Here is a 72089-nt window from a genome sequence, read left to right on the forward strand (position 1 = left end):
ACAGTGGGATCGGCTAGTGGAGCAAGAAGGGGTACTCTATCGCCGTGTCATCCTCCCCAGGGGGGACGAAGTGCTCCAGCTGGTACTATCTGCATCACTCAAAACACAGGTACTACAGCAGCTGCATAATGAACATGGCCACCAAGGTGCTGGACGGACAACAGAGCTGGTCCGTCAGCGGTGCTATTGGCCAGGGATGCATCGTGACATCAAGCAGTGGTGTCAGGAATGTGAATGCTGCCAGGTAGCCAAAGACACTCAACTTACAGCCTGTGCATTTATGGGTCACTTGCTTGCTTCTCGTCCAAATCAAGTCCTGGTTATTGATTTCACCGTTCTGGAGCCATCGAAGAATTGGGTGGAGAACATCCTGGTCATGACTGATGTTTTTTCAAAGTATACCCAAGCTGTCCCAACCCACGACCAGCGGGCATCTACAGTGGCCAGAGTGTTGGTTAACAAGTGGTTCTGCAGGGTTGTGGTGCCCGGTCGCCAGGGCCTGAACCTTGATAGTAATCTCATCCAGCAGCTCTGCCATATGTATGGCATTGAGAAAAGCCACACCACCCCTTACCATCCGGCTGGAAATGGCCAATGTGAGAGGTTTAACCAAACATTACATAACCTCCTCCGCACTCTGCCCATCACCAAGAAGAGGCACTGGTCTAGCTACCTGCCCCAAGTGACTTTTGCCTACAATACCACTGCACATCAGTCCACTGGTTTGGCCAAGACCCACAATTACGCGTTGATTTTCTTTTGGGCAGATTACAGGAACCTGTAGCTGGCATGATTGGATCGTGGAACACCAGACTCGGCTACGCCATGCTTTCGAGAGTGCAACCAGGCATCTGGAAGCTGCAGCTGCCCGGCAGAAGGAGCACTATGACAAGCACGTTCAAGATATCCCTCTGCAAGAAGGTCAGCTGGTCTTCCTTAGAGACACTGGAGTAAGGGGCCGTCACAAAATTCAAGACATCTGGACCGCAACAGTGTACAAAGTATTGAAAGCACCTGGATTGGGAGGATCTGTTTACACCGTGGCGCCTGTGCACGACCTCGAGCAGGTCACTGTTAAAAGGCAAAGTGGGTTGTGTTGCTGATTGTCTCCCCAGTGAGCCCCCTGAAAGGATCCAGCAAGTCCAGCAAAACTCCTCCCTCTGCCCAGGTGCAGTATAAAATCCCTCAGCTGGCTCAGTTTAGCCTTTTTCTGGTCCCTGGTGGTTGCCTGCTGAAGGTGGTGAGTAGGGTCCCCCTTTTTAGTCTTTCCTGGTGATTTAAAGATGTCCCCCCAACTAACATGTGCCTTTTTGTGTTTTAGGTTCACTTGCTGCTGTTCTGCTACTTTGTTTTTTGTTAGGTTTGCCTTTTCTTTTCTTTAATTTATATATTAAGTTTGTTTACTTTGAATGTATTTCTGTTATTTTGCTTGAGTGTATGTTATGAGATTGTTTAGTTTCTAACGGGTTGTTGGTTTCTGTTAATTTTTGATTCTTTGAGTGTCTTTCTTTTGTTCCCTTGGTTTTTTGGCCTGGGTGTCCTCAGGTGGGGCACCGTGTTGGAACCTCGCTCCTGTTGCATGCAAGTAGGCACTGGGACTCTTTTAGTGCATGTTTTGTTGTAGTGTTGCCCCCCCCAGACTAGGGAGACGGGGTATCCTTACCAGTAGTCTGCCCCCACTGAAGCCACAGCCCACTGATTTGAGTTTATTATATGTATTTCATTGGAGTTTTTAGTATTGTTAGGGGTCCAAGCCCGAGGGGGCATGAACCACATGTTGCAAGGCAACGCGGTTCACATCTCCAACAGAGCGTGGAACCCTATTGTTTTTCTACTGATTTTTATTAGGGGTCCAAGCCCGAGTCTGCAAGAACCGGCGGTAGCAAGAGCTACGCTGTTCGCACAGCAGGGCTGTGGAACCCTATTGTTTTTTCTAAGGATTATTTTGCTCCTCCTCCTCCTCCATCATTATTCTTCTCCACCTAAAACTCAGACTACAGCCTAAACCGTACATGGTGGGGGGTTGCCATTTTCAGGACTGGTCCGAAACTCTGCAAGGATCTCAGGCGCAACAATTGACCCACATCCACCACTAGGTGGCGCTATAGCGCAACAAAGCGTGTTTGGCCCTATAACTCCCACACCGTACACCCGACATTCAAAAACCATATATCCACGCATTCCCTGGATCCAACTGAATCACGTGATATAGGCCACACCCATTTCTGCCTAGAGTTTTATGCGTGAAAAATCGCGATATATCAAAAACCTACTTTTTCGATCTCCTCCTAGACCGTGCGACTGATTGGCACGAAATTTGGCAGGCAGCATCTCCAGATGGGCCTGACAAAAAGTTAATGAACAGAATTTTTATAGAATACAAATTGCGTATATTATATCTCGGCCAAAATAAATGCTATCAACGCCAACCTTTAGATTCTTGTTTGCCATGACCCTCTGAAGGTCCCCCACGTGTTTTACGAAAATTGGTCACTAGGGGGCGCTACAAGTACAAAACGTTTAGATCTCATGAACGGCTCATCCAATGTTTTACAAAATTTGATGGGTACCATCTAGAGCCACTCCTGAGGCCAACCCTCGAGTGGGGTACTGAAGGGTCAAAGTGGGCGTGGCCTATGGGACCCAAGTCTAGATTCACCACTTACACTAATGTGAACAATTTACTGGGTAGATGGACAATGCGCCCTGGACCACACCTACCAAAAATTACACATGTGGAACACTAAGTGGCGCTATAATGTTTTTATAATATATATAATAATAATATTTATAATGTTGAAAGCCTACTTTACGGCTTTATTATCGAGTTAATAGGCTTGTGTGTTCGTGTCGACCGCTGTCCATTTTCTAAGGTTTTGAAATGCAAACAACTTTTGACTACTTTTTTCTTTTTAAACGACGTGCGCCTGTGAGCACCCACGGAGGAAAACATCAATCGCCGCCTATGACACCATTTACAACAACCTGACCACCTCCCCTGCTCTTTCAACCACCACATCTGCCTTCCCCCCTCCACCCTCTCAGTCACTCTCTTATTTTTCTCTGCTGTCCCCTGTGGTCAGGGGGGGTTTAGAAGTTTGTTTTTAGTAGAGAATTGTTAAAGGTAGTCTGTATATGCATGGAGATGAACTGTTAACCACTACATTTGCAATGGCAGAGTACCGCAGACTTTGTGCATCAAACCTCTCGATATTCACCAGTGTTTGACCCCCCTACATAATGCTTCAGGTCCCGCATTGGCACAGCTCCCCGGGTCATCGGAGGCGACTGGCGACTGGCATCGGAGGCTTGGGCCCCGTCATAACTGCTTGCAGTTCTAGTTAGAATTTGTTTTTTATATTCTGGGGTGCAAGTCCCCAGGTGGCATTGTCGGTCCCTAAGTTTCCTCCCCTTAGTTGTTTTTAGTTCCCCCTCCCAGTATTTATATTTAAAATATCCCACACCTTGCCACAATTACTGCACTACTATTTTAAAATGAGTAAAGTGAGATTAATCATGATCTATTACATTTGACATGGTCAACTATATATATCAATCCCTGTATCACTTTACACATTTTAAAGTTCACTAACATATTTTCACTAAAAAAAGTTCACAAATTTAGTGTGTGAAAGGCTGTCTCTCTTTAATTGCAGTTGTAGCTGGTACATTTTCTCTAACAAATATTTGGTGTTGTAACAGATTGTGCTAAGGGATTCAAAGCTAGTGGTGCTACAGAGATGCCAGTGTACCTGTACTTTACTGTACAGCCTTGTGCAGTCATGTGGCAGCTCTATTGTACCAGACGGCGCACTACTCCTAGCTGAGGCTTAGATCAGATCCATTTGCACACATATATTTACGCTAACTCAGACTGCTTACTTGCTTAAAGAGATAATCCAGTGTACTTCCGACAATAAACCTGTTGGTGGAGCTCACTGAGTGCTGTTGGTAGGTAGAAGAACGAGAGAATTCGGTACAGCATAGACAGTTGTGTTTTACATAACAGCTGAGCTAGTGTGCCAGTTCATTGTTACGTCTTTGTTGTTCCAAATCTTTTCGTTCTTCCTACCACCAGCACTCAGAGAGCTCCATCAACAGGGCTATGTTTGGAAGTACACTGGAGTATCAGTTTAAATGCACACATAACTACACATGCATATGTACCCCCCCACACTCACTCACCGTACTTCCGTGGATGTACGCACACACACACTCCCTCCTTCATACAAGCAACCCACGAGAGCGCACACACTGTCACATGCACAAAACTCATTTAGTAGCATTCAGTAGATACACTATGCATGCCTTTGCACATGTACTTCTTAATTATATGTTTGTCTTTTTTCCACAGAAGCAACTTGTATTGCCAGACATCTCCACTCTTAAAGTTAAGGAGGCGTACCATGGACTTAGTGCAGATGAAGCTCCCATGCTCACAGCAATGGCTATCTCCAGTGATGCACGCTGGTTGAGTCCAAGTTCGGTCCTGTGCAAGAGGGAAGTGTGCTTTCTTATCAGCTACCAGTAAGGACAGTCCCCAGTAGCCATCCACACACAGATGCCCCTTCTCCCCCACAGCTGTCACTCTCGTATTACAGACTGGGACCCTCTACCTGTGCATTTGTCTTTTCTGAACATCAGCACCATCATCTGGCAACCCTTGCGACATCTTTGGAGACAGCACACAAAATTGAAAACGGCACGCAAGAGCAGAGTTCCTGCGTTGAGTGGCACCAACTAAGGAGGTGCCACATCACCTCTACCAAATTCAGAGAAGTTTGCCACACCAGGTGGGAAAGCTCTGCTGAAAACCTTGCAAAAAGGCTTCTGGGATCTTGCCATCAGACTGCTGACATGCAGCGGGGTCTTGCCTTGGAGCCTATAGCAGTAGATGAGTACTGCAAGGTGAGGAAAGTCAACCACTACCCTTGTGGGTTACTGATCCACCCTGAGGCACCATGGATGGGGTCAACACCTGATGGGATTGTGTATGATCCTGAGGGGCAGCCAGTGTTTGGCCTGTTAGAAATCAAATGCCCAAATGTAACTAGCTATGTGGACTGCCCTTACGTTATGATAAAAGAGGGTACACATACACTCAGGCAATCCCATCCTTATTACTGGCAGGTCCAGGGACAAATGTTGATTTCTGGGTGTGACTGGTGTGACTTTGTCATTTACACAGAAGATGACATATTCATTCAGAGATCATACAGACCATTAAAGAAAAAGTAGACTATTTCTTTTATTTCTACCTCAATGCCTTCTTGGCCAAATAATGACTTGATTGCAGTGTAAATACGTGCTAACTGTTCTCCATCATTCATGCACTGTTTTGCACACCCTTATTCCATTATCTCTGTCACGCCCCATTGCAGTTGCACATCTACACCTGCACTGCTATCATATCTGTTTACATTCTTTTGCACTTTTACATCTGCCCTGCCATACTCAACTGTTATTCTTCCCACCAATGTTGTCATGAAATTTTTTTGCACATCTACTGACCTACATCACTAAATAGACCACAATTTGCACTAACTGTATATTGACTCCACTACATTTCAGCATTTATATAGACTTATACCTCACTTTGCGCCGGCTTTGTAATGCCTACTTAATCTGTACTTTATGTAGCCTATTGTATTCTGTATTCTGTATTCTTGTACTGTATTGAATGTAAAACTCTATGTTGTCTTGCACACTTATGCTTTATTCTTGACCAGGTCACCGTTGCAAATGAGAATCTGTTCTCAACAGCCTACCTGGTGAAATACATGGTTAAATACAAAATAAAATAAATGTATTTGAAGTTACTGTGTAGGAAATAAATTACAACCTCATCAGTGAAATGTTGCAGCATTGTGCTTTTGTGATGTAATGTTTAGGGTAAATAAGTAAAAATGACTTGATTCGAAGCATTTTGTTAAGTTTAGTTTTAAAAGGTAAGAGACAGGAATTACAAATGAGACCAAACAAAAGCAGATTACTACTTGAATTGACCAAATTATTTTAACAAGATATCATTCAAAGGCCTAAACTGTATACAAACATATTTCAACGAAATATAAACTCTGGTAAGATTAAGGAATTGAAAGGGGTTTAAAAAAGGATTCTAGAACGAAATTAAGATTTTTTTGAATGTACAAACAAAGACTGGTTTTATGCTTGGATCCACACAATTTTTAATATCACCAAGCCTTCATAAAGGCACTGCATATCAAGCTTTCACTCAGACATCCCTCATCAGGGCACTGCACATATCATACATAGTTTGTATGTATGTTAAGTGCAATGCCTTGTTGAAGGTCGTCTGGCTGAAAGCCTGATATGTAGTGACTTCATGAAAGTGTATGAATATACAGTGTGGTTTCTCTTTACATGTTGCAAATCATTAGACCTCAGGCTTCTTTGCCCAGGCCTTTACCAGTGGCCCATTTTCATAGTTTGTAAGGAGACAAGCCAACGTGTACAGTTGATTGATGCTCCCAAAAAAACGTAGGGGAATCACAGAATCAAAAAACTTGTGCTGTTTGACCCGGCGAATGGAGCGCTCCACATACACCCTTAGATGTACTATGGCCTGGGTCTCCCTAACCTCAGATGCAGACATTTGAGGCCTGCCAGAGAGGAAGGCTGGCCTGTAAACCTTGCAGGGCACAATGTTATTAATGAGGAAACCTCTGTCTACCATGACAGCCATCCCAGGTTTGAGCAGATTGAGGACACCAGATTCACGGGTAATCGGTTTGTCGCTGATAGACCCAGCATACAGCGCAGAGACAAATGTCACTGGCCCATGTGACGTGATCCCAATGAACCCCTTCAGAGTGCAGTGGGACTTGTAGGAGGAAAATACCTCACACTGGAGGAGAGGAGAAGATGGGCATTGACACCTCACTGTGGTGTCAGGGTAGTCCTTAAAGCCTGCAGGCAGTTTTCTCCGAATCTCCTCTTCGGGTATCCAGATCCTCACTGAGCCGAGTACTGTGAACAGGAAGTTGCTCCATGTTGTTATGATTCTGCTGACCGTGGACTGATGGGTACCGTACCGGTCAGCAAGGTCCCATTGCTTGGACCCAGGGGCAATGTAATTCAAAAATAAGAAAAACTCGTCAATGGGCTGCAGGGAATGAGTTGTAGCATTTGACTCTGTGAGAGCTCCTCTTTGTGCTTGTCGAACACTGACCATGGATGGTAGAGAGTTCCCAATCAAGCCCCAGAAACGCATCAGTAGATCATATGATGCAAACCTAAATAAATGGAATACAGATACTCTATTAATAACTGTTCATAATTAATTACACAAAATGTACACACATAACTTTAATTAAATGTATCTGTGCAAAATGAAAGACACTCCCGAGTGTGAGACGTAACAGTGAATTTGTCCCTGCGGATAGCGACAATCCACTTACGCCTCAGCTCCTCATCGGCAGGAAAAGTTAAAAAACTAAGTACAGTATTGTACTTTGCAGATGCCTGGCACTGTGGCACACAGCAGTGTTTGGCAGTTGTACCAGACACTCTCTGGTATTTAAACTTTGACTTTTTCATGTCGTAGCAACTAGCTAGCTACCTAGCAGAACAAGTGGACGCGTAGGCTACCGGAAGTATTCGCGGTGGCTGACATTTCAGTGGATGTACGTCACAACAGCCGTTGGCATTTAGCTTATTCTGCATGGATTAAAGTCACCCCTAAATAAAAACTGTAATGCTAATGTTGTGTTGATTAATTAGTGAATTTGTCACTGTATATTCCGTTTATTTTTGGCTCGTTACCATTACACAGGCGTTTGTTTTATCTGTACTCCTCCATGCGCGCACTAACTCACGCACGCATGTGGCAAACATTGGTACCTTTTCAGACATGGAGCATTAGAGACATCAGGGAAAGCAAATAAAAACAGTGATTTCTTCCTGTGAAGCTGACACAAAAATACTTTGGATCAGTAAATTCCTGCTGTGAGTTAGCATCTTGCTAGGAATGGTTTGATTGTGAATTTATTGATGTGTCCTTTGGATAAAAGTCTAAATTACAAACTGTTGAACAGATTGAATGTCAAATTGCTGTGAAGTGATGGCGATGCATAGTGTTTGGAATTTATTTATTTTGTTTCTCAGATTTGTCCATTTTGTGCTGTGGTCCAGAGATGGTAGGTAATATTTCATATATGTTAATATTTACAGTCTTTGTTTACACATGACAAAATGGGTTTTGCTTGAAAAACTAAGAGACTGCACAGTCAAAAGGCTCTAAATTTAAAGTGAGACAAATTATGATAGTGTTTTTTTTTAGGCTCAAATTCACCAGTATGATTTCCCTATTTAAAATATTATGTTAACAGACACTGATGCTACTGTCAGAGTAGGTTTGGGTTGTAGATCATAATGCTCATTAAGTGTTTGTTTTTTTAATGTTGATTAAAACAAAAATCAATAATGAACAAAAATATGTCAAGATCAGTGAACCAAGCCATCAGTCACACACCACTATAAAAAAAAAATTAAAGTAATTGTCAGTTTATGACTTTTACAAATTGTTCAGGGTTATTTTGTGCATAAAGAGAAATAGAATTTTTACTACTTTTTTTTATTTATTTATTTTCACTTTTTTGGGTGTCGGATGCATTGTAATGTTTTTTTTTACCTAATGCATGTTTGTATTATATTTTTTTCCCCCAAGCTTTCATTGAAGTTCTCCATCCCACCCATCAGTGAAGGCATCTGAGTTTATGATGAAACAGGAACTGAGGTGGATGCAGATGTCTTTGCGGAAGTGGCACAGCTGCCCAATGCTGGTGTATTTACTATTTAGTTTGACAATGGTAAACTGGTTCTCTCAATTTCTTTCAGCAAAATACATGGACTTAAGACTCAGTTACACTTCGGTTGTGAAAAACTGACAAATGGTTCATGTTTATTTTTTATCTGTCCTCCCTTCTTCTCACTTAGGTTCACAGGGGAATGCTTCATCTGCCAGTCAACCAGTCCAAACCAATGCAGCATTGGCCCTTTCATCATCAACCAGCTCTGATGATACAATCATCCTGGATGAGGAATGTGGTCCTTCCAGAAAATGGGAGACTGTCAGTTGTTCAAGATTATTTAATTTTGGTGAATAACGGCTTGTCTTTTATTCTGTCCTTTCATAGGTGATTGAATCAGCATTGACCAAGAAACCAGGTGGAGACCGTATTACTAAGGAATACATCTGAACGAAAGGCCTGACTGGTTCCTCGCGGCGACAGATGGTTAACATCCTCGCAGCAGATATGACTGAAACTTATGGGTAATATGGATATTTTTGTTTCAAACAGAACATTTCTTCCATGTTTTTTATTGGGAAAACAAGTGTCATTATTTCATTCTTGACATTTATGACTTTTAGGAAGTACCTATAGTAGGAATGGTAAAATGCTGTTTCCAGAATTCATCATTTTAACCAACTCGTGCCGTTTTAATAATTAACTATCCTATTATTATAATTTAAAGGAGCATTTCTATGATGGTGAAAGTGGCAGTGGTTACTTGGCATGGAGGCTCAAAACCATACAGAGGAATAGTGCTTCATCACAGAGCAAAAGGCCATCACATCAGCTGACTGGTGGAGGGCCGTCAGCTAGGAGAGATGCTTCATTTAAGCCTGAGATCACCCTGAGTGAAGAGCAATGCAAGGAGGCCATATCCTTCATGAAGTTTTCATCTGATGAGGACATTATCAAGCAGAAAATGAAGATGACATTTGAATATTGTCAATGTATGGTCTACGACAAAGAAAAATCCTCAGATGTCTTGACTGAATTTCCACCCTTCAAAGATGCCAAAGGCCTGGTAATTGAATATTGTACAGAGAAATGTCCATTAAGCCAAACAAATGTAAAAAAAAAAAGAATTTAATATTTAGAATATTTTAAAGAATGCAGTAGTTATGTCTTAACTTGTGGTATGTCTTTTGCAGATTGAGCAAGACTTCATCTTGCAGTTTGGAGAAGATGTAGCTGCCAAGTTTTTGGAGAGGTTAGTCCTAACTATATTTGTCTTTACCCAAAAACCCTGTTATAGATTTATGAGGTGATCATCTGTAAGGCCCTTGTTTTACTCTCATTGTCTGTATAACATCTACACATTAACCTCTTATTGGAATACTTGAGGAGTAGCTGTTTTTAGAATTTGTTTACAAGTTGGTTAGCAGGAAACATTGGGTTTTGTAATTCTGATCTTTGATACATTTTATCTGCTTTTTCTTATGTCAGCTGGTGGTGTATGAATTTTTCCATGTTGTATTAATAAAATATTTCTCTATCTAGGTGGCCTACAACATTCAAGAAAAGGGTCATCCAGCAGAGTAAGGCTCTCCCTTCCTTGGGCGACCTTAAAGATCTGATCTATTGTGCAGAAGCTATAAGCTCAAATGAAGAGGAAATGGATAATGACATTATTGCCTCTGGTACTTTCTTTTCCTAATTATTTTCTTCTAGGGTTTTGACTTTGACCAGCTTCTTATTTAGTCAGCTTTAACTTTAAAGGAATGGTGTTTTTAAATTGTAAAATTATTGTACAATCATATAACATTTAGCTCTTTGTTTCTGTGTACAGGATGTACGGAAAAGGCTAGGCAAGGTGTCTGCATCCCAAGCTGAGAAGCACCCTGTCGTGTTCAAGAAGGTTTGTATTATAGCTTATATGGGTGTTTTTCTTTTCTTTTTTTCTTTACTTTTTCAGACAGCTGGGGTTCTTGTAAAGTTGTAAGAAAACACAATATTTTTCCCTTATCGTGTCTGGGGGCGGCAGTAGTTCAGTCTGTAGGGATTTGGCTTGGGAACCAGAGGGTGGCTGGTTCAATTCCAGCATGGACCAATGTATGGAAGGTGGACTGGTAGCTGGAGAGGTGCCAGTTCACCTCCTGGGCACTGCCAAGGTACTGAAGGTACCAAACCCTCTAACTGCTCCCAGGGTGCTGCTACGTGGCTGTCCATCACTCCACCATCTCTCAACATTTGCATGTCTATGAGCCCTTTGTGTGGTTGTATTTTGGGCCTAAGAATGAAAAACTTGAGTGAAAAAAGAATTTCCCTTTGAGGGATCAATGAAGTATCTATTCTTTTCTATTCCTGTGTATGTATGGTGTAAGTAAATTAACTAAATGTTTTATTGTTTGTTTGTTTGTTTGTTTTTTTTAGAGTGGAACAAGCATCCAGGAACACATTGATGCCATCAACAGCACCACTCAACCCTATCTACTTGCTGTTGGCATGAAGAGGAGCGCAATCCATGAGTTCTTCATTGTTCTGGACAAGCAGGTCATACCATGCAACTCAACCACTTCACTTGGAGCTTTTGATGAACTTGTGAAGGCACACTTTGTATTTGGGACTCTTTACAATCAGATGCTCCACAACATGTACACCTTCATACAGACAACTGTCTACAACATTGATTTGGGCCAAGTCCAGGAGAGCCCACGTTTTGCTGAGATTAGGGCTAGACTTCTGCATTCTACAGGCTAGTTCATGCATACACTGACATATGGAACAGGCAACATATTTTCTGTCTTGAGTTTTGGATATTGTGAGATTTTCTTTGACCCATTTCACCCATTTTATATCACACTTTAACATCTAACTTGATATCATGGGGGTTATTTGTTTTGTTTGCCAGATTCATTTTGTGAGCACCAACAGTCAGCAACAATGTTATTTATATTCTGTATGCGTAGATTCTATTCTGAAAGATTTCGTGCGCAAAAAAGTCAGAATTTTTGTACACAAAAACAATATTCTGATTTATAACACCTTGCGGCGCACACCGGTACGCACTCTTCTCGTTATAAATACGGACGTGCGTTACCTTATGCGGTCGTTTATAAATGAGGCCCTAGGTTGACCAAAGTGCTGGACATTGACATGATTATAAACATGCGAGTAACAAAACAACCATTTAAAACAAATAACATACTAGAAAAATAAAATACACAATACAACTCTCAAGCAGGTTTGAAGGAATAAACGTGAGTTTTAAGTCATGATTTCAAACTGTGAACGCTGGGGGTCAATCTGACATGCAGAGGCAATTCATTCCACAACCTTGGGGCCACGACTGAGAACGCTCGATCTCCCCTGTTTTTGAGCTGCGTTCTAGGGACAACAAGGCGTAGCTGGTCAGCAGACCTTAACGACCTCAGAGGAGCATGCGGCTTTAATAGTTCAGCGATATACGCTGGGGCTTGACCATAACAAGCTTTAAAAACAAACAACAGAATCTTGAAATGTATTCTAAAGCAAACCGGTAGCCAATGAAGGGAGCCAAGAACAGGTGTAATGTGATCTCATTTACGAGTTCCGGTAAGGAGTCGAGCGGCTGCGTTTTTAACCATTTGTAATCTAGAGAGGGAGGCATGGCTAACACCTACATATAAAGTAATCTAGGCAAATTGTGATAAAAGCATGTATAACCCTCTCAAAATCAGTGAAAGATAAACATGGCTTCAGTTTGGTAAGCAGGCTGAGTTGAAAGAAACTAACTTTTACAACAGAATTGATCTGCTTCTCTAGTTGAAACTCACTATCCATCTTAACACCAATGTTAGTTACCACAGACTTAACATAGGGTGACAAATTGGGAGGCACCAAGAGCACTACTGGGTCTAAATATCAAGACCTCGGTTTTACTTTCATTAAAATGTAGAAAGTTTAAAGCCATCAGGGAATGCAAAACCGATTTTACCTTGTCATAGTTGAATAACGACAGTTCGGTGGGTAAATAGGACATACACAGAAGCTCAAAATCCCATTGACACCCATTTACTATGAAAATCTCATATTTTGAAACTGCCGCTGAAAATGGGCGAATCTCAACAAAGCTAGAAGCTTACGTAAGCATCCCAAGGAGCAAAGTCACAGTTTTTTGGATCAATGGACTACCAAACGCCGGTGCCCTGACAGAGCTCCAGGGCCTGCAGCTCCCCTCTTCCTGCTAAATGGCCGGTGTGTGTGTGAGTGAGAGCACGGTCAGCGAGCTTGTTACACCAGCAATCTCTTACTGCAGGTTCCAGTTAATCTTATAATGTGTGTAATTATAATGTGTTGAGTTATTTAAACAAACGATCGGGGAAATAAACGCCTCTTGTCCGCGAGTCTCATTGATAGAGCCTGCGGCTGGATGGAGCTCTATCAATGAGAGCTAGCTAGCCTCCTCTTAGAATTCCTCGGAAATTCACAAAAAAATCATAAAATTGAAATCGGACACCATTGTTAGCTTTATAAGACCTTGGGGTAGATTTTATATAAGTGGCGTGACAAAATTCAAACTGTAAATATACTCTAATTACGCCGAAAATGAAGCTAACTAGCCGCAATCTGTACACATAGGATTGAAGGGACAGTCGCAGCTAACGAAACCCCTAGTGTTCACAAAAATTCATTAAATTGAAATCTGACACCATTGTTAGCTTTATAAGACCTTGGGGTAGATGTTATATAAGCGTCGTGACGAAATTCAAACTGTAATTAAAGCTGCGAGCAGCGATGGACGGGCCCTCGCGCCTCTGCGCTCGTCGGGGTTACCGGCGGACGGCGCTCCTTGCGACCGTGCATTTGCGCGGCACTCAGACGCCGCAAATCGGCAACAATGAAAAGGGAACTCCCCGCCGAGTTTACCGATAGCTCACACAAGACTCTACATCATACGGTTCATTAGCTGTGAAAGGTGGCGTGGCTAAAGCATAGGGGGCGGTCCAACCATCACCAATTAAAAATGAAGCCTCTGCTGAGATGAATGATACCTCACACAAGACTCCTTAACTGGGTCAGCATGTGTGAAAGGGGGCGTGGCTTAAACATAGGGGGCGGGCCAAACCATCACTGATGAAGAAGGAAGTCTCTGCTGAGTTCAATGATACCTCACACAAGTGTTTACATCAATTGGGCCATTAGTAATAAAAGGGGGCGTGGCTTGAACATAGGGGGCGGGCCAAACCATCACCAATGAAGAAGGAAGTCTCTGCTGAGTTCAATGATGCCTCACACAAGGGTATACCTTAAACGGTTCAAATGTTATGAAAGGGGGCGTGGCTTATGCATAGGGGGCGGGCCAAACCATCACCAATAAAGAAGGAACTCTCTGCTGAGTTCAATGACACCTCACACAAGACTCTACCTTAAACGGTTCAAATGTTATGAAAGGGGGCGTGGCCTGAGTAAGTGGGCGTGGTCATATTATAGGAGGCAACTCAGTATCACATGTAGACCACAAATTCTAAGTTTCATGTAAATTGGATGATGTTTGTCATATAAGGCGCATTTACTGTGGCCGGGGGGGTATGACCAAAGTCAATTTTGGCCTGCAGGTGTCCTCAGGCCTGGACCCTTGTCCATCCGTGAGAAATTTCGGCAGATAACGACAACGTACACTGAAGTTACAACAACTTCTTTGTTCATCGCTAAACACTCAAAATGGCCGCCACGCCACCCCACACCGTCTGGATCTTTAAAAAGTTTTTCTTTTTATAACTTTTCATCGTTAAGGTGTTGGGATGGTACAGACCAAGTTTGAAGTCCATCGGATGAAATCTCTAGGAGGAGTTCGTTAAAGTATAGCACCTTGACTTTTAGGCCTACTTCCTGTTGCCACTAGGGGGCGCTATGACTTTAAGTTAATATCGGCCTTTATTTGTCCTCAGGGTTGGACTCTTATGAATCCTGAAAAGTTTCGAGGTAATCGGACAACGTACACTCGAGTTACACCCACTTCCTGTTTTGGCCACCACGGCCACGCCCTATGACGAAAAGATTTTCTTTTAACAACTTTTCATCTTTAACATCTTAAGATGGCACAGACCGAGTTTGAAGTTGATCGGATGAAATCTCTAGGAGGAGTTCGTTAAAGTACGACATGTGGAAATGGCCAAAATCGCACGAATTTCGAACATTTAATTCAAAATGGCGGACTTCCTGTTGGGTTTAGGGTATGTCTCTAATGAAGTTTTTTGTACATCTTGACATGTTACATATGTGTACCAAGTTTCGTGAGTCTACGTTAAACGCACTGCAGGGGCTCAATTTTCTTAACTTTCTAGGGGGCGCTAGCGAGCCATTTTTGTGCGCCTATTCCCGAAACCCTTAAAATACGTAAATTTTCACCAGACTTGATGCGACCACCAAATTTGGTGAATTTTTGAATATATTAAGCCCCTCAAAAAGCCAATTCATTTGACGGGAAAATAATAGAAACAATAATAGAAGAAGAATTCCTTCAGTTTCAATAGGGCCTTCGCCGCTGTCGGCGCTCGGGCCCTAAATATACTCTAATTACGCCGAAAATGAAGCTAACTAGCCGCAATCTGTACACATAGGATTGAAGGGACAGTCGCAGCTAATGAAACCCCTAGTGTTCACAAAAATTCATAAAATTGAAATCGGACACCATTGTTAGCTTTATAAGAGCTTGGGGTAGATGTTATATAAGTGGCACTAGCTGCGATATTTTCCCATTGTATTGAATGGGACACATAGCTAGCTAGCTGCTCCTCCTAACAAGACCCCTCACATTCATAAAAATGCCTTAAATTCAAATTGGACTGTTAGCTTTTGTTAGCTTTGTAAGACCTTGGGGTAGCTGTGATATAAGTGCCGTGACGAAATTCAAACTGTAAATATATTATAATTATGCCGGCAGCCGGCCGCGGAGCCCCGATAGTGCAGTAATCCACAAAGGGTGACTTTGCCCTGGGTATGAAGCCCAGCAGGCTGCCGCTTTCTCGTCAGACTGTGTGGAGCTCCTAAAGTCCGACACGTCTTACCAAATTTGCAATTAGCCAACAATCTTTGTAAAACGGCCCATATTTGAGCTTTATATAGTAGATTTCTCGCATAAAAAAGTCTCAGAATTGAATTTGGTAACGAAACATTGCAGTGTCTGAAATATGAGATTCTGTCTCTAATGTGTGTGTATGGGGATTCGCTCAACCAGTCAGCGCGCAGCTCATCTAAATATTCATGAGCATACCATATTTGGAAGAAAAGCTCTTGTTACAAATAGGGCCAAAACAGGGATGCATAAGGGCCAATAAAATATCAACCAGGCCATTTTCAGCCCAACCAATATTACATACCCCATTAGGAGACCTTAAGGAACGGTTTGAAATACTCTATATAATCATTCTATCACCCCTTTACCACGTTACCACGGTGATAACTCTAATGTTATGTGTTTAAACTGATATTAGGATTGATATTGAAGATCTCCAGTTGTGTTTTGCTCAATATGAAGTTAAGTGGCTGATCAGTTAATTATGTATCCTCTGTCCCAGACGGAACCTAATATTCATGTGGAGGACGCAAGATCATTTTAGAATTATAATATGACCGTGTGGTGAACCTATGAATCTAACTCATATTTAGACATCTGACGTTAAAGATTTGTGTTGTTGCCCAGATAAAATGACAGAGAAAAGAAAAACAGACATAATATCCTTTTTCCTCAGTAAGTCCTCATATCAAGACAATTTGGTAACAGCTTTATAAGAATGGGTGCTTCTTTTATTGGGGACACTTTTTCACAATAAGTCATTATGTTTTAAGGTATTTTTGTGGCTTGATTGTAAACAACTTAAAAATAAATACATGGTTTTAAAGAAGAATATTTTGGTAAATTTAGTCAGCTTTTTCATTGAATCAAGAGAAACACTGAAAAGAAGGATAATGGTACAATCTCCATGCTACACTAATGATGGTATTAAGGCTTTCCTCTGTGTACACATGTCATCTATGAGTATAATTGTGGCTGTATTATTTGTGTCCCCTTCAAAAATTGCTCTTCAGAAATGTTATGTTTATTGTCCCCCCCCTACTGTTAGATCAGATTTACACCCATGTTGGCATGTCAATGCTTCCTATCCTTAAACTATTTGGTACAGCCCTTTTTTTATAGTGGCACAAACATCAGTCAAACCTTTTTTTGTTATATGAGTAGAGTGCAGGTAATATTAACTTCAATAAGTCAAAATATTACTCAGCCAATTTCCCAAACTGTCATTGTATTAATTCAAGCGTGACAACAGTATAATTTTACACCACACAATGGCTGTATAATTCCTCCTCTGAAGCAAGGTGATTGAGCTCTGCAGGGGTGTTTGTGGGAGTGAGTTTATGTGTCACATGTGCTATGTGATCTCTGCTTGCCAAGCCGGGGTCAGTGGCAGCAATAAATATGTTACAGGGATCATAGAGCAAGAGACTGACACACAAACACACACTGAAGGAGGTTGGTTGAGGGAATATGAGATAGAGACCATGTGAGTAGTATCAGTATGCAGTACACTTTAGCCTCAGGGTGTGTCTAAATGTAGCCTTGAGTACATGTGTGTTAAAGAACTATAAGATGTCAACAGGGTTAAGACCCACTATAATACCATGCATTAACCATGTGTGGAGTCTTTTTTTTACAGTGGCTGTTTATGAGCTTAATTGGATGTAACATGATGCAGCACCTGCGTTTTACTTGCATGGATTTTTTTCCTTATGACCTGTCTCTCTTAGTTACCTGTTATAGTTACGCTGTTATAGTCCTAGACTGCCGGGGGACTTCCTTCCTTTGACACACTGAGCTGCTCTCTCCTCTCCCTTTCTATTACTGTTTCTATTACTGTTACTATTACTATTACTATTTGTGTGCAGCCCGTCCCAGAAATGCTTGTTACTAATCCTAGCTTCTGGGGAGTTTACTCCCCGGAGTCCTTATCTTTTTCCCCCGCGTATTTCCTTGGAGAACGTTGGCACCAAGACCCTGGTTGCAGCTGTCGCTGTGTTCTTGCGCACTCCCTGCTGAGCTCAGCGATGCCCTGCAATGTCTGCTGCGTCCTGCTGAACCCTGCAGCTTCCCGCTACATCCAGTCACTGTTCCATTATTAATGTGACTACTATCGCCACTGTTCATCACACCCCAACCGCTCGTCAGACACCGCCTACCAAGAGCCTGGGTCTGTCCGAGGTTTCTTCCCAAGAGGGAGTTTTTCCTCGCCACTGTCGCACTGCTTGCTCTTGAGGGAATTACTGGAATTGTTGGAATTGTTGGGGCTTTGTAAATTATAGAGTGTGGTCTAGACCTACTCTATCTGTAAAGTGTCTCGAGATAACTTATGTTATGATTTGATACTATAAATAAAATTGAATTGAAATTGAATTGAATTTATTTATATGGCAAATGTATGCCTTGAGCATGCTGGTTTGTGGTCCTTGCATCCAGCTTGTGTGTGTGTGTGTGTGTGTGTGTGTGTGTGTGTGTGTGTGTGTGTGTGTGTGTGTGTGTGTGTGTGTGTGTGTGTGTGTGTGTGTGTGTGTGTCTGTGTGGAGTGTTGGGAAAGTTCACTTTCTACATGAACTAGTTCAAAGTTCAGTTCACAAATTTTAAAATGAACTAGTTCAGTTCATAGTTCATACTTCAAAATGTTGAACTAAGTTCACAGTTCCTTAAATGAACTAGTTCATAGTTCTTTTTTTCCATTTGTTGCTGCGAGCTATTATTTTTCAAAATTATTACCACAGCCCATATAGAACCACAGACAGCAATTATTTTATCAGGTTTAACACTGAAACTATGTGTCAGATTTCATCTTCATATCCAATCACTTCAATGTGCCGTTTCAGGTTTGCTGTGGATGTGACTGAAGTGCGGATTTTCTTTTTGAAAGCCGGCAGGCAAAGTTTGCACAGAAATGTAAGATTTTTTCCATCCTTACCGACCTTGTCATAAAACTTGTTTAAATTATCATACAAAGCCTCCTTGCTGCTTCGTCGCCTCCATGCTGCTTTTTGTTTTGATGACGCATGCGGCGGTGCGACACTGGTGGCTGGTGTTGCCAGATTGGGTGTTTTTTCCACTACATATTAAGGCCTGTTTACGGTGTGTTTTAGCCAGGTATTCGCCTGGAAGGCTCTATAGAAATCTGGCACCCTATTGAACAAAGTTAAACTGAGAGAGCGTGCCGTTCACAGACACCAGAATGAGTGAGTTCACAGTAACGTTCATCAGGCAGTAATACAGTACGTTCAGTTCACGTGCGCCGTTTGAAAATATGAACGAGTTCATGAACTATTGTTCACTGAACGCGTTCAGGCACAACACTGTGTGTGTGTGTGTGTGTGTGTGTGTGCGCACACACATTAACTTGGGGGTGCGGGCTGTTATTAGCATGGATTAACAGTTCAGTCACATGTGGGTATATCCTGGTGTCTCTTACATTGACAGATAAATATATATATATATATATATATATATATATAAAATATATACAAAAGTTGCAGAGTTTTAATTTAAAAAAGAAAATCTGGAAATGAATAAATCATCAGGTTATTAAGTTTTCTACACTATCAAAGTGGTCCAGTGATAATTGTCTTTACATCCATTGGAAGAGTGTAAACAGGAATTGCTAGATTTCTGCATCTATTTTCTGAGCCTTCTGGATGACGCTCTTTGTTTAAAGAACAAGGCTCAAGGAATGGCAATTTTTGTGTGCTTTTAACCATTTGTTAAACAGAGAGTGCCATCTAGTGGCATAAAAAATTAAGAAAATGTTTCACAAAGCTTCATGCGGTTTCATTTGGCCATCACTATGAAACACACACCAGCCACATCATACAGCCTTGCGTTTTACATGCCTCAAACACTGCCCGTCTCTCTCACACACACACACACACACACACACACACACACACACACACACACACACACGGGTTTCCCCCTTTCTGGTCTACATATCCCTGCCTCTGCTGAATTCTTTTTATCACCAGCGGGGACAAAATGTATCCACCCTCTCAAAGTAATCAATGATAATTTACCGATAGACCATATATTAAGCTGTAACTTGAACAGTCTATAGTGCCATAGAACGATAAAATCAGAGCGGCAGTTGCTGGTTGTATTTTGCCGCTACAGAGCTCCTGGATGCTGGTCCTTTCAGGGGCCATGGTAGGTGAGTTTATTTTCCACCAGGGGCGGATCTACCGGGGTGGCATAGGGTGGCAAGTGCCACCCTAAAAGAAAGCCTTGCCACCCCTGCTGCCACCCCAGTTGGCAGCAACGAATTACGGTAAAAGTTATGGCCAATTTGACAATTTACAGCGTGCATCTCCAATGTCCGACTACAGTGAATGCAGCATAAGATGACGCCAGAGCGGAGAGAGCCTGTTTTGTTTGGAAAACTGAGTGGCGTGAAGCGAGGGAGCCAGGAGTCGCGATGAATGGAGACACAGGAGGAAAGAGGTCAAAACGGATTAACTATCAAGAAATGAAATCATAACAAAAGCACAGTGCTAGCATAGTTGTGATGCTGATTTTGAGATGATAAAAATCAGGTTGAAGAACGTTATTTCGCCAACTATACAATGTTACTTAGGGTCTGACGTTTGTTCTGTGTAAAGTAGGCTACAAAAGATAATATTGATTCAACGTCTGTCAAGGAAAACATCGTTACTTTGAATCGTACAGAAATGAAGAGGAAATGTAGCATATTCAGTTTTTGTCTCCAAAGAGAAAGGCGAGAGAAATAGAAAATGAACAAGTGAGCAAGGTAGATGGAGAAGATGTGGTGGAAGGAGAGAGAAAAGAAGTGGAAGGAGAGAGAGAAGAGGTGGAAGGAGATAGAAAAGAGGTGGAAGGAGAGAGATATGGGCAACAGAAACGTGACAGAGACAGAATACAAGGCCAAGGCGACCAGGGACAGGAGGAGGTGGGAGAAGACCACACCGGTGAAGATATGGAGGGAGAGCATCACCGAGAGGAGGAGGGAGAAAGCGAGAGACAAGAGAACGTGCAGGGCTCAGACAGTGAAAGGGAAAGCAGAGTGCCTGGGCCATCACCAACCATCTCCAGTCAAGCTGGTCCACACGGTATGGAAATTGTTGATGCATAGTATACTAAGTTAGATATGAATAAGAACAACAAATGACAAAGCTTAAATATGAATAATTAGGGAAAGTTGTCAGTGTGAAAGTTTGATGAGATGGGGAGATGAGTTTTTATATTTTGTGTAGAATGTATTTTAGATCTATTGCTCAGATTAAATATAAAAAATAAAAAAATATATAAATAAAACAAAAAATAAACAAATGAATCTAAAAATACTCTCCCAGGCTAAAATGTTAGTGTGTTAACACAGTCTGATGGTTAGAACTAATCAATGACAGTTCCTAACTTGTACAAATGCTGCCTGAAATGCTTCCTCTCTGACACAGTCCAAAACAGTTTGCTTCCCCTCTCACACTGACACATCTGCCACTCATCTCGTCTTACCTTAATGCCTTTCCTGTGATAATGCCCCTTACTTCTATCATACTTCTATATCTCCTATTAAGTGAGATCACATTGTACGGTCACTTATTCCTAATATGAACTGTTTCAAATGAAACCCCAAATGCAGGACATTGATTGCATGAGATGAAGTTTGTCTGTATGAGTTTGTAAATGGCAGCCTGTGCCCTTTTGTAGTGTGTACACACTATTTCTCATCAAACTGTGATAACTGATTAAATTCAGTAAATATACGTCTGACATATGTTGCCACCCCTCAAAAATTCCTGCCCCCCTCTCGCCACCCCAGAAATATTTTTCTAGATCCGCCCCTGTTTTCCACTGAATATTTAAGTTAAAAAATAAGGGTTTTGGCATGCCTGGCAAAAGAGGCACTATACTATATACTATATAATTGCGATTTGAAATAACTGTTTCCAACTTGAATAAATCTTGCCACTTATTTAATTCCCGTAGATGTGAAAGGTTATGGCTACATTTACACACTTTTTTTTACATACAATACAACATTTTCACATTAACATGTATAAAGGGTGTTTCATATAATGTTTAGCACTAATTATAGTAACTAACTGGGTGGATCCAGAGGTGCATCCTTTTAAAAACAATTTCCACAAGCCAGGAGACATCATACCTCTAGACTTTGACTGAAATGATGCAGATGAAGCTCTGTTAACCATTTTCTTTACTTTCTGAGCCCACTAGATGGAGTTGTCTGTGCAACAAAGGGTTGAAAGCACACCATATATAAATAAAGCACACTATACCTAATTTGGGCTCATAAAATTAAGAAAATGCTTCCTTCATTCATTCATTCACTATGCAGCATACAGACCACAGATATGAGGGTGTGACAGCTAAACAAAGTAGACTAAAAGACTGAAAAACACTTTGTCTCATTACACTCGTACAACAAAATTGTTAGCTGGATAAAAAGTCAACCACTTTGCTATTCTTAATTTCTTGTAAAATAAATAAATGTAGCATTATGAAATAAAAGCACCCTGAAATAAATAAATGTGGAATAATGAAATAAAAGGTCCCCTGAAATAAATAAAAGTTGTCTTTTGAAAAATATCATTCAAATAAAAACAATTTCTTATTGAACTGTTGACTCATTAAAATTTTCATATTTACTTTTATTTATATATTGATGTATGTATTGCCTAATTGTCATGATGTCATCATGGCAGCCTGTTCTGGGGTCCGTTCCAGGTAGGAGGTTTAACAAACTCTGAGTCTAACCCTGATGTCTGAGTTGATTTAACCTGAGATGGGAAACTCTAAGTTTTCGGTTCCAGAACAGCTGATATGAGTTGGTTCAATCAACTCGGAGTATGTTCACTCAGGGTTACGCGCGTGCACAAAAGGCAGTATGAATGGAGCCATGATTCTACGATTCACCATGGTAACAACCACAAACAAACGGGTCGGCGGAAATACTCATGCGCACAAACAGCGAGTTTGAACATGACAGCGGCTGCTGCTGCAAAAGAGAGAGCATTGGTGTGGGAGAAAATTGCTGCCTCGAGTCAATGCGTAGCGTACACATTCACAGTGTATTAATTTCATATTTAATCACAGTTAACTTATAATATTACTGGTGAAAAATTGAATTGTATAGGCCTACTACCCTATAATTTCATTTAGGTGCAATCCTGCGGCGGCGGAAAAAGTAAACTATACTAATCCCATTCTGAGGCTGCAGCACCACGATCATTAACAGAACTATAATGTATAATGATGTATTTCTTTTAATGGCTCTACTGTCCAGGGGACACACAAAAAAAGTTTAAAAAACGTTTCAGAGCGAAGCCACACTTTTCTGATTGCTCTGCATACAGTGCTAGCCTACTATTAGCCTACAGTATGATCCGCTACACTGTTGTTAAGAAAACTGCTGTTTGCAAAAACGTATGCGATACAAAGAATCTGCTGGGATGTTAAAGCCTGTTCACGATGGTTGATGTTAGTGATATGAGGACGGATAAGGTATCTACATATCTAATGGACTGTAAAAATACCTCTCAAATCGGTTATGTGGAAATGAAAATACATCTATAGTCGGGACTCAATACCGGAAAACTTTCTGTGAATTAATAGCCTACAGCTTTTTCATCAATGGGAGCGCGACAAAAGGACGTGACATGTTTGAGAAAAAACGTTTTATAATCTGCCAAATATAAACCAATACGTTTTTTTATTCATGCAGATAAAACTGCATTAAAATGCGCCTGATACAGACTGAATGAATGAATGAGGAAATGAGTTTCTCCTCCCTCTCAGTGGGAGGAGACTGAGAGAAACTCGAGGTTTCTTGAAGAAAACCTGCTCCCGACCAGGTTAGGTTCACAGACTCAGTTACCATAGTAACTGACTCAGAGGTTAAGTTACCTCTCTTTCTGGAACGGAAAACCCAGAGTTTCCCTTATTATATCTCAGGGTTAACCAACTCAGAGTTTTCACTAAACCTGCTTTCTGGAACGGGCCTCAGCTTCTTGTTGTGTTTTTTTGTTTGTTTTTCACTCATGTTCTCCCTCCTGTGCTGATTGCTGTGGGAGTGGCTTAGCTGGCAGGTGGCTCCAGGTGAAGCTCATTCCCTAATCAACCTCCTGCAGTATTTAAGGCTGGCTCTGTGAGCCACTCGTTGCCAGATCGTTTACTAGTGTGGTATAGTGGCATCCTAGTGCCCTGTATTTTCTGTGTTCCTGGTGTTTTTTGCTTGTGTAGCTAAAACAGTTTTTTTGTGTTTGTCTCATGTTGCAGCCTGCCTTGCTCGTTCGTGTGCCTGCCTGCTTGCTCCTCACACCTGCTTCTCTCTCGCTCTCTCTCTCTCTCTGATGTCCAGACTACTGCAAAGGTAATTTTCGTTTTTTGGCGTCCTGCATATGCGTCGACAATGGTCTAAGGAGAAAACCAGAACCTTGAAAAAATATTTTTTACTAAAGCAGTAGGCCTATATGAAATCAGATGTATTACCTACCACCATTTAGTTGTTTTGTGTGTGTGTTTTTTTTATTATTTTTTTTTATTTAAATTATATAAAATATTAATATCTGGTCATGCCTGAAGTAATTATTCCACTAATTTTTGAAACAATGCAATTACCCGATTCAGCCAGCAGGGCACTGCCCCCCCGCAAACTCTGCATATGGGTCCCGGGATTTAGGAGCGCTGCCCTTGATCAGTACTGTAAGTGACTGTTAGCTTCGCCTAGCTAGGTTTCAAAAGAAAATCAGCAAACACACACGGTGCATATAGTTAAACACCAGCCAAACACTTTAACACTCCTTTACTCCCTTCTCTCTGTGCCCCGCCCCTTTCTCCTACAGCAACCTTGAGGGGTGTTGTGTTGGAGGGATAAAATCAATGTTCAGGAACATGAAATCTGTTAGTGCGTTAAAAGACAGGGAAACGAAAGGAAATAAAACAACCTAAGCAAACCACAGCCAACAACACGTTCTAAAATAAGTGAAATGAATACAATGTCACTTTGCCACACACACACAAATGTAAAATGATAAATTGAACATTACAAACAAAACAAAAATACAAACTAGAACTGCAAGCAGTTAGGACGGTGCCCAAGCCTCCGATGCCAGTCTTCTCCAATGCCAGTCATCCCCGGGGCGTCGGGGATGAGCCGCGCCAGTCGCCCCCGATGACCCGGGAAGCTGCACCAATGCGGGACCTGAAGCATAACGTAGGGGGGGGGGGCAAACGTTGGTGAATATCAAGAGGCCTGATGCACAAGGTCTGCAGTACTCTGCCATTGCAAATGTAGTGGTTAACAGTTCATTTCCATTCATATACAGACTACCTTTAACAATTCTCTACTATAAACAAATTTCTTAACCCCCCTGACCACAGGGAACAGCAGAGAGAAATGAGAGAGTGAATGAGTGGGTGGAGGGGGGGAGGCAGGTGTGGTGGTTGAAAGAGCAGGGGAGGTGGTCAGGTTGTTGTAAATGGTGTCATAGGCGCCGATTGATGTTTTCCTCCGTGGGTGCTCACTGGCGCACTTCGTTTAAAAAAAAAAAAGTTGTTTGCATTTCAAAACCTTAGGAAATGGACAGCGGCTGACACGAACACACGTGCCTATTAACTTCATAATAAAGCCGTAAAGTAGGCTTTCAACTCAGGACACCGCCACTTCTCACAAATACAGATAGGATTGGAGATCAGAAGTTTAACTGGCACGTAACCGCGATCAGCTTCGTGGGAAATTAAGAATCAATGCCACCAACATAACCAATCACACTATGACAGACGCTCCACTTAGCACCAACTGCAATGTTTAGTTGCACGGTATCAGCGACTATGAATGGTGTTGATTTTGGATTGAAAAAGTGGGAGATAAGAGTTACATTTGTCCACTGTGAAGGTTGTAGAAACTTTGTCAGGTGGGTTAAGAAGTTTGTTTATTGTAGAACACCAGGGGAGCACGCAAAAGCGAAAACCAAAACGTAACGCTAGGAGATAAACATCAGTAAATATTGAGAAGTGTGAGCTGCAAGGTCTGTGATACATTCCCATTGCAAATATCCCATTAACATTGATTAACAGGGCAAAACTCTTATACGTTGGTTATAGCGCCCACTAATGGCCGATCTTTGCCAAATTTGGTACAAATCCTCAGAGCGGCATACCGAACAAGCAACACATCTACAGTTCTATATATTTGGAGTCATCCAGTGCAAAAATAAACATATTGAACATTATAACTCATAAAGGACAAACTATTAACATTTCTTACACACAGTGTATCAATCTTGGATGTAACTTTAAGGATTAATTTCACAAAGACCCGAAAAACTCTGGACTTCAAGGCTGGATGCAAAACCTTCTGTAAGGGCTAGGAAGACAAAAACATTAGCAGAAAGGGGCGATTGTTAGCTTTTAGCTCCAAAAGACTCTAAGTTTTGACTATAATTATTAAGTTATAAAGTTATGAATCAGAAGTGCCGTTTGGCGTTGTATACAACATGCTCGACCTCAGAAGGGGTTAAAAGGCCCAAACGGGTATATGTTGACCATAGCGCCCCCTAATGGCTGATATCCGCCAAATTTGGTGCAGAGCCTCAGAGCGGCATGCCGAATGAGCGTCACAAGTTTCGTGTTGATTGCTTTTACTGTGGCAGAGATATTGCATTTGCAAATTTCTCATTTAAATGCATTGAGTTATTGGCCAAAACAAATAAACGTTGCTTATAGCGCCCCCGAAAGGCCAATCTTTGCCACATTTGGTACAGAGCATTGTAGTGGGATGTTGAAAAAGGATCTGCAGTCCTTTGCTGATAACATTTAATTTGGCTGAGATATGATATGTGTGTGGTAGGTAGCTAGGAAAATTTGTTTGGTCGTCAAATGTGCATACTTTAACATAGCAAAATTCTTTGTAAAACTTTTGGTCAGGTCTATCTGGAGATGCTATCTACAAGGTTTCGTGCAGATTGGTCACACGGCCTAGGACGAGTTCGAAAACGTTGGTTTTGCGCATTGGGCGATATTGCAAAAAACCTTTAAGTGGAATGGGCGTGGCCTACATTAGGTAATTAAGCTTGATTCAAGGAACACGTTGATGTAAAAATTTCTAATGTGTAATGTGGGAGTTAAAGACAAAAAAACATTATAGCGCCACCTAGTGGTCCACATGTGTAATTTTTAGTAGGTGTGGTCCATGGCCCATTGTCCATGTACCCTGTAAATTTAAAGTTGTTCACATTAGTGTAAGTGGTGAATCTAGACTTGGGTCCCCTTCGGTGCCATAGGCCACGCCCACTTTGACCCCTCAGTACCCCACTCTAGGGTTGGCCTCAGGATTGCCCCTGGATGGCACCCATCAAATTTCGTAAAAATCGGATGAGCCGTTCATGAGATATAAACATTTTGTACTTGTAGCGCCCCCTAGTGAACAATTTTCGTAAAACGCATTGGGCGACCTCCAGAGGGTCATGGCAAAGAATAATCTAAAGGTTGGCGTTGATAGCTTTCATTTTGGCCGAGATATGGCAAAGTTGGTGTTTTCATAGTTAGCTTCATAAATGAGTTTGTGCGTTATATTTCAAAAAAATTTCGTATAAAAAATCTTTTTTACAACTTTTTGTTAGGTCAATCTGGAGATGCTCCGGTCCAAGTTTCTTGCAGATCGGTCGCACGGTCTAGGAGGAGTTCGAAAAAGTAGGTTTTTGATAAATCGCGATTTTTCACGCATAAAAGTCAGGCGGAAATGGGCGTGGCCTATAATCACCAGTGTTGGGAGTAACGGCATTTAAGTATAACGGCATTACTAACGGTGTTATTTTTTCAGTAATGGAGTAATCTAATTAATTACTTTTCCCATCGTTGCAACGGCGTTATCGTTACTGAGAATGTAAAGTGGCACGTTACTACAATTTGGTTGAATGAAGCGCGAGCTGTCAGGCTTTGGCTACACATCAGCTGCCTGGAGAGAACAGGGGGTGGGGATGATGACACCGTTGCAAATGCGATGATGATTGGCTGGGTGGGCGGATGCCCTGCTCACGCTGTCTCACTGCTCGCTCTGACTACCACTAAACACAAAAAAAACCGGCGCGATGGCGACGCCAGGGAAACAAAGTTAGCGCTTCGAACCGGAAGTACCCGGCGCACTACTACCGCTCATTGAAATTAAAGGCAAGAATGTTTATGTAACATGCACGCTATGCCCAGGAAAAAAATAATTTATCCACGTCTGCCTCAAGCAACTCAAATCTTATGAAGCCCCTCACATCAACACATGCTAACACAACACTTGTTGCTGCTGCTAACCCAACCCCAAGCCCAAATGCAGCTAGCGTGAGCTCCAGCGACCAAGGCCGAGCTGAACACATTGATTGCAAGTTATGTTGTTGAAAACAACATATCCTAAATACCAAATAAAAATAAAATACTGTATATAGTGTTTTTATTCTTCAATCAGTTAATATAAACATATTTTTCGTTAAAGATGTTATAGAACATAATAGCATTATAAAAAATAACGTCACAGTTACTTTGCTGAGTAACTAATTACTTTTACAATGTGGTAACTGAGTTACTAACTCAATTACTTTTTGGGAGAAGTAATTTGTAACTGTAACTAATTACTTTTTGAAAGTAAAATGACCAACACTGATAATCACGTGATTCAGTTGGATCCAGGGAACGCGTGGATGTATGGTTTTTGAATGCCGGGTATACGGTGTGGGAGTTATAGGGCCAAACGTGTTTTTTCTGCTATAGCGCCACCTAGTGATGGAAGTGGGTCAATTTTTGCGCCTGAGGTCCTTGCGGAGTTTTAGACCAGTCCTGAAAATACCAACCCCACACCATGTACAGTTTAGGCTGTAGTCAGAGTTCTAGGCAGAGAATAATAATATGATGATGAATAATCCTTAGAAAAACAATAGAGTTCCACAGCCCTGCTGTGCGAACGGCATAGCTCTTGCTACCGCCAGTTCTTGCAGACTCGGGCTTGGACCCCTAATAAATTCTCTGGCCAATCTGGGGCCCCTACACAAGCCTGTGCATTAATCCGCGCCTGGGCGGAACACAACACACACATTGGCGGAACAGGCAGGAGCAGAACACACACTGCGGCAGCGGGTGGTAATGGTCAGAAGTCTACTGGGAGCGGGCGGGCAGGAGCGGGATTAAAAAAACAGTCCTGCGCAGGACTCTAGTCTGCACTTTTTCCATTGTACAGTGTATTATTTGGCCTAGTTATGCAGGCTGCCATTTTTAAAAATCTGGGTTGAGTGATTAAATAAATTGCGGCCCCCTAGTGACAGTAGCTGGGTTGTTTAAAAATTGTAGGATTGTACAGGATGTCTGGTGTCGCGCTAGTTACTGTTCTCTGTGACCAATCAGTGGTCTGCAGACTTCACCTTCTCGTATTGGCTCAGCTAGTTGGGAACCTTGACCAGGTTGGTTTTAGAAAATGTAGCCTACCAGTCCACAAATAGCAATGAAAAACCTAAAAAAGTGAGTTGAGTCATATAATGTGAGGGAAAGTGGCATAGGTGGGTTAGGCTCCTGTGTGACTATGTTAAAAGCTATTTGGTTAAGTTGATATTCTAAAATATCATTTATTTATCAGATGGGATTTCCCAATATATTGATATCCTGTGTCTTGTCAATCAGCCTGCCAGTTAGCATGTTTACACTCAATACGGTCTCACGGCAGTTTGTGAAATGGTCACGTAATTTTTCATCTATTGATTCGTGTACACAGACACGTTTTTCTCGTTTATTTTGTGGTGGTCACCACGAAATGGGAACACGGAGGTACATGGTGGTCAGCACGTAATGGGAACACGGAGGTTGGAGAACGGGGAAAGGAAACGTCACACGCGGGAAAGAATCCGCGGTTGTGCGGTTCAAAAATCCACTAAGTAGGCAAGGAGAGGATTTAAAAGTTTAACACGTATTTATTTAAGTAAAATCATAAGAGCATAAACATGTACACGGGTCCGAGTTGAGCAGGCACACAGGCTTCTCTCATCAGACTGAATTTTCTGGCTTATACATGAATTCATAGATCAGTCTCTAAGAGCATTTTGATTTGTTTATTAAAAGTTGGAGGAGTACCGTGGTTTAGACTTAGCCTCCCCTGGTTGGTGCACAGACTGGTCCCAGTCTTTTGGCACACGCCCTCTTCATCAGTTGTTAGGCAGACTTTAACTATGCTGATGGTCAGAAAGAACAATGCACCACTGTTGTCCGTCACAGATTGAGAAGTAACTTACTTTCATGGTCAAACTGATATCAAACTGATATTAACTTCGTTGCTGCACTCTTGTTGCTTTCTGACCAACGTCATACAGTGCTGCTTTCTGCACGTACAACAGTATCCTTTTCTCATTTTGCATGACTAAGCTGTCACAGTGCTCTTCCACTAAACACACTAAACACACAATACTATTCAACTATAATTTGTATCCTCATACAGCACAGCCAGCTTGACTGATTATTTTTATTTCTTACACGGTCTCTGGGGTTTAGGAAAAAAAGAATGGGGAAAGGAAACCTGACATGCAGGAAACGATCCCCACCCAACCAACCTCCCTACGCAGATTTTCGGCCTTTCATACTACTCCCTAGGCAGCACGGTGGCTCAGTGGTTAGGTTACTTCTGCCTCACAGCAAGAAGGTTCTGGGTCGTCCCAGGCCTTTCTGTGTGGAGTTTGCATGTTCTCCCCATGCTTGCGTGGGTTTCCTCCGGGTGCTCCGGTTTCTTCCCACCATAAAGACATGTTTATATATGTACACAGATCTGCATTTTCTATTTATGCTGGCCCTGTTCAAAGGGGTTTTGACCCTGCAGTCGTGTTTTGTGATGCTGTAACATGAAAGAGCCTTTGACGAACACACATATTTATAACATGACATGCAATCAAAGCAAATAAAGCGTTTTAGCGACGCATAGTGAGATCTTATCATCGTCATCATGAAAAGGATATTCATTTTGAATTACCTTCAGTTATGCATGGGGCTCCCATTCTAAATAAAACATCTAAAATCTGAGTCGAGCCACAAAAAGACCGAAAATGATGCCTGAAAACCTAAAATGCAGATTTAACCAGTTTAAATATAAACCGAATAAAAAATTGACATGCATACAGACTGAACACTACTATGGGTTATGCTATGAGGTTTGGACATGAAAGTCTGGAATGCACTGATAAATTGCAACAGTTGTCCAATCAACTCAGAAAATGCCCCACAGGTGGTTTGGAACAAATAATGTTTGGGTTCAGCTAGTGGCGGCCAAATTGTTTCATGCTAATGGGAGAACTTACTTCGCCACTGAACATGATCCTGTAACTAGTTCGGATGACAGTTCTCTGTTGACGGGAGGGCTGTGAACTCACCACCAGAAGCATGAAATGCTCCAGAGGATTAGGAATGTCGGGTCCACATGCGCGCATGCCACAAACACACACACACACGCACACACGTTTATTCGTTCTCTTGCCCATAGACATTTTTACTAACATAGCTACCTTTTTAGCCCCAAGCATCTCAGAAAGTTTGTTAGTTTGACTGTAATGTTCAATAAACTATTCAAAGATCGCCTCAAACATACTGCATCACGTTGCAATATTATAAGACTTTACCTACAAACACGTTTAATTCATCCATCAATACAGTTGTACGGTGGCCCTGAGAGGCCACAGCACGCAACTAAAAGAAAACGCACGCAAATAAAACAGCATGCAACTAAAAGAAAACGCACGCAACTAAAACACAGCACGCAACTAAAACACAGCACGCAAATAAAACACAGCACGCAACTAAAACACAGCACTAGGGGTGGTACGGTTCACAAAACCCACGGTTCGGTTCGTATCACGGTTTTAGGGTCACGGTTTTCGGTTCTGGACGGTTTTTGTTATTTTTTCTTTTAATCTTTAACACTCCAGAATATACTTCAGCATATAGCTAAAATTAACATATTGAATGCACATTTCTGCACGTGACGTGACCTGCAGCGGCACCCCACTCCACTTGAGGAGCGGTCGGCTCGGTGTCTCTCAAAATCTGACGAAAATCTTTTAAACTGATTCAGCAACTGCATGGCCTATTTCTCACTTAAAATCTTTTCAGAAACACGTTTCAGTGAACTATTTTAGTACAATATGAGATCGTATTCTGAACGAGCCACCATGACAGTCTGTTTTGAAATTAGGGACCAGCCAGACCCATTTGACGCGATCGTTCAATCAGCTGCCATGGGTTGCGTTTGTCATGCCCATCCCGCTCGTCATTTTATATATATGTCAATGGTCATTTCCAGTAAGTGTTTTAACATAGGTGTCGAAAGTGGGCACTACGGCAGTAAGAGGTTAGTGCACGTTAACACACATTAACACACATGCTCCGAACCGAGACTAGCGAACCGAGCGAGGTTGTTAAGCCTGCAGGCGCTTGTGAAGTTTAACTCCGAAAAGGCCGTTAACCACAGGTTCCCGTTGATCTTATGATGGACATGATGTGTTGTGATATTTAAACAAACGATCCATCAACGGCGAAATAAAAGCGTCTCATTTACGAGAGCGGTCTGAGAGACCTCCAGCTTAGAGCGGGGTCTCTGAGCATTCCTGGCCGAGCAACGAGCTGCCATCCCCGGCAGGCGCCTGCTGGCTGTCCCGTCACTTTATGGAGCTTCTCAACTCCGAAAACTGTCTATGTACTGGAAACATCAATGGTTGAGGCATGTGTGCATCACTTAAAAGTGTCCCCTGGTTGCGTGCTGTGTTTTATTTGCGTGCTGTGTTTTATTTGTGTGCTGTGTTTTAGTTGCGTGCTGTGTTTTATTTTCGTGCTGTTTTATTTGCGTGCGTTGTCTTTTAGTTTGCGTGCTTTGTTTTAGTTGCGTGTTGTGTTTTAGTTGCGTGTTGTGTTTTATTTGCGTGTGTTTTCTTTTAGTTGCGTGTTGTGTTTTATTTGCGTGCTGTGTTTTATTTGCGTGCGTTTTCTTTTAGTTGCGTGCTGTGGCCTCTCAGGGCCACCGTACAATTGCTTCGAAAGCAGAGTTTTCCTTACATGTACTCTAATAACCACCAATTTATTCCTAACCCTAAGTTAACATGTGTAACGTTCTTCCCTTTGCCAGGAGCGTATGGTTCATGTTTGTTGGAAATTACATGCCCATAAACCATGAATCTTTAATGGACAATCACATACAAATAAACACACCTTAACCCTAAAGCGTTTTTGATTGATAGATTGAATTTTTTGATTTAAAGTCTTTATTTTTGAAATATGTGAAGAACAGAAACAAGAATAAGAAATAATAATTGAAATAAAAAATAACAAGATAAAAAATATATTAAAAATAATAATAATAAATAATCAAAGCAAAGGAAATTGGGAAACACCACAAGGAGTGGGAAGAATACATTTATTTAATCCCACCCTGTGTCCGCAAATCAATGATTGTAAAGAATCTACCTGCTTCCCAATTGCTATTAACACATGCGTTCCCTATTACCCAGAATACATTTTAAAATTGACATCAATTATTTACAAAAAATAACAGTTTCACTGAATTCATTGCATGATTCCTTATCTGTGCACTTTAGCAACAACAGCATTCATCTGTATGTGTAGAAAGCAGGCAGCAACTTCCAGGTCTGAAAAGTGAAGCCAACGCAGAAGTGCCTGATTTCCTCTGTAGCCCTGTTCACACTGTCCAAAACCCTAAATGTGTACCAACTCACACAGTCTTCTCCGACACTGTAGTAATCACTGTGGGCATCTACAGCAAACACACAGGACATCTGGTCTTGGAGTCTACAAAAGCAGGAAACACTGCTTGTGACGTCTCTTAGGTAAAACATTAACAACTGCAGCAAAGGGGAAAGTCTCTGTTTTTTTTCTTCTTCTGTTTGTGTCCTTGTCCTTCTCTCCTGTAAAAAAATATGGTGGCTTTCTGGTTTCAAGTGTGTTTTTGAAGAAGGCGGAAGAGGAAGTAATTGGCTTGAAGGATACCACAGACCAAGGATGAAATCATCCACAATGAGCCTTGCGCAGCCAGCGTGGCCACACACTGCACATTTTGAAACACATTTGGAAAATGCCGGCTTTCATATTTCAAAAGGTTTGCAGGTGTGTTCTTGAGTGTGAGTAAAAGAGCAACTAGAAAGAAGTCTAGTGAAAGAATAAGTTAATGGCTAGTATCCCTTGTTTTCCTTGTATTGTGTTCCCATAGGTCAACTAGTTTTTAGCAAAGTTTGAGCCAGGACCACCCAGTGTCTATGAAAGCAACCCTGCTATCGTCTATTTGAACAAAGCTTAAGGTACGGTGAGAAAGCCAGGGTGAGAGACAATAAGAAAGACAGGGAGAGGGAGGAGTAAATGGGGAACAAAGACTAAGGCTGCTTCTCATTTCTCTGTCTTACCCCTTCCCCTTACCCCTACCCCTTAGTTTTGCACGTTCACATGAGAATCAGGGCTGTCCCAATACTCATTTTGATCAAGGGGTAGGGCTAAGGGGAAGGGCTACATACCCCTTAGAGCCAAGTAAGGACTCAAGCTTACTTGGCCAGCAAGGGGTATCCAGACACATTGCGCAACAAGGAACGATGGCTCCCAGGTCGACTAGAGAGACCCATAAATGTAAGTATTTTCGGCTTAAAGAATTGATTAAAAAATTACTAAAGTCTTGTTTTGTGCTCTACACAGTCCTCTACATATATATTTGCAACCATGTTATTAATTGAAATGTTTTTAAAAATCGCTAGTTTGCTATGCTAACTTTAACATTACCGTTAGTGTTAGCATAGCAAGCTAAATTTCAAGCTACATTATACATACATTATAAGCTACATTAATGTAGCTTATGTAGCTACATAAGCTACATTGCTTATTTGCACAACAGTCCTGCATTTCTCTGCCTTGAATGGACTCCATGCATATCTACATTGTTAACTAAACTCCATTAGCAGCGAAATTTCTTTGATATAACACTACTTGCTTTGGAGACATAGTCATGATTGTAACGTAGCCTATCATATGCTGTGTTTTGTGTTTTGTCACAACTCTAATCTGAGCCGTTAAATGTCCCCACCACTGTTCAACACAAAGTGACGCCCTTGCCCACCTGTAACTGTCATTGGCTGTTAAAGTCTTTGCAGTGTTGATAACACACAGCCTAAGCAGTCCTTCAGAATGCTCTATATTACATGTACATGCATACTGTATGTATTAGTGACTGTAGTGGTGCTTATGGACGTCGCTCTGGGATGGGGTGCATGAGGTTGGGAGGGAAAAATCACAGTATACTCGCTACAAAAAACTAGACTACACCACTGTACTAGACCTAGGCTATTTGATGGTAGACAAACAATTGTGTGTGTGTGTGTGTGTGTGTGTGTGTGTGTGTGTGTGTGTGTGTGTGTGTGTGTGTGTGTGTGTGTGTGTGTGTGTGTGTGTGTGTGTGTGTGTGTGTGTGTTTTAACAGACTGGATCAATGATCGTAAAATGATGACAGGCTACCTGTCCTCAGTTGGGGTACGTGCCTCTACATGCAAGAGAGGCTGTCAGAATATAGACACAACCAGCAAAGACAGCCATACCTTCAAACACAGTCAACAAGGGTAATGTCAACCATCTGCATCTACATTACACCATTGGTGAAAAGTAACTAAGTATATTAAGCCAAGTAATTCACTTAAGTACAAGTCTGAGGAACTTGTACTTTACTTGAGCATATCCATGTCCTGCTACTTTATACTCCACTACATAATGAGTAATCTAATAATTTCAAATATATCCTGGGCCAATTTTCAAGAGTGGTTACAATCAGTACTTCAGATAATACTTATTCTAGGATTTTGAATACAGAACTTTTTCTTATGATGTTTTCAACATTGTGTGGTCTTGGGGATTTTACACAACAAAGTTATTCTTAGTCTATTCACTAGTTCCCAACTGTTAATAACATAGAAACACATTGTTAACAGACCTCTATCATCACCTTTAAAAAACAACACAGAATCACACAGTGGAAAGGATGTGGCCAGAAATTAACAACAGAGTGAATTATCCACTAAAGGAGGCCCTCATCCAGCTACAAGATCAGGAAGCAATAGATATGGAGGACAGTCTGATAAGGTTCTGCACATCTAATCTGACCTGCCAGATGTGCCAGATTGGCATAAACAGATTTGTGCAATCATGGAATGCTCACAGGATTCCAGGTATGTCACATTTCCCTTACAGTTACAAATACATCTTCTGATGCACAACCTTGGACACATCATCAGTGTTGTTTCCAGGAGTCACTGGGTGTTTCGGGTCTTGCAACAGACACCCTTGTCCTGGCGACCCGACCAAGGCTGATCAGACCCCGTGTCCAAGTGGCATTCTACTGCCCCCACTGCTCTCCCCTCTTTAACCAGAGCCATCTGGATGCTTTTTCTGCTGCCTCCACGTTGTTGCCTATAGCTCTTCTTCGGCTAGCACCTGTTATGCCCAGCATGCCATAGGCCTTGCTCAGGGAGTGACTGGCAAACCCCCTACTGCCCACCTCTACTGGTGTACACCTGGTCCTCCATCCATTCCTCCGACAATTCTCCACCAGTTCTTGATATTTCTCCCTCTTTCTCTCTTGCGCCTCCTCCATCCTTTCTTCCCAGGGCACTGTCAGCTCTAACAGGATCAATTGTTTTGTGGCCTCAGAGACCAAGATGATGTCAGGTCTCAATTTGGACTGGCGATGTGTGTTGGGATTTTCAGCTGCCTTTCCAGGTTGACTGTCATCGCCCAGTCTCGGGCCGTGGAGAGCAAACCTACAGAGCAGTTATTCTGTGTCTTCTCTGGCTTTTGTCCTTCCCTGATGAAGTGAATGGCATTGGCTGTAGCTTGGGTGTATCGGCTGTCCTTGATCCCCTTGCTGATTGCCTCAGCGATGGATTTGAGGACCTGGTCATGCCTCCATTGATACCGGCCCTCACCCAGCGCCTTGGAGCAGCTGCTCAGGATGTGTTCTAATGTTCCTATTTTGGAACAAAGGGGGCATGCAGGTGTCTATTTTGCCCCATGTGCACAGATTGGATGGACTTGGAAGGACATCATAGACCCCTTGAATCAAAAATTTGATCCTCTGGGGGTTCCACTTCCAGATGTCCTTCCAGGTGACACTTCGCTCCATCGCCTGCTCCCACTTCTTCCAGGCGCCTTGCTGCCGCATGGCCACTGCTCTGCTAGTTCGCTCTTCCTCGACTGAAGCTCGCACCTCCTCCTGTACCAGCCTCTGCCTCTCCTTTCCGCTGGCAGAGTCATATCGGGTCGCTGTTAAGCTCCCAAGTCCAGCTCTGCCTTGCGCCACTGTTCCAAGTATGGCCTTGTGTTTCAGCCGAGTCTCTGCTTGGTGGACTACCTCGGCGGCCCTCCACTTCCTCCCTATTCTCACAACAATCCCTGCGCCGGACACTTTGGCATCTCTGGATCCAGAGTACTGCAGGTGTTCCCGTGCCCGTGCAACAATGAACTCCTCCCTGACTGAGCTAAAAAGGGAGTCTGAGCTTGTTGGTGTTCCCATATAGCCCGATGTTACTTAGGCTACGCGGCAGACCCAGCCATCTGCGTAGATAGGTGCTCACCTTTTGCTCAAAACCTTCCACCACAGTCATCGGGACCTCATAGATAAGCAAAGGCCAGAGGATTCTTGGGAGGATTCTATGCTGGTAAACCCAAGCTTTGAATCTTCCAGGAAGCCCAGACTTATCCACTGTTCTCAACCATCCCTCCAGGTCAGCACCGGTTGCCTTGATGGAGTCTCTGTCGTTCAGGCTACAGTTGAAGACCTTCCCAAGGCTCTTCACTGGTGTCTCTGTGACTGACGGGATCTGGTGTTCTCCCAGCCTGAAGCGGAATCTGTCTGTGACCTTCCCTTTCTTTAGAACCAGAGACCTCGACTTTGAAGGTTTGAAGCTCATGCGTGCCCATGCCGTGAGTCTCTCCAACCCCTGGAGGATCCACCTGGCTCCTGGTACTGCCGCTGTTGTCACTGTAAGGTCGTCCATGAATGCTCTTATGGGAGGTTGCCTTACTCCAGACTTGCTGAGGGGGCCTCTGCACTCGGTTTCCGCTGCCTTGACAAGCATGTTCATTGCCAGCGCGAAAAGGGTCACTGAGATGGTACAGCCAGTGATTATCCCCACCTCAAGCTGGTGCCAATCAGATGTCAGTTGACCAGTGGAGACTCTCAAGCTGAACTTACTGTAATAGTCCAGGATGAGATCTTTCACCTTCTGCGGTACATGGTGTTTCTCCAGTGCGACCTTCACCAGCATGTGGGGTATTGAGCCATAGGCGTTGGTAAGGTCCAGCCACAGTACAGCCAGATCCCCTCTGCCTTCTCTTGCTTCCCTGATGAGCTGAGTTACCACGCCTGTGTGTTCCAGACAACCAGGAACTCCTGGTATACCTCCCTTTTGCACCGATGTGTCGATGTACTTATTGCTCAACAGGAAGTTGGAGAGCCTCTTGGCCACAATGCTGAAGAAGATTTTACTCTCCACACTGAGCAAGGAGATGACCCGAAACTGGTCGATGTTCTCAGACTTCTCCTCTTTTGGTATGCACACTCCTTCAGCATACCTCCATGGCTGGGCGATCTTCCCTCTCCTCCAGATCACCTTCAGGGCCCTCCAAAGCCGATGTAGTAGCTTTGGGCAGTTCTTATACACCTTATAGGGCATTCCACTTGGGCCTGGTGCTGAGCTCGCTCTTGCTCTCCTCACCACTTCCTCCACTTCCGTTAGGCTGGGCTCCTTCAGGTCGAAGTCTGATGAAGGCTCTGGTGGTGTTATCAGTGCATCGCATGGACCCAGCGGTTGTTCTCTGCTGGAGTCACTATATGTGGCCTTGAGGTGGTAATTTAAGGCATCCTTGGAGCAGATGAGGCGGCCAGCCCTCTTTTGGCCAAGAAGCTGCTTGGTCAACTTGAATGGATTGGCCAAGAATGCTGCCCTTTTCCTGGCTCTCTCCTTCCACCTCCTTCTGTGGAACTCTGCCCTCCGTAAGGTCAAGAGTTGTTTCCTTAGGATTGCTCTCAGGTCCGCTAAGCCGGCTCTCTCGACTTCCCCTGCTGACTTGTATTGCCTCTTTAGCAGCCTGAGTTCTGCCCTGAGGCCTTGGATTTTCCTTACTCTGTGGCTGAGAGTATATGCCGATGGAGCACTTGGGTGCCTTGGTTCCAAATCGCTCAGCTGCGATGCTCACTATAAGGGTGGTCATCATTCTCAGTCGGTGGTCCACATCCCCTTTGGCTGTCACTTCCAGGACCTGGCTTACATCTTCCTCAAATTGTTGCCACTCAACTCTTTTGGAGGATTTGGGCCACTGTATTCTTGGTTGGACCGAAGGGGCACAGCCAGTTGTTATGGCTGCAGCTTGCTGGCTTTGGAGGCCCTGTGGATTGTCGGGAGATGCTGTCTCTTGGGTTATGGTGGCAGGTGGGCTGCTGGCAGGAGGTGTTGACGAAACTAGGAGGCTCCGGGCACTGTGGGTTGACTCCAGGCCTGGCTCCTCCTGCGTCTTACCAGAAGTCGCTTCTGTGCGTTGTGTCGTCGTTGCCGCTGTCAAGCATCTCATTCTGCCTTGATGGATTTTTAAACCCCTCTCATTCTTGCAGATCTTCCCGCAGATGCACTGTATTGTCGATGTCGTTATTCCGTTATCCTGTGTCATTATCATTGAGTCCGTCCTGTTGGGGTGCTCATCCTCCCCCCCTCTCGGGCACCCCTGGGGGTATCTTTCGTTTGTAGGTTTTGTAGCTTGCTTTTGGGTTCTTCATTACGAAAGAAGTGGTTTGGGCTGCCAACCCTCTCCACCCCGGGTTGCCGTCTCTCCGGCCGTCTTCTGACTCTCCAGATGTCACCACCCTCTTCGTGGTTGTCACCCAGTCTTTCCCGGTTGTCACTGGTGCTCCCAGAGTATTTCAGTTACAAATATTACAAGTTACTCAGTTTAAGTGTTTTATCATTGAACATCACAAAAAACATTTCTTGTGTTGTTAAAGAGAGAGGGATACCAAATCACCTAGCAGGGACTGGAACACCAAGAAAAATAACAACCGATCTTCTACCAGATGCCACAGTTGCAGCTGACATATATGACAGGGACATGGGATCCTCCCTCACCAGAGTATCTTCATTCGGAAGTGACCCCTTTCTGTCTGAGGCAGACAAAGTGAGAGCAGAGCAGCACTTCGCACATTATTACCCCCACCTTTCAGTTGTTTTTGACAGTGCTGTCAATTACAACTATGCTCCCTTCAAAGAGGCCTTGATCTACCTCATTGATGTAACAAAGACTTGTTCCTAATTTCATGTGCACTGGATTGTGAGGAGCCTTGTAACGGATTACTGGACATCTGTGTCTGTGGACACCATTATGCAGTTACTACTACAACAGTAGAGGGTGTAAGTATACCCTGATAGTATTTACCATACAAGTTTTACTTTATATGTGTATATAAGTGTCACTATAAAAATGTCAACTGCCTATTTTGTTACCATTAATAAATAATTTTACTGTCATTGTATCCATATTAGACATTATTCACAGGGTTGTTTTATGGAGAAAAAATATATTTATTTTGTACAGAAAGAATAATCAGAGACACATAAATTGTGTAAACAAAGGAAGTCCTGCTTTGCAAATCTCCACAGAATAGCCTGTCACAACATCTTGTCTCATTTAGGCCTACTAGCTCTTATAAAATAACTGTGGGCTGAGAACAATAATGTAGCATAAAAACATCTTGCCACATTTAGGCCTACTAGCTCTTATAAAATCACTGTGAGGTGGGAACAATGATGTAACATAAAACAGCTCTTAAAACTCCATAGCTAAGAACATCGATGCAACATAAAAAACATCAATCCTCAATATCAAAAGTATTTATTACATGATATAACACTGACAAGTAAGGATTGGTGGCAAGCAGAAAAGCAGCATTTACGCTTCGCGTGCCAGCTCTCTCATGACATTTACTACACCAGAAAGGCCAGTGACTCTGTGAATGTTGATGGAAAAATCATCTGCTCTGCACTTCAAACACATTGAGGAATTCTGAAGCCACACAGTAGTGCAGGATCTGCATTGATTGAAGATGTCCGATTGTAGGAGAGATAGTTGTATCAAAGAAAAGACTCAGATAAACATGGCAGTGTTTCTGGACAGACTGACGGAGAAATGTGCCATTATTTTAGGTGCTTTCATGTAGTCTCTTTGAATATGTTGTATCAGACCAGCTCTGCTCTTTAATTCAGGCCATTTACAGTTTACATAGCCTTTTACAGTGCCTGATGTCAGGAGGAAAAACTGAGGGGGTGTAACAGAAGCCACTGGTAGTCCACTGGTAGTCCGACTTACGAGATTCTTCGCCTCTTTTGTTGCACAGCTTGGAAATCAACCTCTGGTACAGCCATGATTTTTCGCGTGTTCTGCTTCCAATAAAAGGTGCCTAATTGAGTACAAAATATACAGTATGTATCAATAAGAGCTCACTCTTGAAGACGGACGTGAATGCATATTCATTTAGTTTTTATCTGAAATGGCAAAGGTTTGACATTGTTTATGGCTCCAGTTTAAAATGTGAGACTTTATAAATGTTGACGTGACAATTAATAGCCCAATATATTTGCCACTTAGCTGTGAAGCAACTTAAAAGTTCATGCTATTGTCACAGTACATTTTCTTTTTTTTTTTTATTCTTTATTTATTGGACAATAATGAAATTACAGTTGAGGAAGTGTGTATAGACACAACATGAATTTTGGGTGTCCCTTCTCATTGCCCCTTTTTCTGTCCCTACAATAACTCACAAAGATTTCAGAACTATTTAACAAGAACAAGGGATATAAGGGTTACAGCATATTTACCACATAAGGGTGTCACCGTACAATTTCAAGACACAGGGTTACCTAAACTATAATTTGAGATGGTAAATAAAATTGTTCAAATGAAGCACCTCTTGTTCCTTCTGAGTCCAATATTTCCACTCCATTGTGGTCTGTCAGGATGAGTTGTTCATTGCTTCCTAAGGCATCTTTTACTTTGGCAATCATGGATGGGACACTGGCCTCCTGCTCCGTAAATCTTACAACCACCATTCTGCTGTTCACAAGCTTTCCACTCTGTACCTCTCCCAAACTGACAGTCCTGGAATTCAGAACAACAAAATTTAGGTTCATTCAAAATTTTGAACATACAAGAGAACATTTATATTTATATTATATTGACAAGGGCATGGAAATTGAAAAAAAATGTGCCTTACCTTGTAAAGTATTTCAGGGATTGAGCCCTGAGTGGCACTGAGGGGCTTGCTGAGCTAGCCGACCTGGAGAAGCGAAACTGGCCGCTCGTGGAAGGAGTAGGTAGTGGGCCCGCAGCAACGTTAACACCTGCATCCAGCACAGCCCCGGGCCCGTGTACTTCGTAATGGGCCTTGTCCCTGAGGTCGAATGAACTGAAGTGGCCCTCTGCTCCAGGGAAAACTGCCACATTGGTATCGTCAGTGAGGTACAGGCTCTGGCTGGTTACCTAAAAAGAAGTAAGATTTAGGCAAAATCTTGGTAATGGAATTCAATAACCGTATCCACTATTGTTAGGTGCATAAATCCAGCACTACTATGGGTTGCTAGTTTATTAAGTTCACCTAACGTAAAATAAAATTAATGTAATCCAATACAACCGTCCTGCAAAAAAAGCATGTACAGTTATTACCGTATAATGCAAAAGTTATATGTCATAAAGTTATACATTTTTGTTGAAACTGTTTTAGAGAGGCATTCCATCATTTTAGAGGATGGAGTTTGTGGTGCTATTGAACTGTATTGCCTTAAGTTACAGAATACAGAAAGTTACAGGTGATACAGAAACACCTAACTTAACTTATGTCATTGAGCCTATCCTAATTGACACGATTACGGGTTGGAAAAATAACAGAAACGCCTCTCTGTACAACACAATACTTCAACATCACCACTAACTAACACCTATGCGGCTGCCAACTAAGATAGCTGTCACAGTTAGATTACTTAACAGTTCACCCAATGTCACACATTCAAAACATAATGTAGCAAACTAGCATTCATTAACTTTAGTTAGCTAGCTAACGTTGCGTATCTTTGGGAGAGATACTGTGTGAGAACAAGCAATGTTCGATGGCCATACCTGAAATATTTTAGAAATCTTTTCCACCGTCATGTCCTCCTCTCTCAGCGTCACTCTTTTGGCGGCGCTGAAAAGCACAAACGATGGATCCATAATGTAGCACCACCTATGAGCACCACTGAGGGCACTGCTTTGTAGGCTTGTTACCTGTTCCACGCGGTTGGAGATTAACCACTGCGCATGCGCAAAACAGAATTGATGGCACCGTGGGAAATGGGAAAACGAATAAAGAAAAATAAAGACAACGTAAATTTGACCCATTATTTCGTTTTGGTGTCCTTGTTTATTATATTTCCCGTTTCGAGCTTAAAGCAATGAAACAAACGTCAGTTTTCAATTTTTTGTACATACAGAAAAACAGAAAAACAAAATATTGATTCGTTATTTCGTTTTTGGTTTGCCAGATTAAATGGAATAATTGAATGATCGGATGATACACGGACCAACACACCATGCAGTGTGTATAGAAATATTTATTGCAAACAGACCTAAGTATATATGATGATGTAACCAATTGGTGTCTCATTTCATAGGGGTATGTTTTCACCCCTACCCCTTACCCCTTGTTTCGAGGAACAAGGGCTAGGGGTAAGACGAAGGGGTAGGTTAAGGGGAAGGGGTAAAGTGAGAAATGAGATTCAGCCTTAGTGACAGAAAGAGACGTGGAAAAGGTTGAAGGACTGACTTGGAGATAATGCAGATAGAGGGGAAAAAGAGGAATGGACAGAGGGGAGATTACATTTCAGAGGGTTTAACTTTCTGTCACCTCAAATGGAGATAAATGATTAGCCCCAATGGTTGAACATGAATGGATAGGAAAAAGAGAAGCAGAGAGAGGGGGAGTGAGTGCAAGAGATAACTAAATGGATGGATAGGGGTTGAATGAATGATGGAAGTGAAGTAAAGAGTGAGGGAGTGAGGGATAGGTTGGAGGTAGCAGAGAGGAATAAGATGACTTGTTCTGCATGTAAATGAGGCAGGTTTCTTATATTTATGCTTCAGCAGGATGTGAGTAGGTGCCAGTGTAGCAGAGGTTATTTGGAGATGTGTTAAGTATACTAACCTCTTTCTCTTGGCCCTTATACAGCAGTGATGGGTAATCATCTGTCAGTGAGTACGTTTACATGCACACCTAAAGTATATTCCACTATTATTCCGAATATGACAATATTCCAAATTTGATACAGGTCATGTAAACAACATATTCCGGTTGGATATTCCGAATAAGGCCTTTTTCCGAATATAGCATTTTCCAATTAAGACATGGGGGATATTCCGGTATTATTCAGGTTTTAGAAGCTTTCTTTGGACATCTATACAGCTCATTCGGAATATGTGTCTCAATCGGGGGTATTACCGCAGTTTACGCCCAGTTTACGGACTCTTGCCTATTTACGGCTTATGGTCTGCTCTGTGCTTCGCCATGGTTGCTGTACACAAACCAACCAGCCAATAGTTTGCAATGCTGCAGTCCCGATAAGAAGGAGAAACACATATACTTTGAAACATTATCAAAGACTTCGATGTCAACAGGTTTTTGGATATACCCTCACATCACATTTCTTTAGCCATGTAAACAGCTTAGTTGGAATATTGTCTTTTTCAGAATAAGGGCAAAAAACAGAACATTATGTGCATGTAAAAGTAGTCAATGATCTGCTCGAGGTTTGTGGTTATTTCTCTGCTGTAGTAACAGATCCACCATCGTGGAGGTTTCTGGACACAGGGCTGTATTCAAGCAATATCTAACATGATTCTTCCTTGTCAAAACCTGGTGTCTTGATTACCCACAAATATATACATATTTTTTTCTTCTTCTTTTTTTTTACCTTTATTTATTCAGGGAAAATTCACTGAGAGTAAACCTCTCGTTTGCAGGAACGCCCCAGTCACATTCATACTTGGAAGCTGCCCGGTAGCTGGAAGGTGGCCACTGAGCAGCTCCACTGGAGCGGTTGGGGTTAAGGGCTTTGCTCAAGGGCACCTCAGTGGAGGGAGGGACAAGCGCTGCTCTTACACTTTCCCCACCCAAATTTTATCCTTTCGGTCTGGGGATTGAACCGACAACCTCACAAGCTCGCTCAATGCAACTCCCAGCTGACAGTTCGGTCGTAGATGTGTTATTCTAGTAGCGGCTGAAGCCTTAAGCAGAGATGAGGAGCGGGCAACAGAGGTCTGATTTCCGTACACTGCATTGTAGAATTGCAATACTCGACTTGCAATACTTGACTTTGGCTATATTTAACCACTAAAAAAAAAAAAATATGTATATATATATATATATATATATATATATATATATATATATATATATATATATATATATATATATATATATATATATATATATATATTGGGTTTTTGATTTTTGACAGTTCACACAGAATTTGCTCCTACAAACACTCAAGTCCACAATGATTTCATCATCTAAAATACCACAAATAAGCTTAAATTTTAAGCTGTTTTAGTGCTTTTGCAACAAGCCAGTGAGAAACTCAAACATTGTGTTACATTAAAGGTCCCATGGCATGACAATTTCACTTTATGAGGTTTTTTAACATTAATATGAGTTCCCCCAGCCTGTTTATGGTCCCCAATTGGTTTAAAATGGTGATAGGTGTAAACCGAGCCCTGGGTATCCTGCTCTGCCTTTGGAAAAAAAAAAGTAAGCTAAGATGAGCCATTCAGGAATCCGCTCGTTATGTCGCAATAACGAGCAAGGTTACCTCCTCTTTCTCTGCTTTGCTTTCCTTTCTCTGCTAGAGCATTTGGGCCCCGCCCATTAGAATTTCCAGGGTAGAGAGATAGCCACCGTACCGTAGGCGCGCCATTGTTTTTAATTGAGAGACATCATGGCTAGCAAACGAGGGAAGCATAACATTTGCTCAGTGTTTGGATGTTCAGAAGAACACAAACATGTTTTTTCTGTTCCATCATCTGAGCCTGTGCAGAGCCAGTGGGTTAATTTTATTTTATCTGTAAATATGACGACAGAAATCCCCAAAGTTTTCTTAGTGTGCGAAAACATTTCACCAACGACAGTTTCCTCAACTTGGGCCAATACAAAGCTGGCCTTGCTGATCGTCTGAGGTTAAAGCCTGGTGCAGTACCAACTCTTTGTGGCTCAGCTACAAACCTCGGACAGGTAAGTCAACTAACGCCATATTTTTTTTGCTTCACTGCATATGGTTACCTAGGTTGTTACACTTAGAACGTGGCTGTAACATTAGCTAGCTCTGCAGCTAGCAGCCCAGTTACTGACGGTAATGTAACGATGGATAGCATCAAATATGTGTGTGAATCAGGGCTGCAGTACTAGAGTCCGGTCTTGGAGAAACAGCTTGGACGGGGATGTTCGGCTTTTCACAAGTTTAGACAGCTAGCTAACGCTACGCCGACATTTGGTAACGTTAGCGCAATGTTAGTGCAACAGCGTTAGCCTAGCCTGCTAGGTAGCTAAATATTACGAATGCTTTTGGAGTTTCCTAGCTATATCTGCGTCTACGTTGTGAACCTAAGACCTGGGTCGAAATGGGTGGGTTTTTGTTACGTTATACACACAGATAACTGGCTATAGTTAGCTTGTACGTATGCTAGCGGCAGTAGCTAACTTTGCAGAGCCAGCCAGCAACTGCGGCAGTAGAATTTTGACGAGCTAACCATTACATTATTGTCGCCCACAATCAACCTCTGCTGCTAAAAGCATTTAACCTGCAGTAATGTTTGAAATGGAGACACACATATTGTGTCTTTTCACGGAGATCCAGGCCATTATTTTAAGACATAACTAAACCAACCATAGGGGTACACTCTGTAATACTGGTCACTTCTTTTCTACGGTACATCTGGAGTGAAGCTATATTGTCATTTAGTTGCTCAAATGCTGTGTACTAGTACCTAGCAGTGGTAATAGTAGTGGATTGGTGTTTGTATCAGTTGTAACACTGCTATTATGAGGTCTCATCATATGTCATTCTGTTTTCTTTAGATCATTAGATTATATGATATCAAGCGGAACGGATATACATACAAATCGTGGGTGTTGTGACACTGTTTTTGCTTTTAGATCAACAAATAATAACCCAAAATTATTGTCTTGATACTGTCATGCATAGGATTATTTTTTCTGTCCTGGACTGCTGTTGGTGTTATGGCGCATGCAATATCTGCCTATGCCATCTTTTAAATTATTGAGTGTGCACCTCTGCAAATATATATGAAGTAATAAATTGAGTGCTAATTTGACCTTGTTGTCTGTACACAGGCCAGCACATCAACTGCTTCCATTAAGCTGCCTTTCTCAAGGGATGTTGCCTGCCAGACAGACCACCTGGAAACACGTACTATAGGCACACAGCTAGCCTTGAAGACTCTGCGGCCCCACTTTAGAAGTGAAGTACTTGCCATCTTCAGTACATTTACTTTTCATGTACTCAGTAAGTATTCTGGCATTTGTCAATGCTTTCATTATGTGTTGTTTCATTGGACTTACCTTTTTAAATTTTGGCCGTAGGTATCCAGGCAAGTGTCTCCTGCAGAGATTTTGGTGTAGGGCCCTCAAATGTTGACCCTTTGGTGCCTGTCATTGACACCTATAAAGAGACCACCCAAAAGACCTTGTCTAGACCTCGATGAAGAGCTTGAGGACAATCCATTGGAGGGCAGCTCTTTAGTGGGAGCTTCAAAGGGACAGGATTCAGTTATGATCCTGCCGACTCCATCACAGCATCGTTAGACTTTACGCTAAAGTAGGGTGACCATATTTTGATTCCAAAAAAAGAGGACACTCGGCCCGACCTCGAGACACAAATTCAGACAGGCTTAATTAACGGTTAATAAACATGCCTCAATGGTGCAAAAATAACTTCTGTAATAAAATAAAATCTGTAACAACCTGTAACAAAATAATAATATTTAATATTTAATAATAAATAAATAATATGAAATAATGTTGTAAATATGACCTCTTCTGTGTTAGAAAATCCAGCTTCAACAAAATATCTCTTAATACCTTTTCAGTGTAATAAGATAAATAATAAAGACACTGAAAAGTATGTGCCAGCTTTGCACATGGTGCACTCCGCCTGGACCGGACAAGTTATTTTATGGTTGTACGCCGGCTCCACGCAGAGCTTCGCCGTAGCCTGATGTTAATACTTGTGCGCTGCGTATTGTGTGTCGAGCCGGCAGTCTGTGTGTGTGGGGAGTGGGTGATAGAGCGGGGAGAATTAAGTGAGAGAGAGTGGCGGCGAGCGATACGACTTTAGAGTAATAGTGAGAGAAACAAAGTGTCTCCCCTGTGTTTTCTGACCACGGTGGGAAATCTTTAGCAGACAACGCTTCGGCATCTTGTGTGCAATGCTGCTCCGCTGTCTGCTCTGGTCCCTGTGTATGTGCGCGTCGCAGAGCCGCCCACAAAGCAGCCTCTCAGGAATTATGTCACAAAACAAAGTACCGTAGCATTGTGTGCAAAGCGCCAGTCAATTTAAGTACACGCTTAATGGTCCCATGAAAAACAGTGAAAACTGGACATTTTCATGAATTTATAAAACCCCCCCGGACACCCCGGACAGTACGTAAAAAGTGGACATGTCCGGACAAAAGAGGACGTTTGGTCACCCTACGCTAAAGTCGTAAGTTACTGAGTGTGAAGATATGTATGCTCGTGATAACTTTTATAATTTTTCTAAATTGTATGCCATTCTGACATAAAGGAATAGTCTCAGTGAGACTGTTTCTATTAATACTTTTCAGACTGTTTATGTGCATAAAGATTGTTAAACCAGCTGCAAACAGGATGATGGTTTAAAGTACAGTCCAGATGAAAGCTCAATCTGTTTAACTCAAAATGAGATTTTCTTTCTTTGTTTTTTTTATACAGAGAAGATTCATCCACTTCCACCCACAACAGCAAAATATACATGGTGTACGAGAACTGCATTATGGAGTTGTTTAATGCATGTCCAGTCTGCACGCGGGCATGTGATGTGAAGACCCAAAAGCTGGGGACATTCCTGTCTCTGAAGCAGTGGTGCCCCCATTGCACATTTACAAGACACTGGAATAGCCAGCTTGTCCTTGGGAGCACGCCAGCTGGAAATCTGCACCTTTCTGCCGCCGTGTACCTCAGTGGTGCATCTTTCATCAAAATTGAAAAGGTAAATGATGGGCAACTGTAGTCACTTTCACTGTGAATTACTTCAATTTAGATCAAATTACATGTATTATTTATCCTCCCAAACCAACAGGTCTTCAAGGCAATGAAGCTACAGTTTTTTCGGTATGAAACATTTCGCCGCCATGATCTTTCATTGAACCGTTCACCACTGGAAAGTCACACAGGATGTGAATCTGCAGCGGCTGAGTCAGGAGGAAAAAGTGATCCTTGGTGATGACATGAGAGCTGACTCACCAGGTATTGATACTTTATTGAATAAGTGTAGTTCATACATGGGTTAGATATTGTTTGAAGTTAAAAGGAGTGACCTAAATAAAATGCCAGACATAATAAGCATTAAATAGTGATTACTAATGTCCCTATTTGAACAAAAACAGGCCACTCTGAAAAGTATGTGAGTTATACAACGATGGATCTCCAGAGTAACACCGTTTTGACATTCAGTTGGTTCAGGTAATTTGCCCAAATTTATTTTGCAAAGGGGTTATTGGTTGGAATTTGATAGTCGAAGTCTGTAATCCATTTCCTCTTAATATATTGTTTTCTGTGCTAACAGAGCAACAAGGTTGATGGTAGCTACCACATGGAGAAAGAGGGCCTGACAAGGAGTCTAGCATTACTGGAGTCACGTGGCGTCAAACTTGATTGCATTGTCACTGATCGTTATCCACAAGTACAGAAGTTCCTCAGGGAGAGAAACATAACCTATTACTACGATGTCTGGCACATGGCAAAAGGTATATTGTTAGTGCCAATATTGAGCTGATTGACGTCCATATTCCATTATAACATACAAAATCTATCATTTTTGCTCCAGCCTTTTCCTTTGTTTGACTTGTTAGTGATATCCTTTTGGTGAGAAGGACCTGATGTTAGATTTTTTTTAAAGCTTGCGTAAAGCTCCCATTTGGTGAAAAGACTTGTCCTTGCTGTGAAAATGTTGACACTATGAGTAAATGTAAAAAAAGGCTTTGAAATTGATTTTGAAATGCTACAATAGAGTAATTACTCAGTAATTAGTTAATTAACTAAGTGTAATATATTTTTGCTTTCGTTGTAGGAATTTCAAAGAAACTGGAAGCAATCAGTAAGCAGAAAGACTGTGAGAAACTAAAGAAGTGGATGAAAAGCATCAACAACCACATATAATGGACTGCAGCTGGCTCAACCTCCGGCCTAGAGAGAATCGCAAAGTGGACCGCGATCCTGAACCATGTTCGAGATGTCCATACACACCCAGGATCCTCTGTACCCCGAGTGCGAACATGTGATCCGCAAGACAACCGAATAGAGTAAATGGCTCCAAGCAGGTAATTCATCAATATAACAGGCTAAATGTAAAAACAGACAACTACACACACTGTAATTATTTAGTCATTTTCAGAAATTTACCAGAGATCATTGTTGTAATATTCTGTACTGTATTTTTTTTCTAATATATTGTCTTATTGTCTGCAGCAACTCCGGCTTTCTACAAGTTAGAGAAGTTGCTGACCAACAAAAGAATGATGAAGGATGTTGCAAAACTGAGCCCCCACTACCAAACTTCATCATTGGAGGCTTTCCATGCTATCATCCTTCGTTTTGCACCAAAGAATGTTGTCTTTCCCTTTATTGGAATGTTGTGCAGGTGAAAGAGTTAGTTGACTCAATAATTTTGATAATTGTAGCCTAAAATATCTGTTGTTATTAACAAGTTTTGTATTGTACTTCCAGACTCTACCTGGCTGCTATGCATTACAATGAAAATGGAGACCGACCACAGGCCAAAACACAGGAAGGTGAACCTCTCTTCAAAATATACTTTCCAAAAGCTAGGAAAGGAGAGTTAAACCACAAAAGACACAGCCAACCTTTGGTAAGGGTTCAATTCAATTCAAAAAACACATTTTCGAATTCTAACATTTATTTCTCTTAATGAAAAGACAATTAAATACACAAACACAGTAAAAACAAAACCCAAACAATTAAAAACAGAAAAATGGTTGTGCTTTTGTTTTATGATACAGGTTATGTTGCTGACATGATGGACCTCATTTTTGAGGAAGTCTTTGTCAACCCTACACCATACACCGCTGCGCTGTTGGCCATCCCTGTCCCAGAGGACCTATCGGCGCAGTATGAGTAGACATACAGAGAGTAGACATTCAAGCAGACAGGCTCAAATCCAGGATGGTCAACCATACATGTGAGCTGTTCTTCGACCTCCCGTAGTCTTCTAGTAACCTAATTATAATTATAAATGGTAAGTGTCATTTTTAAGCACAATTAGTTGTCACTTGAATAGACAAAGTAGTTTACAATTTAGTGGTGACAATGCTACCTGAGGTGTCTCCAAGCAGCAAATATTCTCAGCTTCTGTGGGCATGGTAACGCATTTTACACAACGGCACCTATACAAAAAGGTAGATGTAATAATGGCAGAGGTTTGACTAACTAAATTAGAAAATGAGCCGCAGTGCAGTATTCTCTAAAATACACACATTACGGATATGACTGATATAGATGCTAATACAGCTTTAGAATTATAGCAACTTGAAAAGCCAACAATGCAGGCTGTAACAGCATACATAAACAAACCAACTAAAGTACCATATCCAGACACAATTAAAAAATAAGCCAAAGTACAGTCTTCTCTAAAATACAAACATTACTGATATGACTGATACAGATGCTAATACAGCTTTAGAACGCTAGCAAATTACAGCAACATGAAAAGCCAACAATGTAGGCTAGCGTTAGCTACATGATAATAACTGTAACAGCATACATAAACAAACCAACTAAAGTACTGTATCCAGACACTATATTTTAAACTAACCATTCAGAGACCTGCTGTTGTAGCCGCAGAGTTGCAACTTCTTCAGGTGCTTCTCCCTCCGGACCAGATTCTGGGTCAAACTGGAAAGCTTTAATGACTGCGAGTCTACAAGCCATTGTGATACATCCACTGTAAGCATGGTGCCGTGGCCGCAAGTTGGTCAAGGCCACACCCCCACCCTCCACCTTGCCCTGCCAATCTCCTCCTCATTAGCATTTAAAGCTACAGACACAGAAATGGCACGTCCTGAAGAAAGCTCAATGAGGGAATAAAACTAGTGGCTGTAATTCTGCATCAAGGCTCAATTTGGGGAAAGAACCTTGAGGTCCCCTGATACATTATCAGGGGACCACTGAGGCCTATATAAAAGCACCCAAAGACCACCATGTCATAGAACCTTTAATAAAGACATAACAGTAAACTCAAGGAGTTTTGGAAAAACAGAACACACTTGTTCTGGTGATTAATTCATCTAAAATCCCCTCAGATTGGTATTGTCTGTAGACTCATAAAACCAATTCCGACAGCGGGTGGCCTTGTCAATGTGTTGAAGACATTTCATTCAAGTTCAAATCACGTAGTTGGTGATCCCTAGATAACAGAGTGAAGTCTTTCCTGAGAAGAATACACAATTTCATCTCATTGTCTTGATAAGATTGTGTCTCATCTGATGTCCTCTACATTGTAGTTGTGTGTTGTCTGTCAAGCCATAAATAAAAACCTATGGGCCACTTGTGAAAGGAGTACAAATGCTCTCGTAATTTCTTCCAGGTTATTATGCTAAGTCAGGAGCAGATGCTATACAGGTTAGCAAATAGCTTTCATTACTACTCCTTGGCTTCTGTGACAGGTTCAGCTTCTGTCTGCAACGGTAGTTCCACAAAAACATTTAGCTTTGTGGTCATTCCAGCTTGATTCTCCCAGGTAAAACAACTAAAAGCAACTATCGCTACATGTAAACAGATTGAACATCTGAACTTTTTTTATACAGCTTTATTCAGACCTTCCCAATACAGAAAGCTGAAGTGGAACCAAAATGTCCATGTCTGGATAAGTATGACATACACTAAGTCAAAGACATTTGCAGGTTGAACATCACAAACTTGACGGAAGAGGTCACTCTGGCTACAGCTAGTCCATACATGTCTGTAATGATAGCAGGGCAGGGAGGGCCAAACAGACAAAGGCCCTGTTTTCACAAGAACTTCACTTTCACCTATGCTTGCAGGTGATAACGTAAAAATATTTTATCAGATGTGCCTTTTGTTTAGCTTAAAAACGCAAAAAAGTGAAACCACCCTTCAGAGTAGAAATCTTAAAAATGCTCCACCGTTCGATGCTCCCGCTTTCAACCCCCCCCCCCCCCCCCGCCTGCGTATACGTACTTGTCCGAATGGCTTTCAGCTTTGATGATATATTACGTCTCTCCAGGCACAGGATACTGCTGAAGAAATTCGGTCCATATGTCTATATATTTTGACTGGCAGGACTCCCAGTCCACGCCCTGTTGTGCCAGCTCCTCATCTGTCCAGACAAAATTGTCAGCTTTTGCTTCGCCATGTTTTGGTTTTGCGCTACTAGGGAGAGAAGTAGAAGGAAAGTTCTACGCAGGCTTCACACTACCACCTAGCCACCTGGTGTGCATACTACATCAAATTTCACACACTTTTGGGTCACCATATGCACATTTTATTGCGTTTTCTCTTCAGATCGTTTCCGTCTAAACATAGCAAGATTACAGTTAGAAAGTTGAAAAGATGACATTAAGCTGAGGGAGGTATCAGTGTGAAGTCTGATAAATGTCCGTGAGCAGGGGCAGATTGGCCATCTGGCAATTCTGGCAAAATTGGTCAGATTTTATTTTTTAATATACAAATAAATTGTCTTTAGAGGCCGACAGAGCATAGGACGGGTTTTTATCGCTTGCACGATTTCACTATGGTTATAATAATAATAATTATATTAATAATAATAATAATAAATATTATGCATTTGGCCAGTAACAACAGCTGGCCTGGTCCCATGATGGGTCGACCAACCCAATCAGAGGTTACTCAAATTGGGACGTTCAAACGGGATCTCCGTTTGCAGGGTTCAGGCTGTACCGGACCAGCCCGGTGATCATGCTGCTCTGGGGGAGCGGCTGCGCAGCGAGAAGCCACTTCTGACGGGCACAGAGCTTCGCCGGAGCTCCAACTGCTGTCTGTCCGTGCGGCCGTCTGACGGCATCAGTATTAAATTGAGACAGTTTCATTACCGGTTAAAAACGTCTCGTTGTCACATTAAATAGTAGTCTATTCAGTGTTTTGGTACAGTTGGTTTTAACTCCTGATGCGAAGTGTAGGCCTATATTTATGAAAACCCTGAACAAGCAGTGTCGTTCTGCTCCGTCTTTCGGCTGTGCCCATTGACGTAGTGTTTAGTTTTACACTATGTAGGTTAAACTCTGCAATTAATCCACGGTTCACATGTACTATTCATTAGCTCGCCCAGTTGGGCTGGATAAAGGATTCTGACAGCCAGGCTCTCATTGGCTAGCTGTTAGCCAATCAGATTCAAACAGCTTAGCTTGTTGAATATTAATGAGAACTGGCAGAAATCGAGCTGAGTCTTCCTGTAGGCTTTCTATACCACGCTAGAATGGCTTGAAACAAGGTAACCAAAGCATTTTTTCCACAAAAAAATGTTACAGAGTCCATGGTAGAACTTCAGACATTACCACAAAGTAATGAAATACGTGTGGCAGGGCACCTTTAACATTTATTTATTTGATGAAACCTGCGATGACTTTACATTTTTTTATTAATGCTTTATTTGCAAATTCATAACAGTAAAAAAAATATAGCTCAACAATGAAGCCACCCACATAATACTAAAATTAATACTCTTTTACAATTATAACATATGAGACCACAGAAGCGTAAGCTACAATAAAAAGATTTTCATGCCTCCTATTAGAAGGGGATCTGATATCTAAAATTTTGATAAGAGGTTAACCAATATTTTATTAAAGGCTAAATCTTTTTAATCTTCTATAATTTCGAAAGCTGCATTTATGGACATGAAATTTGACAAAAAAAATTAGGATTGATATAAAATATTGGTTAACCTCGTTCTGAAATCATAAAACATTTAAAACTGCATCAGCCTTTAACAATGACGTTTGTTTATTACATGAGAGGGTTTAATTTTGAGGTCCAAAAGGCGCATTACTGAAGTGTAGGCCTCCTCAAGTGTAATATTGTGATTATACAACAACGGTTACCAACAAAATAAGTGATAATCAATCTGTATTCATATTGTGGAGCAATTTGCTCTTGAAATACAAAAAAACAACAACAGACAGGATTTCTAGTCCCTCCCTGTTTAGTCAGCCAGCCAATTTATAGCTATAGCTACAGCTTTGTAGAGACCGTCGGATTTCCCAAACTGAATAAATCCTGCCCGCACATATAAAAACAAAACTGCTTTGCTTGCTCCATCGTGTTGTAACTAAGACATCTGCTGAAAAAATAATTGTATTCATTAGCATGATTGCCGTACTGTTTAGTTAAAAAACATCCAAAACACCAAAATACAAAAACATAGCTGACCAGACGCAAGCTTTTATTTTAAAAAGTCGAAGCTATGGGACAGCCTCGCTGCAGTTGACACACCAACACCTGTAAACACAATGTTATATAAAATAAACTATACATACAGAAACGTCCACATAAATAGTCACAAATAAGTCCCATTCACCTTGTCTCACTTCACCATCAACGGAAATGTTCAGTTTAATGTGAAATAGAGCAGTCTTTTGCCCACTAGCTCACTTAACAACGCCTCAGCTAATGTGTCAAAAAACGAGCGCCGTGCAAATGAGTCTGAGATTCCCATACTGTCTATGGAGATTCCACGTTGCACGGCATTTGACTAGTCATGACTGGTTTCCAAGATGGCTCCTGCAAGTAAACATGAACGCGACTGTCTTTATAATCTATCTTTTTTATAAACTTTCTATACACTTACAATGTTGTCAATGTTTCGGTTCACATTTAGGGACCCTAATTATGCTAACGTTATGGTGTGGTGATATTTCGAGCCTTTTTAGTGGAATTAAATAACGATTTAATTTGAGTGTCCCCATGCCCCAAATACTAGCATTGTAAGCTAACCAGCGGTCCGCGGTAGCCTCGTCAAAGCTCCAAACTCATTCGATTAGCATGAAAACATGTCCCAGAGAGCGACAGAGTAGGTACACATCAGTTAATATAGGTTCGTTTTTTTCCGGAATTGTCCTTTAAATAAACTACTTTTTGATTAATATATCTGTATATATGTGTGCGACCTCCCTTTTTTTAACGGCCTTGAGCCAGACTGTAACAAATGAGGGCTCATCCGTGATTGTTATTACTGGGAAACTGGTAAATGTTTAAAAAAAAAAATCATAATTTGGGATTATGTTTTCCGTATACTAGCTAGGCAAAGGTGGGGGGGGGGTTGTTTTTTGGACCCTTTTTTTTTTTTTTCAGCAAAAAAAAAAAAGAGGGGGGAGTTGAGGGATGGTATTTCCTTTTTTTTTTTTTAATTTTTTGTCCCATTGACCCTTTTTGTTTTAGTTTATTTTTGTGCAGCAGGTGGTTAGAGCAGTTCCAGCATGCTGAAAGTTAACCGGATTACTGGGCTTGTGCTTAATTTATCCCACCGCTAGCCTTCATCAAGACTAGGGTTGAGTGAGAGAGGTAGTATTGGTTAGGCAGTTAGCCTAGTTAACATGTAACAAGTAACATGTAACATGAATAAAAAAATCCTAGTTAAATCTGACATCACATTTTATGGCCTTCCTTAAATAGCATGACATTGATCACAAACCAAATGTAATGCAACAAAAAATTGCCAGAGCAACACAGATGTCTTCTTACTTGATGGTTTTATTTCTTAAGGTGCATAACAGTGACTAACGTTTCGATGTAAGATCACATCTTCATCAGAGTCCTTGGAGAGAATGGGCAATGAAGCCCTTAATAAGAATCATCAACAGGTGTGATTGTACACAAGAGGGGCAGTGACAATCTAATCTAAAGATACACCCATCTCAACCAAGGTGTTACACTTAATAACACCAACACAACTTGTGCCGGTAACATTCGTGACCGATTGGTCCATTCAGACATGCCCAACCCATCTCTGACTACTTGGCTTTCCAACCCACACCTGGGTTTCTATAAATGTGGTAATTGCGCGCAATGCTCTAATTCGACCAATGCGAAGGAATTTTCACATGCTGGCAAGAAATATTCCATCTCCTCATTTATTAATTGCAACAGTACACATGTAGTGTACCTTCTGAAATGTCCTTGGCATATATGACTGGCATATATAGGTCAAACAAAACGTCAGCTCAAACTAAGGATATCTGAACATAAGACAGCTATTCGCACCCAGAACGTAACTTATGCCATGGCGAGGCATTATAAGCAGGCAAATCATGGCTCCCCTGCATCACTGAGGTTCTGGGGAATTGAGAAAATCACACCCCCATCCAGGGGTGGTGATATCATTAATAAACTCCTATGCAGGGAAGCGTTTTGGATACATACACTCGGCACTTTAGAACCTCTAGGTTTGAATGAAGAATTTAATTAGGGCCCGAGCGCCGACAGCGGCGAAGGCCCTATTGAAACTGAAGGAATTATTAGGGCCCGAGCGCCGACAGCGGCGAAGGCCCTATTGAAACTGAAGGAATTATTATTATTCTTTCTTTCTTTCTTTCTTCTATTATTTTCCCGTCAAATGAATTGGCTTTTTGAGGGGCTTAATATATTCAAAAACTCACCAAATTTTGGCGGTCGCATCAAGTCTGGTGAAAATTTTACGTATTTTAAGGGTTTCGGAATAGGCGCACAAAAATGGCTTCGCTAGCCCCTAGAAAGTTAAGAAAATTGAGCCCCTGCAGTGCGTTTAACGACGCCCACGAAACTTGGTACACATATGTAACATGTCAAGATGTACAAAAACGTCATTACAGCCATACCCTAAACCCAACAGGAAGTCCGCCATTTTGATCTCAAAGTTCGAAATTAGTGCGATTTTGGCCATTTCCACATGTCGTACTTTAACGAACTCCACCTAGAGATTTCATCCGATCAACTTCAAACTCGGTCTGTGCCATCTTAAGATGTTACAGATGAAAAGTTGTTAAAAGAAAAACTTTTCGTCCATAGGACATGGCCGCGCGGCCGCGGGCCATTTTGCGTTCGCCACGAAACAGGAAGTGGCTGTAACTCGAGTGTACGTTGTCCGATTACCCTCGAAACTTTTCAGGATTCATAAGAGTCCGACCCTGAGGACAAATAAAGGCCGATATTTACTTAAAGTCATAGCGCCCCTAGTGGCAACAGGAAGTAGGCCTAAAAGTCAAGGTGCTATACTTTAACGAACTCCTCCTAGAGATTTCATCCGATGGACTTCAAACTTGGTCTGTACCATCCCAACACCTTAACGATGAAAAGTTATTAAAAGAAAAACTTTTCGGTCAGACGGTGTGGGCGTGGCGTGGCGGCCATTTTGAGTGTTTAGCGGCGACCAAAGAAGTTGTTGTAACTTGAGTGTACGTTAGTCGTTATCTGCCCGGAAATTTGTCACGATGGACAAGGGTCCGGGCCTGAGGACACCTACAGGCCAAAATTGACTTTTGGTCATAGCGCCCCTGGCCACAGGAAATCTGCCTTATATGACAAACATCATCCGGATTTACATGAAACTTAGAATGTGTGGTCTACATGTGATACTGAGCCGCCCCCTATAATATGACCACGCCCACTTACTCAGGCCACGCCCCCTTTCATAACATTTGAACCGTTTAAGGTAGAGACTCGTGTGAGGTGTGATTGAACTCAGCAGAGACTTCCTTTTTAATTGGTTATGGTTTGACCCGCCCCCTATGCTTAAGCCCCGCCCCCTTTCATAAAATTTGAACTTTTTAAGATAGACCCTTGTGTGAGGTATCAATGAACTCAGCAGAGACTTCCTTTTTAATTGGTGATGGTTTGACCCGCCCCCTATGCTTTAGCCACGCCCCTTTTCACAGCTAATGAACCTTATGACGTAGAGTCTTGTGTGAGTTATCGTTGAACTCGGCAGGGAGTTCCCTTTTAATTGGTGACGATTTGCGGCGTCCGAGTGCCGCGCGAATGCACGGTCGCAAGGAGCGGCGTCCGCCGGTAACCCCGACGCGTGCAGAGGCGCGAGGGCCCGTCCATCGCTGCTCGCAGCTTTAATTATTATTCTTTCTTTCTTTCTTTCTTCTATATACCCTTGTGTGAAGTATCATTGAACTCAGCAGAGACTTCCTTCTTCATTGGTGATGGTTTGACCCGCCCCCTATGCATTAGCCACGCCCCTAATGAACCATATGACGTAGAGTCTTGTGTGAGGTATCGTTGAACTCGGCGGGGAGTTCCCTTTTCATTGGTGACGATTTGCTGCGTCTGAGTGCCGCGCGAATGCACGGTCGCAAGGAGCGGCGTCCGCCGGTAACCCCGACGCACACAGAGGCGCGAGGGCCCGTCCATCGCTGCTCGCAGCTTTAATTTAACTTGCTTTCTCTAATGTCCAAGTATGTTACAGCATAGTATCTAAGATTAATATACTTTTAGTGCCATTGCACTGTGAATTTTTTTTTTATTTGTATTCACTTTTGACCTGTTTTTGGGCATTTGCCTTTTAATATTGAGTGTAACACCTTGGTTGAGATGGGTCTATCTTTAGATTGTCACCGCCCCTCTTGTGTATAATCACACCTGTTGATGATTCTTATTAAGGGCTTCATTGCCCATTCTCTCCAAGGACTCTGATGAAGATGTGATCTTACATCAAAACGTTAGTCACTGTTATGCACCTTAAGAAATAAAACCATCAAGTAAGAAGACATCTGTGTTGCACCGGCAATTTTTAGCTGTTTTATATTGTAGTGTCCTGCACCGGATTGTTGTGGTCTGCAGAAGCGCAGAGAACTTCCCTTTTTTCCCTTTTTCCAAATGTAATGCAGGTTTTACTTTTTTTTAAGACTTTAGTCAAAAAAAGCAAAAGACACTGGTGATGGTTCACTCAGTGTTCTGAGATGGGGTTCAACTCCATGCGGTGTCCTTGCTTGTTATTATCACTTATCCTACACTTTGCGTCTAAAAAGCCATGCCAATAAACTACATTGCTAGGGAAGGTGAAGGAAGCGTTAGGAGAAATTGACACCTTGCTTCAACACATCAGGACAGAGCTGGAGAGGCAGGGAACTACAGTATGAGATCTATTTCAACGAATAGACGAGGCACAGGACAGGAGACAGATGAGAAACACGGTGAAAGCCTGCATTGATGACCAGAGGAAATTTGAGTTAAAATTGGCTGAACTGAAAGATAGATCCAGAAAAAATAACATCCGAATCATTGGGCTGAAAGAGGGCAGCGAAAAAGACGACCCAGTTGGATTTTTGCAAAAACAGTTGCCAAAGTGGATCCCCTCCTTACCAACAAAATTGACAGGGCACATAGAATCTGCGGCAAGAGGACAGCAACACGCACGCTGATTCTCAGGTGTCTGAGATACCAGGACCGTCAGGCAATTATCCAGGGTGTTAGACAAGCACAGCAGGAAGGCCCGATTCGTGATTCCAACGCAACGCTGCGCTTTCAGCCTGACTATAGCGCTCTCACTGTCCAACAGCGCCAGGGATTTATAGGAGTACAGCGTAAGCTGCATGCTAAAGGCATGCCAAACTTTCTTCTTTATCCGATAATTCTGAGATTAAACCACGGAGGGAGAACACTCACATTCACTGCACCCGAAGAAGCAGACAGGCTCTGTCGGGATTTGGACATGAATGAGGGGGACGTGACACCCACGCTGGGCACTTTGCGACCAGCCCACATAACAATTTTTGGTTCTCTAAAGGTTCCGGGAAGGTTTGCTGAAGGTTCCGGGAACGTTCGCTGCAGGTTCGCGTAAGGTTCTCTCCGAAGGTTTGCTCACGGTAGCGCAGGAAAGTTTTATGAACGTTCCCGAACGTTCCCTAAAAGTAATATACATTGTTCCGGGAACGTTCGGCGAACCGTCAGGGGACTGTCAGTAGGCTAGGTTCGCAGAACGTTCTGCAAACTACTAACTATTATTATTATTAATAATAATAATAATAATAATAATGAATAATAGTGATGATAATAATAATAATAATAATAATAAATTAAATAATAAAAAATTAAATAATAAATATAATTTAAAAAAAATTAAATAATAAATAAATAAAAACTAGAACTGCAAGCAGTTATGACGGGGCCCAAGTCTCCGATGCCAGTCACCTCCGATGCCAGTCACCTCCGATGCCAGTCGTCCCCGACGCCCCGGGGAGCTGTGCCAGTCACCCCCGATGCTGCGCCAATGCGGGACCTGAAGCATTACGTGGGGGGGCAAACGTTGGTGATGCACAAGGTCTGCGGTACTCTGCCATTGCAAATGTAGTGGTTAACAGTTCATCTCCATGCATATACATACTACCTTTAACAATTCTCTACAATAAACAAACTTATTAACCCCCTAACCACATGGGACAGCAGAGAGAAATGAGAGAGTGACTGAGAGGGTGGAGGGGGGTTAGGCAGGGCAATTTGTTTTTATAAGATAATTAGAAAAGTAAAGACACCTTTCTACTGACTCTGAAATACACCAAAAGAAACATGCCCAGGGTTCCTGCTAATCTGCATGAACATACCTTAGCCATGGTGCAATGGGGAAAACAGATGTGGCTAATACAGCGCTACAGGGACACAGGAAGCATAGCTCATCATCCTTGCAGTGGCAGACCACGTGTAACAACACCTGCATAGGATCAATACATCTGAATCTCACACCTGCAGGATAGGTACAGGATGGCAACAACAACCGCAAGAACTGACCAGTCTGGTGCTGTACATAAGAAGGAGATGCACTGCAGTACTCAATGGAACTATTGGCCACAGATACTGAAGACCCACCCTTTATTCAAGGACACATTATTCCATTATTGTTAGTCATATGTCTGTGGAAATTGTTCAGTTTATGTCTTAGTTGTTAAACCTTTTAATATTCATACAAATATGAATTGCTTGAAATATAAAAGCAGTTGAAAGTAACAGGATGGTTCTTTTTTTGCTGAGTACTAAAGGATTATTAGGAACACCATACTAATACTGTGTTTGACCCAACATTTCTACAGAATGCTTCCAGCACCTTGATTAATCAATGACACAAAGAATTAAGGCAGTTCTGAAGATGAAAGGGATCCCCCACACCATTACACCACCACCACCACCACCAGCCTGCCCAGTGATAACAAGGCATGACGGATCCATGTTCTCATTCTGTTTACGCCAAATACGCCAAAATTCCACGCTACCATCTGAATGTCTCAACAGAAATCGAGACTCATCAGACCAGGCAACATTTTTCCAGTCTTCAACTGTCCAATTTTGGTGAGCTTGTGCAAATTGTAGCCTCATTTTCCTATTTTTAGTGGAGATGAGTGATACCCGGTGGGTTCTTCTGCTGGTGTAGCCCATCCGCCTCAAGGTTGTGCATGTTGTGGCTTCACAAATGCTTTACTGCATACCTCGGTTGTAATCTATCAGCTGGAATCACTCTGCCCATTCTCCTCTGACCTCTAGCATCAACAAGGCCTTTTCATCTCCCAGGACTGCAGCATACTGGATGTTTTTCCTTTTTCAGCCCATTCTTTGTAAACCCTAGAAATGGTACCAACAACCATGCCACGCTCAAAGTTGCTTAGCTCACCTTTCTTTCCCATTCTGACATTCAGTTTGAAGTTTAGGAGATTTTCTAGACCTGGACCACACCCCTAAATGCATTGAAGCAGCTGCCATGTGATTTGATTAGATAATTTAATTAACATGAAATTTAACAGGTGTTCCTAATAATCCTTTAGGTGAGTGTATATATAGGATAGGATAGAACAACATAATTAAATCTGCTAAATAAAACATTACATTCATTATTAATTTCCCTTATTTTTGTTTAAAACAAACTGTAGCCTAATCAATTACAATACACATTTTATATACATAGTATAACGTCTGACGCATAAAAAAAGAGCAGACGTTTGGATAGTCATCATGGAAACCGAACCCAAAGCGTAACAGTGGTAAGGCAAATGTAAGCAAATATCGAGAGGTGTGAGCTCCAAGGTCTGAGGTGCATTATGATAGCAAATATCCCATTAGAGGTGTAATGTCTCGCATTTTTTAGGCTACAACTGTTTTTTGTCACATACAGAAAACATCTCACTATCTGCCAACTGCCTGTCCCCTGAACACGCTGTAAAAACATGCCTCTGTAAACAACCCAGGCTCCACAAACAACAACAACAAACTATGGCAACCACGAAAAATTCAAGCTTCAAGATTCAAGTCTTCAAGCCAATAACTGGCAAAAAGGATTTGGGGGTGGGGGTTACAGGATTAGTGCATGGAAGGGAAGAGGAGGGGACAAGATGATATGGAGGGAGGGGCGAGCTAGCTTCCATAGTGGTTGACAATACTTTAAACATCAACAAGAAGTGACATCACCCAACATCACTTAGAGCACCTTTAACATTGATTTACTAAAAGGGTCAAAAGTCATCTACATTGACTGTAGCGCCCCCTAATGGCCAATCCTCGCCAGATTTGGCATGCCATATGAGCATCACAAGTTTTGTGTTGATTGCTTTTACTGTGGCAGAGATATTGCAATTGCAAATTTCCCATTTAAATGCATTGAGTTATTGGCCAAAACAAATAAACGTTGCTTATAGCGCCCCCTAAAGGCTGATCTTGGCCAAATTTGGTACAGAGCATCGTAGTGGGATGGTGAACAAGGATCTCAAGTTCTTTGCTGATAACATTTATTGTGGCCGAGATATGATATGATATTTGTGTGGTAGCTAGCTAGGAAAATTAGTGTGGTCGTCAAATGCGCATACTTTAACGTAGCAAAATCCTTTGCATAACTTTTGGTCAGGTCTATCTGGAGATGCTATCTACAAGGTTTCATGCACATCGGTCTCACAGCCTAGGACGAGTTCGAAAAAGTTGGTATTGCGCGATATTGCGAAAAAACTTTTAAGCAGAAATGGGCGTGGCCTATATAATGTGATTCAGTTGGATCCAGGGAACACGTCCATGTAAGAATTTCTAATGTGTAATGTGGGAGTTAAAGACAAAAAACAATTATAGCACCACCTAGTGGTCCACATGTGTAATTTTTGGTAGGTGTGGTCCATGGCCCATTGTCCATCTACCCTGAAAATTTAAAGTTGTTCACATTAGTGTAAGTGGTAAATTTAGACACGGGTCCCATAGGCCATGCCCACTTTGACCCCTCAGTACCCCACTCTAGAGTTGGCCTCACGAGTGTCCCTAGATGGCACCCATCAAATTTCGTAAAAATCGGATGTGCCGTTCATGAGATATAAACTTTTTGTACTTGTAGCGCTCCCTAGTGACCAATTTTCATAAAACGCATGGGGGACCTCCATAGGGTAATGGCAAAGTAGAAACTAAAGCTTGGTGTTGATAGCATTTATTTTAGCCAAGATATTGCAAAGTTTGCGTTTTCATAGTTAGCTACACAAATTAGTTTGCGTTATATGTGCAATTTTTATCGTATAAAAATTCTTTTCATAACTTTTTGTCAGGTCAGTCTGGCGATGCTACGGTCCAAGTTTTGTGCAGATCGGTCGCGAGGTCTAAGACGAGTTCGAAAAGTAGGTTTTTGATAAATTGTGATTTTTCACTCATAAAAGTCTAGGTGGAAATATCACGTGATTCAGTTGGATCCAGGGAACGTGTAGATGTATGGTTTTTGAATGTCGGGTGTACGGTGTGGGAGTTATAGGGCCAAACGCGTTTTCTGCTATAGCGCCACCTAGTGGTGGAAGTGGGTAATTTTTTGCGCCTGAGGTCCTTGCGGAGTTTTGGACCAGTCCTGAAAATGGCAACCCCCCACCATGTACGGTTTAGGCTGTAGTCAGAGTTTTAGGTAGAGAAGAAGAAGAATGATGAAAAAAAATAAAAATCCTTAGAAAAACAATAGGGTTCCACGCTCCACTGGAGATGTGAACCGCGTTGCCTTGCAACACGCGGTTCCCATGCCCCCTCAGGCTTGGACCCCTAATAATACTTGATCATCCAAATGTAATATTGGCGACTTATTCTAACCAATTTATAAGCCACCTTGTAAGCTACATAGCTAGACTATGTTCACAACACTAGATTTATTATGGTCAATGAACAGACAGCATGTAAAACATTGAATGTTTTATTAAGTATTCGCTGGAAATGCAGACAAAAATGATGCACAATTTATTCAGGCGACGTTTCAATCCGGGAGAATCTGGCGTCCTTCTCCTGCCTTTGGATGATGAGTCCTGCAGCTCCTGCAAACAAGAGAAGAACGCCAATAAATCTACGTGTTTTTTTTAAATGTACCAAACATTTTCTGGTTGCTGTTTCGCCTGGATCAAAAGCACACTGGATAACTGTATGAGAGATTGGCAGGTGTGATAATTGTCCAATGCTTTTTGTATTGTATTGTAATTTGTATTGTATTGATCACGCACCAAAAGGCTACATTGTTATATATGCAGACATGCTGTTTAACCACGTGTGAAACACATAGCATTTTCCAAAGCATGGTTTTTGGCCCAATATTTGATTAATTGTTTACAATGTACATGTGCAGTACGCCTATATGACCTGAGCTGACATACCACTGTCTCTAGAATTCAGCGACACGTCTGGCCTCCACTCCATGTGTTGGTGTGAAAGACACAAAAAGACGGTTTTCAAACAGTTCATGATATATGCATAGCTAGACACAGGTAGTATAATTTTACCTTTTTAGAAAATGTAATTTAAAAGTGAATGGCAATAGCCCCCAGAATAGCTTTTCAGAGTTTAAAAAAAAAGAGTATATATATATTACATTTTGAGCCTGTAGAACCTGCATGATCATAGTTGTATCCTTTTCTTTTCTTTACCAAAGGAGGCCTCTGTTGTGTTTTCACAAGTGGGATGAGACATGGCCCATGGGTGACAGCTGACCAAAGTGGCTAATTTTCATGTCCTTTCCAAAAGCACCCTTGGGAGGACAATGAAAATCAAATGTGAGTATTGAATCACAAGTGCACACTGAAAAGACACAGTTTTTGTATTTGGATAAAAGGACACCATTTTTATAGACTGATAAACTAACTGAAAAAAAAAAGTGTGCACACAAAAGAAACCCTTTTCAGTTCTATGAGCTCACGGCACCATCCTCCTATTAACCTGAAAGCTTGAAAAAAACTTTGATGGGCTTGATGGGATAGCAATCTAATACTGGCTATACCTTGTTGTAAATAGAGCGAAAGAGAGCTGTGCCTGAATCAACTATCGTCACGGAGTTATAGGCAGTAAAATGGTGAGTCACTCCTTAACACTAGAGTTTGCTAGCATCCATGCTAATCGGTGCTAATAGCATTAAGCTAACGGGTTAGCTAAGGTGCTGTATTCATATGCTAATAGGCTAATTAGCCACAAAAGGCTAGCAGACTAGCTACTGCATATTGCCTGTGAAAAGGCTAATGATTCTATCTATTGATTATGGAAAGTAATGTTGCTTTTCAACACTATTGCTAGCTGTGGGTTTTTGGTTTCTAAAGAAGTCAGGAAAAAGTTCCTCCGCCATCATAGAACAAAAAGTGCCAAAAACGTCAGCAAAAGTGACAACAACGTCGGAAAAAGTTACAAATCGTCAACAAAAATGAAGTCAGAAAAAGCGACAAAAACTAGGTGGGCCAATATGTATTGTGAACCTAAATTGATATGTGGGCCGGATCATAATCTGCGAGGGGCCAGATTTGGCCCGCGGGCCTTGAGTTTGACATGTGCTTTACACTGTCATAATGTGATAATGACGGCAAGTCTTATCTATGATATCTTAATGACAAATACAATTGGTACCACTTTACTTGAGGTCAAAGAATGTATTTGTGTCATGACAGCAAGTCTTATCCATGATATCTTAATGACAAATAAAAATGTTATCACTTTACTTGAGGTCAAATAATGTTTTCGTTACACTGTCATAATGTTGTCATGACAGCAAGTCTTATCCATGATATCTTAATGACAAATACAATTGGTACCACTTTACTTGAGGTCAAAATATGTATTAGTTACACTGTCATAATGTTGTCCTGACAGCAAGTCTTATCCATGATATCTTATCCATGATATCTTAATGACAAATACAATTGGTACCACTTTACTTGAGGTCAAAGAATGTATTCGTTACACTGTCATAATGTTGTCATGACAGCAACTCTTATCCATGATATCTTAATGACAAAGTTGGTACCACTTTACTTGAGGTCAAAATATGTATTAGTTACACTGTCATAATGTTGTCATGACAGCAAGTCCTATCAATGATATCTTAATGACAAATACAATTGGTACCACTACTTGAGGTCAAAATATTTATTAGTTACACTAGCTAAGTTTCCATCCACTTGTCAATCGAATTATCTGAAGTTCGGTAAAAAAACTCATGCGAGTAAAGCTGGTGAAGGTGTGTTTCCATCGAACAGCTTTAAAGCGAATAAAAACCTGTGCGTAATGACGTCACATGCCGTTTTGCGATCAAATTGGTATATCGAATTTATTTGAGACATTTTAAGGTGTTTCCATTCATTTTTGCACTGAATCGCACAACATTCAAGCAAACTTTTGCGAACAAACTTTTGCCAGACAAAATGGATCACGCCATCTACCAACAAATGATCAATATTGCACAAGTTGTAATAGTGCTTATGTGCCAGCTGATAGTGACATATCAAGCTATAATAAGAAAACAACTACGCTATCGACACATTGCTATGATGATGCAGATGCACGTAAATGCCCGACGACAACGGAGGCGGCCTGTGGTTTGGGAACGACAGCGCTCCAAACAGTTCTGGGAGATCGTGGTTCAGAGACACTTCACGGAAACCCTTTGGTTGAAGCATTTTCGGATGACCAAGACAACATTTGACCTGTTGTGTAATTTTATTGGCCCGTCCCTTTCCCCAGATGTCGCAAGCTCTCGCCCTCCGGTTCTAACTGAGAAGCGTATCGCCATTGCGCTCTACAAACTGGCTACATGCGCAGAGTACAGAGTGGTAGGCGAAACATTTGGAGTCAGCAAAACCACCGTGCACCGGTGTGTTTACGCCGTGTGCAATGCCATACGAACGAGGATGATGCGAAGGTATATACACCTACCTGGAGTGGATGAGGCGCATGAGATCACAACTCTTCTCCTAAACTGTGTTTAAGGCTTCAAACATACAGTGGATCTTTGTTTTCATGTAGTAGATACCAAAGTACTTACAACATTCCCCTACCCTCCTGTACAAAAAAATTTAAATACAACTGAATAAAACATTCAGTAACACCAAAAGTGCCATTTTAAGATACATCTGAACAAAACAATCAGTAACAAATTCTGGAACTTTATTCCCCTCACCCAATGATTTGGCTCTTAAAAAGGTGGAGAAAGTTCTGGAGAAATCTTGTTGTCAAAATCAGTAAATATCACCTCACGAATAACTACCTGTCCGTACTGTGTGTGCGCTGAAAACAAGTTCAGTGTTAATACATAGCCTAGGCTCTGTAAATCGGCATGTTGCTAGCTATGATGGCCACTTTGTTTGCATACCAGTTTACAGAGCCTAGGCTGTGCATTAACACCAGGTTTTTTTAGCGCACAAGTTTGGACAGATAGCGGATCGTGAGGAGATATTTACTGAGGTTGACAACAAGCATTCTCCAGAATTGCTGACTCCACCTTTAACAATTTACTCTACTGTAAGTTAAGATAAGCAGTGAATGGCAAGTTAGGTTCCATGTGAGGAGATGAGTGTGCAGCATCAGATGTGGGTGGTTGGGGAGTGGGTGGGTGGGGAGCGTGGTGGTAGGTAAATTGGTGTTGCCCTTGAAATGTATTGTAATTGCCCCTACTTTGTTGTTGGCTCATCCCAGCTAGGACTTGAGTGGCTTCTGCATGCCTCTCGGCTGCATTGGCACACCGCTCAAGACACCGAACTGCCTGTGAAATGACCATGGTGATGGACTCCAATGATTTTTTATCTTGTGCTGCCTGCTCACGTTGTTGATCGAGAAAGGACATGTAGAAGGATCTCATCTCCCCTGCATCATTCTTTCTGGGTCTCTCTTTGACTGGTGTTGCCATAATCTTGGGGGGTTACTCGGTGTGGCCGATTCTTCAATGGGCAAGGATTTGTCTATTGCTTCCATAGTTGCAGACACGTTGGCATCACTCAAGCTGCATGTTCCATCTCCTGAGTCTTCTGTAAAAAGAATAATGTTCTTAGTCAGAGTGAAGTTATCACAAATTACCCTTTTACTTTGATGTAGGGGAAGGTTTCATGAAAATATGGTTGGTTGTATTAGTCATACAACACATTATATCTACACAAGTTGTTTATTTAAGTTTGCATAAAATGTTTTGGTTGCACTTTGTTATTTGCAGTGCTATATTTCCTCATGTAGTTTCAGTTTTATTGCCTTTTATTAAAAAACAGCTGAACAGTCGCTGTTATTTCTAACTCAAGTCAGGCTTTGCCTTCCCCTGTTCAGGGATACATAATGTGCAGCTTATGCATTCATTTATATGGTAAAACAATTTGAGCAACCCTAACCATACACAATGGCCCACGTATTGATTTCTTTTTAAACATATACATGTGGGGTTTATTAACTAACGCTGGAAACATGAATTTAATTGGAAAATAATCTTCATACCTGTAGACTCTGTAACATCTCCCTCATCATTGCTGTTTCTCTTCAGTAATTGAAGTCTCGGCTAAAATGAACAAGATACAAATGTGAGATGACGGACAGTCCGGATCAAAGCTTAATGCGTTCCTCAAAGTAAATGAGAACGATAACGGGATATCTTACCTGAGCTGTTAATATTAGAAGCCAAGGAAACTACGATGGGCCTTTGGCCGAGGATCTGATCCATCTCATCAAAAAGGTCGAACTTGCCTTTTATTTTCCCTACGGCACCGCTGCGAGAAAACTCTCTTTTTTGAGACATGTATCTCTGTTTGAGCGCCTTCCATTTACTCCGCAGGACGTCCCACGGCTTGTCGTAACGTGCTATCTAAAATAGCCGTTATATTTTTCTGGTAAATTAAATTCAAAAAGTATCTAATCTCCTCGTTTGTCCACTTACATCTGTCTTTGTTGACACCCGCCATGTGTGAAAACAGAGCGGAAATACTGGGCGGAAATGAACTAAAATTTCTTTGTTTTATTGCGGGTTGCAACCATAAAAATGACCTAAAACTTAATCGCAATTCATTATTTATTCGGAAAATAACATTTCCATCAGCGTTTATCGCATAAGCCGTATATCGATCAAGAGAAAATCCGATGAGACCGAACGCATTTTCTTTGAGTCGATATTCATGAAATTCTATCGGATTTTACTGTTGCCATAAGCCATTTTTCATTCTATATCACGTAATTCGGATAAAAACGGGTCGATTGAAACATAGCTACTGTCATAACAGTGTCATGACACCCAGTTTTGTGAAATTTCCTGTCAGACATCTATCTGAAAAAGTGCTAGAATTGGTTTTTAATCTTGCAGATCTAATTATAATAATCATTAGGTCAAAATGTCATGAATACAAAAAGAGGTGAATTTCTGTTTATGTCAAGTTGTCATGACAAAGACATTCTCTGGTAATGTCATCCTGGTTAATGTCAAATTAAATTAGTTTGGGATGTCTTTGTAATGACATTACAAAGACATCCCAAACTAATTTAATATCAACTTGTCATTACCAAGACAACTTCTGGTAATGACACTTTGATTAATGTCAAAGTGTCATAATCAAGACAAATTTAATGTCAAGTTGTCATGACCAAGACAACTTCTGGTAATATCACTTTGATTAATGTCAAGTTTTCATAATCGAGACAAGCCAAACAATGTCAACTTGTCATGACAAAACCCAAATGACACTTAATGACAGAAGTCATAAACGTTTATGACTGTTTATAAGGTTTATGACACATTCATGACAGTGTCATGTCATAGTTATGACAGTGTCATGTCGTGGTTATGTCTGTACTGTCAAGTAAAGTGTTACCAGTTGTTTTTATGTATTTTTTTATATATTTGTTTTACCTGTCCTAAGCCATATTTTTTTAAGAGGGAATTTCCTCCACCTCTCTTTGTCCAGCATGACAGCCTTTATAACCTTACTCGTGACCTCCTTGTTGGTCCAGTACGAAAATATTCCCTGAAAAGTAAAACATAAGTAAACATGTATTGCAGAAAACACATAATTCTTATCTAGGCATTAACATTAAAAGGACCTTTTTTTCCCTCTCAACCCAGGTGCTGGGAACAGCAGCCATTGCGCCGTCCAGGAATTCTACAACCGTATATTTTTTATCAGTCATTTCTACAAAGGAAAGGAAGAAAAGGTAAGCATGATAAAGTAGAGTGTTATATTGCGTTGTTGAGCATGCATGGCCCATTCAATTGAAAGCCCACTCACCACGTCAAGGTACAGGCAGACATAAACTATACATTACACAAGGACATAGAAATGGCAGGGTTATTGACTGTTTCAGGTTAAATTCAGCATTAGGTTGGGTTAGATTGAACAAAACGATGTGAAAGAACATTACCGACAATGAAACTGTCCTGTACACTGTATTGACCATGACTGTCCTGTACCCCCTCCCCCCCCCCCCCCCCCCCCCCCCCACACTGTCCTGTGACTCCATGACTGTCCTGTACACTGTCCTTTGACTCCATGACTGTCCTGTACACTGTCCTTTGGCTCCTTGACTGTCCTGTACACTGTCCTTTGACTCCATGACTGTCCTGTTCACTGCTCTGTGACTCCAATATACTGTCCTATACACTGTTCTTTGACTCCATGAATGTCCTGTACACTGCTCTGTGACTCCAATACACTGACCTGTACACTGTCCTGTGACTCCA

General features: G+C 41.8%; 2 long non-coding RNA genes and 1 pseudogene across 2 annotated transcripts; 1 reads left to right on the forward strand and 2 right to left on the reverse strand.

Annotated features, from left to right (window-relative positions):
* Positions 1-36184: 36184 nt before the first annotated feature.
* LOC120567403 lies at positions 36185-39060 on the reverse strand (annotated as a pseudogene).
* Positions 39061-46072: 7012 nt separating this feature from the next.
* On the forward strand, positions 46073-49074 carry LOC120567375. The gene is made up of 3 exons (XR_005640561.1): positions 46073-46150; positions 47270-47441; positions 48887-49074. It is a non-coding gene; the product is annotated as an uncharacterized LOC120567375 (long non-coding RNA).
* A 19725-nt stretch (positions 49075-68799) lies between these two features.
* LOC120567372 lies at positions 68800-70103 on the reverse strand. The gene is made up of 2 exons (XR_005640558.1): positions 69863-70103; positions 68800-69408 (listed from the first exon to the last, which is right to left on the reverse strand). It is a non-coding gene; the product is annotated as an uncharacterized LOC120567372 (long non-coding RNA).
* Between the last annotated feature and the right edge of the window lie 1986 nt (positions 70104-72089).

This window comes from Perca fluviatilis, chromosome 10 (assembly GCF_010015445.1).
Source record: "Perca fluviatilis chromosome 10, GENO_Pfluv_1.0, whole genome shotgun sequence".
NCBI lineage: Eukaryota > Metazoa > Chordata > Actinopteri > Perciformes > Percidae > Perca > Perca fluviatilis.